Source organism: Ranitomeya imitator, chromosome 2 (genome assembly GCF_032444005.1).
Source record: "Ranitomeya imitator isolate aRanImi1 chromosome 2, aRanImi1.pri, whole genome shotgun sequence".
Lineage (NCBI taxonomy): Eukaryota > Metazoa > Chordata > Amphibia > Anura > Dendrobatidae > Ranitomeya > Ranitomeya imitator.
In genome coordinates, this window is record NC_091283.1 from 384,561,448 (window position 1) to 384,620,726 (window position 59,279).

The 59,279-nt window shown below is 45.5% G+C and overlaps 1 protein-coding gene and 1 pseudogene across 2 annotated transcripts; both read left to right on the top strand.

Annotated features, from left to right (window-relative positions):
- Window positions 1–2,889: 2,889 nt before the first annotated feature.
- Window positions 2,890–44,335, top strand: LOC138664071 (uncharacterized). Of its 2 annotated transcripts, XM_069750495.1 has the most exons (12): window positions 2,890–2,949; window positions 3,174–3,323; window positions 3,453–3,632; window positions 3,715–3,838; window positions 3,922–4,019; window positions 9,802–9,951; window positions 10,078–10,260; window positions 10,343–10,466; window positions 10,550–10,647; window positions 19,106–19,196; window positions 37,773–37,826; window positions 43,149–44,335. In XM_069750495.1, the coding sequence occupies exons 1-12, from the start codon at window positions 2,923–2,925 to the stop codon at window positions 43,673–43,675; spliced, it is 1,806 nt and encodes a 601-aa protein (XP_069606596.1). In that variant the 5' UTR covers window positions 2,890–2,922; the 3' UTR covers window positions 43,676–44,335. The 2 variants fall into 2 exon arrangements, with proteins under 2 accessions (XP_069606596.1, XP_069606597.1); XM_069750496.1 differs by lacking the exons at window positions 19,106–19,196; window positions 37,773–37,826; window positions 43,149–44,335 and adding an exon at window positions 18,482–18,544 and having other exon boundaries at window positions 2,894–2,949.
- An 11,360-nt stretch (window positions 44,336–55,695) lies between these two features.
- LOC138666641 (oocyte zinc finger protein XlCOF6.1-like) lies at window positions 55,696–56,616 on the top strand (annotated as a pseudogene).
- The last annotated feature ends 2,663 nt before the right edge of the window (window positions 56,617–59,279 follow it).

Genomic DNA, 59,279 nt, shown 5'->3' on the forward strand with positions numbered 1-59,279 from the left:
AAAAAAAATGGTTTTGTAAATTTCGTTGTAAAAATGAGAAATCGCTGGTCAAATTTTAACCCTTATAACTTCCTAGCAAAAAAAAATTTTGTTTCCAAAATTGTGCTGATGTAAAGTATACATGTGGGAAATGTTATTTATTAACTATTTTGTGTCACATAACTCTCTGGTTTAACAGAATAAAAATTCAAAATGTGAAAATTGCGAAATTTTCAAAATTTTCGCCAAATTTCCGTTTTTATCACAAATAAACGCAGAATTTATTGACCTAAATTTACCACTAACATGAAGCCCAATATGTCACGAAAAAACAATCTCAGAACCGCTAGGATCCGTTGAAGCGTTCCTGAGTTATTACCTCATAAAGGGACACTGGTCAGAATTGCAAAAAACGGCAAGGTCTTTAAGGTCCAAATAGGCTGGGTCATGAAGGGGTTAAAAAATATTATCTTGGGGCTCACCCAGGTCCCTGAGATGGGGGGAGGGTGAAGAGCTGAGGTGGGTCCTGTCCAGCGTCGACGGTGAAGAGGAGCGGATCCCAGGAATTGGTGAGGAGTCTTCTCTGACGCTGGTACAGGCCGGCCAGCGTCACAGATGGAGGCGCCCTTTACAAATATCTTGACCCCGTGTGATCTCCTGCTTGCCCGCCCTGACACGGGCCGCGCACACGCACAAAGGAGGACCGCTACTGTGCTCGTGCACTGACGACAACTAGATAACGCACGCACACATGACCTAACTCATAAGATTTAAAGGGCCAGCGGCCCACTTTGTGGCGCAGATTAGCAATCCAGGTCTGGTCTGAGGAAAATAGAAAAAGCTTAATTGAACAAAACTGACCTCACTGAGCAGTGGAAACATTGTGCAGTCAGATGACTCCAGATTTCTGTTGCGCTGATTAGTGGGTCAGAATCTCCTACAAGCAGCAGGAATCCATGTCTCCTTCCTGTCAGGGGCAGTAATGGCGGAATGTGTTCTTGGCTCATCCTGGGTCCTTTATTATCTCGGGATAGATGTTTGGACATTACGGCTTACAGAAGCATTTTGGCCAATCAAGATCATCACTTCATGGCAGCTGTTTCCCCTACAGTAAAAGGACAATGCACCTTGTCACAATGTCAACAAAATTTAGTGATGTGTTGTTCCTGAACAATCGAATACAAAGAGTCGGCTCTTCAGTGTGAGTGAGCGGAGTTGTTTTTTTTCTTTTCTTGGCTGGGGCCTGGAGCTTATCAGATTCAGCTTAGTGAAGCCTGACTGTGACTGATCTGGGGGGAGCAGTCAGGAGAGAGGTAGATGTGGACTGTAAAAAAATGCATGTGAGTTACCTTAGTCCCAAATAAAGATATAGTTTACTGGCCTCATCCATGGCATATACATATCTGTATGTATAGGAGGAGCGACTCAGCAGATTGTTTGGTATCATAGTATTAGTCAGGACTGAGGAGGATTCAGGACAGGAACATACAGGGAGGAGGATGGATTAGTTGTTGCTGCTGAGGATAAGCTCTATGGAGCACGGATCCAGGACAACACGGATCCGTGTGCAGGATTCCGTTATCTGGGACTGAGCATGCTCGGAAGCAAAGGATGTGCTGTATGGGAAAGTGATGAAACTGTGTGGGAGCAGTATGCAGACATAATGTAGACTCTGCGTGCTGTTCTGTCATACAGTGAACGGCCGCACTAGACGGGCTTGTGCCCTATGTTATAGTGTGCTAATGTTAATAAAATGTATTGGGAGCATGTATATAACATGGGGCACCTGTTTAGGGGCTGCACGGGTGGGTCTGGTTTCACACTAGCGCTTTGGTGCGTTGTGATGTGTAGGAATCCTGATGCATCCCGATCCAGATGACATCCCTATACTTAACATAGGGACGCATGGACCTGCGTTTGCATCAAGATTTTTCATGTGCTCCCAAAACACAGCTTGTTGCAAATTTTGGTTGTTAAAAAAAATCTGCAAGCATCCTGGTACTTGGCAGCGCGTCAAAACAACATCTGATTGTCAATCTAGACGCCCCGAATCAGGATGCCTGCGTCCAATCTGCATGTGGCTTGGAGCCCCATTTTTTCCCTTTCACTTTCACCAGTCTCTCTCTTCTCTCCTCTTTCCCCTCTGCCCCAAAGGTCAGAATTTCACATTTCCAACCAAATCCTGATCAGGATGCAGTTCCATGCGCTTGCATCCGGTTGCAGAAAAAAATGGATGCAGATAAATGGTGTCCAAGAGGGAATGACTACAGCAATGTACAAAAACCGCCACATATTAGAAAGTAATACATGTTAGGCTACTTTCACACTAGCGTCGGATTCGGCCCGTTGCATTGCGTCGGCCCGAGATTCCGACGCTAGCGTTTGTTGTGCCGCACAACGGAGGCAGTGGATGCATTTCTCCGGCGCATCCGCTGCCCCATCTTAAGGTGCGGGGAGGTGGGGGCGGAGTTTTTTGCTCCTGGCGGTCCGCCACAACACGGCACAACCGTCGCAAGATGGTTGCGACGTGTGTCAATACGTCGCAATGCATCGGTAATGTAACTTTATGGGGCAAAAACGCATCCTGCAAACAACTTTGCAGGATGCGTTTTTTCCCCTAAACGACGCATTGCGACGTATTAAAAAAAACGCCAGTGTGAAAGTAGCCTTAACACTACAACCGAGTAGCAGGGCGCTGTTCACAAGAGCGAACAATCTGAGGAAACAGCAAAAAACACAGTCTGTACTGCTTCACTAGATCCGTATACAGGTGTATAATGAGGCCCTCACTGTACAGTGAAAGACCGGGAACAATGACTGCGGAAAACGGATTTCTATTTACAAAAAGAGCCGTTCTGCGAGCCGGACGGCCCATCATGTGACCCCTGACTCCTCCCCTCCTGTGACCTCATCACAGGTCCTGTGCGCACAGAACAGCCATATATGTGGTGGGCGGCTCTGCAGGTGGAGGTAGGTGCTGGAGATTCCCCATTACTGGGCGCCGGGGACATTAACCCCCTCAGTGCTGAGCCTGTGATAAATCTCTGTATGTGACTATAATGGGACTGTGTGTTATACCAAGGGCAGGATGGGGCCATGACTGGATGTAGTGATCATGTGACGCCGGTAACAGCTCCGGAGATTTCTTACATGGGATCTTTATGATGTTACATCGTCATCTTCTCCCCATTCAGGTCCCTACAATATCGGATCCTCTCAGTGGAGATCTTCTATATAAGAGAATTCTCCTGAGTGACCCTACAAGGATGGATAGAGACAGGGACAAGATGGCGGAGAGGATATTACACCTCACCCTAGACATCCTCTTCCGGCTTACTGGAGAGGTGAGAGATTCTGATGACATCACATTACATCATTCTTATCTATGGGAATAACAGATGGCCAGAACTGGAGAGGTGAGGACTCTGGAAATGTCTGTAGTGAGATTTATTAATGTGTCTCTCCATAACCAGGATTACACAGTAGTGAAGAAGACCTCTAGTGAGCGCTGTCAGGCCCCTGTGTCTGAGGGACGGGGAAGACCCCTGAGCCCAATCACGGGGCCTCTACCTCACCCCCTGATACATGAGGACATCAATGACCAGAAGATCCTAGAACTCACCTACAAGATGATTGAGCTGCTGACTGGAGAGGTGACACTGCTGGGAATGCTGGGACAGTATACAGTAACACTATCGAGGGATCGGGGGGTGACGGTATCATTGTATGTGTCAGGTTCCTATAAGGTGTCAGGATGTCACCGTCTATTTCTCCATGGAGGAGCGGGAGTATTTAGAAGGACACAAAGATCTGTACAAAGATGTCATGATGGAGGTTCCCCAGCCCCTCACATCACCAGGTAATAGACAGGACTAAATACACACGGCCTAAAATTATCTGTATGTAAATAATGAATTCAGTCCCTGTATGTGTTTCCTCCAGTTCTTTCTAGTGAGAGGACAACACCAGAGAGATGTCCCCGTCCTCTTCTTCCACAGGAATGTAAACAAGAAGATCTCGATGTTCCTCAGGATCATCAGGTAGATGGAGAGAAGGTGTCATGAGATCTCCCCTATGATGTGTAGAAAGCTGTGAAGGTCTTGTGATCAGCCTTGTTTTATCCCCCAGTATTATACACTGAACTGCCAATTTATTAGAAACACTGACGCTTTCTTTATTGAACCTTCCCTGTATAAAGAATACTAATAATGATAATAATTTTTATTTATATAGCGCTGACATATTCCGCAGAACTTTACATTATAGAGGGGACTTGTACAGACAATAGAAATTACAGCATAACAATAAACACAGATCAAAACAGATACCAAAAGGAATGAGGGCCCTGCTCGCAGGCTTACAATCTATGGGAAAAGGGGAGACACCAGAGGTGGATGGTAACAGAACATGATGCAAGGAACCGGATTATGGTTTAAGTTTTTTGAATGGGCCACACAGGGATCGTTAGGTTAATGTGTTGAGACGGTAGGCCAGTCTGAACAAATGCGTTTTTAGGACACGCTTAAAACTGTGGGAATTAATCGTACTAATCTGGTTAGTACATTCCAAAGAATTGGCGCAGCATGTGAAAAGTCTAGGAGACGGGAGGTTCTGGTTATTGAGGATGCTAACCTCAGGTCATTAGCAGAAGGAAGAGCACGGGTAGGGTGGTAGGCTGAGACCAGGGAGGAGATGTAGGGTGGTGCTGAACCATGGAACGCTTTGTGGAGAAGGGTAATACATTTGTACTGGATTCTGTAGTGGATGGGTAACTAGTGTAATGACTGGCACAAGGTAGAGGCATCGGTGTAACGGTTGGTGAGGAATATGATCCTGGCAGCAGCATTCAGGACAGATTGGAGAGGGGAGAGTTTGGTAAGAGGGAGGCCGATTAGTAGAGAATTACAATAGTCCAGACGAGAGTGAGTAAGAGAAACCGTAAGAGTTTTTGCAGAATCGAAAGTAAGAAAAGGTCGAATTCTAGAAATATTTTTGAGGTGCTGATAACAAGAGCGAGCCAGTGATTGGATGTGGGCGGGTGAATGAAAGCTCGGAATCAAGTATGACCCCAAGGCTGCGGGCATGTTGCTTGGGAGTATTGGTGGAACAAAACACGGAGATGGCAATGTCAGGCAAAGATAGGTTAGTAGAGGGAGAGAACACAAGTAGTTCAGTTTTTGACAGGTTCAGTTTCAGATACAGGGAGGACATGATGTTAGGAGGAGCTGATAATCCACTGTGTTGAATGCTGCGGAGAGATCCAAGAGAATTAGCATGGAGTAGTGACTAGGGTTGAGCGACCTTGACTTTTTTAGGGTCGAGTCGCGTTTCGCGAAACACGACTATCTCAAAAGTCGAGTCGAGTGAAATCGGCCGACTGTGGCAAAAAGTCGAGGATCGACCGAAACACGATACCCAATGCAAAGTCAATGGGACTTTTTTTTTGTTTGTTTTTTTCTCTCTCTCTCTCTCTCTCTCTCTCTGTCTCTCTCTCTCTCCCGTCCCTTCATACGAAACGCGACTTTGGCGCAAAAGTCGCGTACCGCATGGCCGACCCCACACAGGGATCGGGACACCCGACTTTGCCAAAAGTTGGCGACTTTTGAAAATGAACGATCCGTTTCGCTCAACCCTAGTAGTGACCATTAGATTTAGCTGTTAGTAGGTCATTAGAGACTTTAGTGAGGGCAGTTTCAGTAGAGTGTAAAGAGCAGAAACCAGATTGAAGAGAGTTATCTGGGAGATAGCGGATAAGATGGGAGTGTACCAGGTGTCGAGGAGTTTAGAGATGAAGGGAAGATTAGAGACACGTCTATAGTTAACGGCACTGTTTTGGTCGAGGAGGGAAAGATACCAGAAGACAGAGAGCGAGGTTGAATATTTTTGTTAGGTGAGAGGTGACAGCAGGGGAAAGGGACTGTACGAGAAGTGACGGAATGGGGTCACTGGTGCAAGTGGTCGGGCGAGAAGATGCAATTAGCCTGATTACTTCTTCTATGACTGGTTCAAAGTCAGAGAGTGAGCTAAATGCAATGGGGGAGGGAGGACAGTGCATGGTATGAGGAGATTGGGAGATAATTTCCTGTTGGATAAGGTCAATTTTTTTCTTCGAAGTAATTGGCCAGATCGTCATCGTGGAGATCTGTGGTTGGGGCCTTCACTCTTGGTTTGAGTAGGGAATGAAAAGCGTCAAAGAGATGTTTAGGGTTATTGGACCGTGAGGTGATGAGGGTGTTGAAATAGGTTTGTTTGGAGAGGTGTAGGGCACAGTTGTATGTTTTAAGCAAAAACTTATAATGGATAAAATCTTTGGGTAGATTAGATTTTCTCCACAGGCGTTCGGTGCACCTGGAGCACCACTATAGGAAACGTGTTTTCAGTGTGTGCCACGGTTGTCACCCTCTGTGCCAAGTTGTTCTATGTATAGGAGATGCAATTTCATCCAGGGCACTTTGCAGGGTTTCATTGTAATGCTTCAGTGCAGAATAGGGACATGAGAGGGAGGAGATAGGGGCCAATGAGGACTGCAAGTTCTTCATAAGTTTCTGGGTGTTAATGGCCTGTATGTTTCCAAAAGTGGAAAGTGAGGGTGACCTGAGCGGGATGGCAGTTCTTGATAGAGAATGAAAGAAGGTTGTGGTCAGAGAGCGGGAGAGGGTAGTTTGTGAAATCACCCACTGCACAAAGCCGGGAGAAGACCAAGTCGAGGGAGTTTCCGTCTTCATGAGTTGAAGAGTTAGTATGCTGCGAGAGGCCGAAAGAGGAGGTTAGTGATAAAAGGTGAGAAGCAGATGAGGAGAGGGGAAAAGCAATGGGGATGTTGAAATCACCCATGATGAGGGTGTGGATGTCACAGGAGAGAAAGTGTGGAAGCCAGGTGGCAAAGTGATCCAAGAACTGATGAGAGGGGCCGGGAGGACGATACACCACCGCCACTCGCATGGAGAAGGTGATGTAGAGTCTGATCGCATGGACCTCAAAAGAAGGGAAGACAAGTGAGGGTACTTGGGGGATAACCTGAAAGGTACATTCGGGTGATAGGAGCAGAAGAATGCCTTCACCTGCTCTATTGTCCGATCTTGGGGTATGAGAAAAGTGTAGTCCATCAAATGAAAGAGCAGCAGCAGCAGCAGCGGTGGTGTCTGACTGCTGGATCCAGGTTTCAGTAAGAGCTAGAAGGTTAAGAGAATCAGAAAGGAAGAAGTCATGGATGAAGGGGAGTTTATTACACCCTTAAGGAAAGGACAGAGGGGCCGATATGAATGGAGTGTAAAGAATTAATGCAAGGGTGGTGAATGTGAGTGAATGCAGCAGCCAGGATATAGATTATACAAATGCATATGGTGAATATTTGTTGTGTTCTAAATGTACAGGGAATATATTTATTTAATTATCTTACCTGTCTCCTGCCCTGTCTAATTGCCAGTACTTTGATGAAATGTGCTTCCATTAAATGTGCAGAAATGCCCCCCCCTCCTATGTCTGAATATATAGGAGACTAGTTCTTAGATCTTTTTTTTCTCTCGTTAGCAATCAATCAGACTAAGTTGAGACATCAGGACACAATAAATGTAGTGAACAGATAAACAAATGTCCAGGCCTACATGGATCATAAACCACTTTGAGAAGTTAGTTCACATCATTGCATAAGAGGACAAACAGAGAAAGTTGTAATAACTAAATACCATTATCTATGCAGCTAAGATGAATAACATTTGTGAACTCATGCAGGAATTGTGTGCAGTAGCTGGAATTATATACCATTAGAATATATTGCAGGAGATGAGACAGCAATCAGAGGTGGGAAGTTGCACCATTAGAATCTATTGCAGTGTAATATAATGTGATCATTTTTAGCTGTGATTGCAATGAAAAAATAAAACTGAGTGTTAAGGTACCGTTACACTAAACGATTTACCAATGATCACGACCAGCGATACGACCTGGCCGTGAGCGTTGGTAAGTCGTTGTGTGGTCGCTGGGGAGCTGTCACACAGACAGCTCTCTCCAGCGACCAACGATCCAGGGAACGACTTCGGCATCATTGAAACTGTCTTCAACGATGCCGAAGTCCCCGGGTAACCAGGGTAAACATCGGGTTACTAACTGCAGGGCCGTTCTTAGTAACCTGATATTTACCCTGGTTACCATTGAAAAAGTAAAAAAAAAAAACACTACATACTCACATTCTGATGTCTGTCACTTCCCCCGGCGTCCACAGGGTTAAAACTGCTTTCGGCAAGAGTGCTGCTAATGCACGCGCTGCTGCCGAGAAGCTTCCCTGCACTGTGTCAGCGCCGGCAGTAACAGCGGTGACGTCACCGCTGTGCTCTGCTTTACGGCCGGCACTGACAGTCAGTGCGGGAAGCTCTTGGCAGCAGCGCGTGCATTAGCAGCGCTCCTGCCGAGAGCAGTTTTAACCCTGTGGATGCCAGGGGACGTGACAGACATCGGAATGTGAGTATGTAGCGTTTTTTTTTTTTACTTTTACAATGGTAACCAGGGTAAATATCGGGTTACTAAGCACGGCCCTGCGCTTAGTAACCCGATGTTTACCCTGGTTACAAGTGAACACATCGCTAGATCGGCGTCACACACGCCGATCTAGCGATGACAGCGGGGTGATCAGCGACCAAAAAAAGGTCCTGATCATTCCCCACGACCAACGATCTCCCAGCAGGGGCCTGATCGTTGGTCGCTGTCACACATAACGAGATCGTTAGCGGGATCGTTGCTATGTCACAAAAAGCGTGACGTTGCAACGATATCCTTAACGATATCGTTATGTGTGAAGGTACCTTTAGTCTTGGACAAGCTATTTGTCCAGGGCAGATATGAGAAAACCTGCTGAGCTTTTGTTTTGAAACTGACTACAGGATGGTAGTGTGGCAGTCTGTTTCCTTCTTGGCCTAGTTTTCTATGTGGCCGAAGACTCAAGGTTCTTTGGTTAAAAACCCTGCAGTAAAGGGTTTGGGTTTGTCAGGGTCAGAGTTGTTGTCAGTCAGTGGTGTTTGCTAGAGTGCAGAGCAGTCGGCTCTACAGAGCTCCACCTGTGTGAGGCAACACAGGCAAGTAGAGCCAAACAGCCAGGGGAGCTGAGATGCCTGGCACCCACAGTGTACACAGCAGTACAGTCACCCACGGTAACTGGTCTTGGACTGGCATGTTTAATGGCTGCAAACTGGAGGATATCGTGTTCTGTGTAATGCTGTCCAACTAATGTGTTTGAAATCACTAATTTTTCCTTGGCACAGATGGACTATAATATCAGATGAACAGTTCCTGTGCCACCATCTATCAGGTGTCATCATTAAGACGGGTGGAGATAGACTAATGGCAGGGGATTTTTTCTTGGCTCATCCTGGATCCTTTGTTATCTGTGGATAGATGTTTGGATATTAGGGCTTATTTAAGCATTTTGGCCAATCAAGTTCATCACTTCATGGCAGCTGTTTACCCTACCCTAGAAGAACAATGAACCATGACACAATGGTCCACTAGTCATAGAGGCCCCTGACTCCTCCCCTCCTGTGACCTCATCACAGTTCCCGTGCACACAGAACAGCCATATATGTGGTGTGCTGCTCTGCAGGTGGAGGTAGGTGCTGGAGATTCCCCATTACTGGGCGCAGGGGACATTAACCCCCTCAGTGCTGATCCTGTGATAAATCTCTATATGTGACTATAATGGGACTGTGTGTTATACCGGGGGCAGGACGGGGCCATGACTGGATGTAATGATCATGTGACGCCGGTAACAGCTCTGGAGATTTCTTACATGGCATCTTTATGATGTTACATCGTCATCTTCTCCCCATTCAGGTCCCTACAATATCGGATCCTCTCAGTGGAGATCTTCTATATAAGAGAATTCTCCTGAGTGACCCTACAAGGATGGAGAGGGACAGGGACAAGATGGCGGAGAGGATATTACACCTCACCCTAGAGATCCTCTTCCTGCTTACTGGAGAGGTGAGAGATTCTGATGACGTCATATTACATAATTCTTTTCTATGGGAATAACAGATGGACAGAACTGGAGAGGTGAGGACTCTGGGAATGTCTGTAGTGAGATTTATTAATGTGTCTCTCCATAAGCATGATTACACAGTAGTGAAGAAGACCTCTAGTGAGAGCTGTCAGGCCCCTGTGTCTGAGGGATGGGGAAGACCCCTGAACCCAATCATAGGGCCTCCACCTCACCCCCTGATACATGAGGACATCAATTACCAGAAGATCCTAGAACTCATCTACAAGATGATTGAGCTGCTGACTGGAGAGGTGACACTGCTGGGAATGTCGGGACATTATACAGTAACGGTATGGAGGGATTGGGGGATGATGGTATCATTGTATGTGTCAGGTTCCTATTAGGTGTCAGGATGTCGCTGTCTATTTCTCCATGGAGGAGTGGGAGTATTTAGAAGGACATAAAGATTGGTACAAGGACATCAAGATGGAAGTTCCCCAGCCCCTCACATCACCAGGTAATAGATAGGACTAAATACACACGGCCTATAATTATCTGTATGTAAAGAATGAATTCAGTCCCTGTATGTGTTTCTTCCAGTTCTATCCAGTGAAAGGACAACACCAGAGAGATGTCCCCGTCCTCTTCTCCCACAGGACTGTAAACAAGAAGATCTCGATGTTCCTGAGGATCATCAGGTAGATGGAGAGAAGGTGTCATGAGATCTCCCCTATGATGTGTATAAGGCTATGAAGGTCTTGTGATCAGATTTGTTTTATCCCCCAGTGTTATACTGTACACTGAACTGCCAATTTATTAGAAACACTGACACTTTCTTTATTGAAACTTTCCTGTATAAAGAATACTAATAACTAGTGTAATATAAAATAAAGTGATCATTTTTCAGTCTGAAACCACATTAGAATGGGAATTTTGAGTACTTCACCTAGGCATGGTTGTCAGGGAAAATTGAAAAACTCCTAACCGCTTCAGTTTTTCTTGTCAAAAGTAATAGTACTGAGAATATTGTGATTGAGGGAAAAAATACAATGAAAGGGGATCCATAGGACATACACAATTTGTTGAGGAAGATATTAAAAATATGTGAGGCAGTGACAAGTGTTACATGTGAGGGTCACTGTATGTTCCCTGTTGTGAATTCTGCTTTTGGGCTCCCTCCGGTGGTTGTAGGTGGTAATGCAGTTGTCTCTGGGCTGCAGTCCTGGACAGGTGTATCTTCTGATTGCAGTTCTGACTGGGGTATTTAGGTTTGCAGGACTCATTAGTCCTTTCCAGTTGTCAATGTTTCTTGGGAAGTGTTGGATCTCTGTCTGGCTTCTCCTGCTTAGCTGCCAATTCAAGATGAGTGTCTGTTTCTTTTTCTATGGCACACAAGGTGTGTGCTTGTTTTTTGATTGTATTCCTGCTCTGAGTTTAGTAGTCTCTGGAGTTGCAGATATACGTTCCACGTCTTTAGTTAGATGGAGGAATTTTTTGTATAATCTGCTGTGGATATTTTTGGAAGGGTTTTAATACTGACCGCACAGAACTCTGTCCTATCCTTTCCTATTTTAGCTAGAGTGGCCTCTTGTGCTAAATCCTGTTTTCTGACTGTGTGTGTCTTTCCTCTCCTACTCACAGCCAATATTTGTGGGGGGCTGCCTATCCTTTGGGGTTCTGCTCTGAGGCAATGTAGTATTCCTAATTCCATTTTTAGGGGTATTTAGTCCTTCGGCTGTGACGAGGTGTCTAGGGCTTGTTAGGAACACCCCACGGCTACTTCTAGGAGCGGTGTTAAGATCAGGATTTGCGGGGGCGTGTCCTAGCTGGCCATGTGAGTGGAAGCAGGGAAGAGTGCTCCCGCTGCCAGAAGGACAAAAATCCTGTTTTAACACCGATTTTCGGGTAAACTCACCTAAATCCGGCTGGCTGAAGGTCCGGAGAGTGCAGCGGTGCAGAGCAGCGGGTCCGGAGTCGGCAGCGATGACCAGGAGGCGGCAGAAAGACGCTGGCACCAACGATGCAGGAGCCGGCCAAGATGGCTCCAATGTTAGGGAGGATGCCGAGAAGGAGAACGCCGCATGTCAGCGGCGCATGGAGGTGGCCGCAAAGCTGCAGCAGTATGCCAGAGTGGAGGCTGCTGAGGAGGCAGACCCAGGATCTGGAGCTGGAGCTGACCAGGAGGAGGAAGCAAGCAAGGCTGAGCAGCATGAGGTACAGAGGGGGAAGGAGAGAGGCAGCATGGCTGGGGCTAGTGGGGGACCTGAAGCCATATCACAGGGAGAGGAGCCGACTCTTAGAGATGTTATCACACTGATCTCTTCATGTCAGCAATCCCTGAACTCCTTGGCCCAGCAGATGCAGGAAGTTAAAGGGGACACGGCACAGATTAATGCGGCTCTGCAGAAAATGGACAAACGTATAGGAGTGGTGGAGGAGAGGGTGAGCACGGCAGAAGATCACATAGTTAAGCTACAAAAAACTGAAAAGAAGTTTGCCCAAGCAATAGCCGAGCTCGCTGCCAAAAATGAGGATCTGGAAAATAGATCCAGAAGGAATAACATACGTATAGTGGGGCTGCCTGAAAAGACTGAGGGGAGAAATCCCACTGAGTTTGTGGAGAACTGGCTGCTGGAGAAGATTGGGAACACAGTGTTGACAAAAGTTTTTGCTGTTGAACGTGCTCATAGGGTCCCGCCGCAGCCCCCTGCCCCAGGAGCGAATCCCCGTACCATGCTTGCTAAAATACTGAACTACAGGGACAGAGACATTATCCTTAGAAAGGCTAGAGAGATGGAGGATCTGACGGCTGGAGGTCAGAAAATCGCCATTTATCCGGATTATTCCGCTGCAGTTCAGAAGCAGCGGATGAAGTTTACTGGAGTCAAGCGGCGACTGAGGGAGCTGGGAGTACAGTATTCAGTGATGTTTCCCGCCAAGCTGAGACTGGTGGCTTTTAATAAGACACATTTCTTCCTGACACCGGAGGATGCTGCCCAGTGGCTTGACACCAATGAGAAAAAGTTGAAAGGAGTGGGAGACTGATATGATGGCGAGATTTGGCTGGAAATTGGTTTCTCTGTCGTTGGCGGAGAGTTTTGCGCTGGTTAGCGTCGGTTTTAAAAAAGTTGAGCAACTGCTGAGGGTTCTGCTAGGCCATGTTGAGGACTGGCCGGAGGGGAGAGTACTGTCTACCAAATGTGGGGGAGGAGGGCTATGACGGATATTGTAAATTGGTTTGCTATTTTTCTTATATGTCATAGAAGTGCTATGATAAGTTATAATAAAGTTAAAGTTAGGGGGAAATTATGTTTAGTGTGGCAGCGGGACACGAATGGAGAGGGTTAAGTGAGGGAGAGTGTTCGCAGTGGGCAGTGGAGCCCCACTCTTGCTGAGAGGAAAAAGGCGTTACACTGGGGGGATTAGGGGGGTAAGTTGGGAGGAGGTAGGGGGGCAGGAGGGGGTAGGGGGGATGGGAGGGGTGGGGCAGCTCATACTTGGGAAATTGGATAAAATGAGAAATGATGAGCCACGGGGGGGAGAATGTATTAAAATATTGAGTTGGAATGTGAGAGGTCTGGTGGATAAAACACGGCGAGCGGCAAGTCTGCAGTATGTCCGAGAGCAGAAGGTCTCAATGATATGTCTGCTGGAGACGCATTTAGTGCGGGAGAGGGTGAGTGTACTGAGTAGGCGCTGGATACAGAAAGCGTATCATTCTACTTTCTCAATGTACTCTAGGGGTGTGTCTGTGTTGATTCCTGCTGGGGTGCAATATGAGGAGGTAGTGGTAAAGGAAGATTTGGATGGTCAGTATGTGGTGATGAAGTGTAAAATGAATGGAGTATTGATGTGTATAGTGGCAATGTATATTCCGCCCCCATACTCAAGCAAGAAGATAAGAGAGGTGCTGGAGAGGGTAGAGCGCTGGGGACCGTTACCATTACTAATTATCGGCGACCTTAATAATATATGTGATGACTTTTGGGACAAGAACAAAAACCCCCAGAATAGGACGGCGGGACATACCACTACGTTTGGGACTTATGTCGGGGAAGTGGGCATGATTGATTTATGGAGAGTTAGGCATATCGGGGAAAGGGCGTATTCATGCTACTCGCCAGCTCATGGTACGCTGTCTAGGATTGATCTGGCACTAGGTAACCGATTGTTAGATACGATGGTGGGGGATGTGAGATATTTACCTAGGGCTCTCTCAGACCATAGTCCAGTTGAAGTGGAATTTAGACCAGTGGGGACACGGAACGGGAGCAGAAGGGAGTGGAAAATTCACCCTAATTGGTTACACAGTATAGATTTGGAGAAGATTAAGAAGGAACTAGGGGAATTTTTTGAGATAAATGAGGGAAGTGTAGATGTGCTTACTGTGTGGGAAGCCATGAAAGCGTACTTCAGAGGGCTGTTGTTTAGGGATATTAGCAGGTGTAAGCGGAAATCGAGAGAGGCAGAGAGGTTGGCGATTGATGGGCTGAGGGTGGCTGAGGATGAGATGGTAATAACGGGTACTCTGGAGGCTGGGAGGAGGTTGAAAGCAGCTCAAAACCAGCTAGAGGAGGTCTTGCTGAGTAAGGCTGAAAGGAAGAGGGAATTCATGAATCTGGCCTATTATCAGGAGGGTGAATCAGTGGGTCATTTACTGTCGCTGGTGGCATCTGCCCAGAGAAATACATCCTTTGTTCATTCTCTGGTGACTGGGAGTGGTGTTGCTGTTTCGGAGACTTCAGAGATTTTGGAGACTTTTGCAGATTTTTACGCAGACTTATACTCCTCTCGGGTAGATGGGTCAATGGAGGACACGGTGGCGTTCCTTGAGGAGTTGGAGCTCCCGAGGCTGAGTGACAGGGATAGGGAGGATCTGGAGGCTCCCATTACGGAAGAGGATCTGGGACGGGCATTACAGTCGATGGCTAATGGGAAGGCGCCTGGCGTAGACGGATTTCCTGCTGAAATTTATAAAAACTTGGGGGAAGTGTTGATCCCTAAATTGAAGGTGGTCTTGGAGGAGGCTAGGATTGGCGGAAGGCTGCCGGCATCTATGCGGGAGGCCACAATAGTGGTGATTCCAAAGGAGGGGAAAGACCTGACACAGCCGGATTCATATCGACCAATTTCTTTACTTACTATTGACGTTAAACTCCTGGCTAAGGTGTTGGCGATGAGGTCGACAAGTGTTATTTCTGGCCTAGTACACTAAGATCAATCTGGCTTTATGCCTGATAGGTCAACTGCGATCAACTTGCGAAGATTGTATGTGAACTTGCAACTCAGAGCTGATAACTGGCCAGAGAGTTATTGCATCTTTAGACGCCCACAAGGCGTTCGATAGTGTGGAGTGGGGGTATCTCTGGCAAGTGTTGCAAAGAATGGGGTTTGGACCGCAGTTCATATCCTGGATTCAATTAATGTACTCGATGCCGATGGCCAGGGTTAGGGTAAATGGGGAGTTGTCACGGACCATACAATTGGCTAGAGGGACGAGGCAGGGGTGTCCGCTTTCCTCCCTTTTGTTTGCTCTAGCAGTGGAGCCGCTGGCTGCTAAGCTTCGACGGTCTGATGAGATGACGGGATTTAAATATGGGGTGATTGAAGAAAGGGTGGCGTTGTATGCGGACGACATTTTGTTGTTTCTGGCAGATCCAGTTGCATCCTTGGAAGGAGCCATTGGGATTATTGAACGATTTGGATCAGTGTCGGGGCTTAGGATAAACTGGAGTAAGTCTATCTTGTTTAAGGTGGACGATGTGGATGGGGAGCCATTGGAGAATGGGCGACTGGAGGTGACGAGTAAATTTAAGTACCTGGGAATATGGGTATCTATGCCGGTCACTGACTATATACATGAGAATCTGACTCCAATCTTGGGTGCACTCAAGGCAAAAGCGGATGCATGGCTCAAGCTACATTTGTCTGTGGTAGGTAGGGTGAATCTTATCAAAATGATTCTGATGCCAAAAATACTGTATATTCTTCACAATGCACCGGTCTGGATACCACGTGGGAAATTTAGACAGATCAACTCTCTGTTTAGGAACTTGATTTGGGGGAGGCAACATCCGCGTATTAAACTAGAGACACTTCAGCGACCCAAGGATGATGGGGGTCTGGCATTGCCTAACCCTGAATTGTACTTCCTTGCAGCCCAGAGTCAGCATCTAAGGGGCTGGGCGCATGAAGGGTCATCTGGAGCGGTACAGCGGTTGATGGAAGTGGTGACAAAAAGAAGGCCAGTGGTACAATGTTTGGAGGATGGATCCTTGGAGAATTTGGGGAAGCTATACCCGACTTTGCTGTTGATACGCAAGCTGTGGAGTAGATTGAGGCATGTACGTGGGATCACGGACTTGACTAGATACTCGCCGATATGGCATAATAACAATCTGAAAGAATTTGAGGCATTAGGGCTACTGATAGAGTGGCTGGGCAAAGGGATTCAGTATGTGTATCAAATAATTGAACAAGGTGAACTGAAATCATTCTCCCAATTGCAGGCGGAATTTGGCCTTGGAAATGCAGGGGAGTATCAGTATCTGCGGATGAGGCATGCTTTTGGAGCTCAGAGTAGGAACGGAGGTATTAGGATTCAAAGGGATATAGTACTAGAGTATGTGTGTAATGACGGGACGACTGGAGGAGTCATATCCACTCTGTACAGGGATCTGTTGCACACTTTCCTATTGGGGTTTCCAATAATGGCGAGAGCTAAATGGGAAAGAGATCTGGGCCCAATGGATAATGAGACTTGGGAGTCGGTGTTGGAATGGATCCCCAAACTGTCGATGAGTGAACCGTATAGATTGTCACAGCTTTATGTGGTACACAGAGTTTATAGGTCTCCGATGGTGCTATATAAGGCAGGATTGCGTAATGACTCTGAATGTCCGAGGTGTAGGTCTACGGATGCAGACATTTTCCATATGATGTGGACATGTCCGAGGTTGGTTGCCTTTTGGGTGGTAGTTTTAAGTCGTATGGAAGGTGCGTATGGATGCACGGTGCCAAGGGACCCAGTTGTATGCTTGTTGGGATGCGTGGATGAGATTGGGGTGGATAAACATCTAAAGATAGCTATAGCTAGATTGTTGTACATGGCTAGGAAGGTGATAGCTAGAAACTGGATTAGGGAAGAGCCGCCGTCAAGAGGAGAATTCCTCCAGTACGTAAAACAGGGCCTGACACTAGAAAAAGGGATTTATAAGAAGAAAGGGAAAACTGAAACGTTCAATAAAATGTGGTCTCCATGGATTGCTATGGGATAGTAATGTGAAGTGTGGCTTATACGATTGGTTGAGGGATTAGACACTCAATTGTTTTAATGATGGTAGTAATTAACAAGACGAGCTGCTTTGTGGGGTGGGGGAGGGGGGCTTTGGGATCGAAGGGGGTTGTTTGAAGGGAGAGGGGGGAAAAATACTCTGTATTGAAAATGCAAATGAAACATGTTAATTGTACGGTTATTCTTAATAAAAATGTATTTGAAAAGAAAAAAAAAAGATCAGGATTTGTGGTCAGTATAGTTACCACCTACTCCAGTGAAAGTTTTCATGCTGCTCCAAGGTCACCGGATCATAATAGTTCCCTCCAGGATGCGCATGGAGGCATATTGAAGCCATGGGAGTGCATTGCAGTCACAGGCATAGCTGTGATTGCAATGAAAAATAAAAGTGAGCGTTAGTCTTGGACAAGCTATTTGTCCAGGGCAGATTTGAGAAAACCTGCTTGAGTTTGGTTTCGAAACAGACTACAGGATGGTAGTGTGGCAGTCTGTTTCCTTCCTGACCTGGTTTTCCTTGTGGCCAAAGGCTCCAGGTTCTTTGGTTAAAAGCCCTGCTTTAAAGGGTTTAGGTGTGTCAGGGTCAGAGTTAGACCGGGGTCAGACATGTGCAAAACGCGCACGAGTCTCTCATGTCAATACCCGGCACTGCCGCCAGCACTCAGGACCGGAGCGTGCGGCTGAATAGAAATACATGCAGCCGCACGCTCCTGTCCAAGTGCCGGCGGCAGTTCCTGATATTGACATACGAGACTCGTGCGAGTTTCTCGCATGTCTGACCCCAGCCTTAGTGTCAGTCTGGTGATTGCTGGAGTGCAGTGCAGTCGGCTCTGCAGAGCTCCACCTGTGTGAGGCAACACAGGCAAGCGGAGACAAACAGCCAGGGGAGCTGAGATGTCTGGCACGCACAGCGTACATAGCGGAGCAGTCACCCACGGCAACTGGTCTTGGAGGTGAACTAACGTGTTCATTAGCTGCAAACTGGAGGATATTGTTCTCTGCTGCTATCCGGAGGATATCGTGTACTGTCTAATGCTGTGAGTTGGACATTAATGATGTCAAGTAAACGCATTAAAGAGACTTTTGTTTGGAACTTTGCTGGGCCGCTGCCTCATCACTGCATAGTATGGATACCGCTGCACTACAAATTGTAGGTAGTGCACAGTGTTGTAAATTTTAACTGATTACAGGACTGGTGTCCAACTAATGTGTTTGAAATCACTATTTTTTCCTTGGCACAGATGGGCTATAACATCAGATGAACAGTTCCTGTGCCACCATCTATCAGGTGTCATCATTTCAGGCAGGTGAAGGTAGAGTAATGGCGGGGGATTTTTTTTCTTGGCTCATCCTGGATCCTTTGTTATCTGTGGATGGATGTTTGGACATTAGGGCTTACATAAGCATTTTGGCCAACCAAGATCATCAGTTCATGGCAGCTGTTTCCTTACGGTAGAAGGACAGTACACCATGACACAATGATCCACTAGTCATGGATTGCTTCCAGGAACATTAGAGAGTTTTTGTCGCTTCCCTGGACTTCATAGTCCTCATGTTTTAATCCTGTAGCACAACTTCAAGATGAGAGAAAGAGACTGTTCACAACATATCAGTATCTCCATATTATTTGCGGATGGGCCAATAATCCCACAGAATTACTTCTTCATCTAGTGGAATCTATTACAATCTGAATTGCTGAGGATCTGAATAGAAAACGTGGGTGTCTCTAATAATGTGTCCATTCAGTGTGTGTTTTATACTTGGTGGAGATGACAGGGTAAAGCTGATCATAGACATTAAGCGTTGTCTGGATCTTCCCACAATTTTCTGGTTATGATTTTTTCATCTTTCTCTTTTTGTTTTAGGGTAATTATCTGCCCCATATTAATATTACAGAGAAATATATGAGAGGTGATGAGTGGTGTAAAGAGGAGATTCCTACAGATAACCGCACGGGTGAGTATAACCCAAAAAACAATCAGTACCAGGAGCGCACATCGGGTTGGCTCCATCCCAGAGGGAACACAAATCCATTATGGGTATTTATTTATGCGCCATGATTGTGCTTATAATAATATATGATTATTTTGTGACATGTTCGGACATTTCATCTCTTGCACATATCTGGTCAGTTTACATTATCTATCTTGCAGCACATGATAATTATTATTATATTACATTATATGGTGATCTGCTGCAGACTTCTGCAATTTCTAGTATAACCCTGTATTTTGTAAACCTACTACCATCCACTCTGATCATTACATAGTATATTTTTCCCCTAATTAAACACGCTGATTATGTGTCTGTATTCCTAAATCTTAAACAGATTTTGGTTCCCTTCCTCATTTTTGGACAATCATGTTCTTACATTCTGACATCTTCCCTCTTGCATCCAGTAATTTTTTTTTTTGTTTACATAACACTTGATCCATTTTTTTACTTTATATTTTACATACAGTATGTGATGTATGTGATATATTGATGTTTTTTAATTCACTCTTTTACTTGTAGTAGTGATTTTGTTTTTCAGTTATAGCTCTATACTCATGGCCCTTTTTTGGTGCCATGACATATCATGTACTTAACCTTTTTAGATCCTTTTTGTTTCTGCCACTTTTGATGCAGAAGAGATACTTCTGTATTCACAGTCCTGTTTAATACAGGGCACTCAGTGGATGTCTCTTAACCCCTTAGCGACCGCCGATACGCCTTTTAACGGCGGCCGCTAAGGGTACTTAAACCACAGCTGTGGAAAAAGTGAATAGCGCCCCCCACAGGCCGATTTTCTCCGGGGTCTCGGCTGCCGAGGGTAGCCGAGACCCCAGAGAACATGATTCGGGGGGTTTTAAACCCTCCCCGCATTTGCGATCGCCGGTAATTAACCGTTTACCGGCGATCGCAAAAAAAAAAAAAAAAAAGCGATCTCTTTTTAATTTCTCTGTCCTCCGATGTGATCGCACATCGGAGGACAGAGAAAAGAGGTCCCAGGTGGCCCCCCAATACTCACCTAGCTCCCCCGATGCTCCTCGTGTCTCCCGGTGGGCGCCGCCATCTTCAAAATGGCGGGCGCATGCGCAGTGCGCCCGCCGGCCGGCACCGGGAGAATCTTTGGGGTCTCGGCTGCCTGGGGTAGCCGAGACCCCAAAGAGCATGATCGGGGGTCGGTTTTAGCGACCCCTGTTTTGCGATCGCCGGTAATTAACTGTTTACCGGCGACCGCAAAAAAAAAAAAAAAAAAAAAAAAGTAAAGTGTAATTCTCTGTCCTCTGATGTGATCGCACATCAGAGGACAGAGAAATAGGGGGATTCGGGGACCCTAGCATACTCACCTAGGTCCCTGGATCCTCTTGCTGCTCCTCCTGGCCGCCGGCAGAAGAACATGGCGGACGCATGCCCAGTGCGCCCGCCATCTGTCTCCATCTGCCGGCCGGCAGGAGAACAGCGGTTAGGGCTAAAATTAGGGTTAGGGGTAGGGTTAGGGGTAGGGTTAGGGTTAGGGTTAGGGGTAGGGGTAGGGTAGGGTTAGGGTTAGGGGTAGGGTTAGGGGTAGGGTTAGGGTTAGGGGTAGGGTTAGGGGTAGGGGTAGGGTTAGGGGTAGGGTTAGGGTTAGGGTAGGGGTAGGGTTAGGGCTAGGGTTAGGTTAGGGGTAGGGTTACGGCTAGGGTTAGGTTAGGGGTAGGGTTAGGTTAGGGTTAGGGGTAGGGTTACGGCTAGGGTTAGGTTAGGGGTAGGGTTAGGGGTAGGGTTAGGGGTAGGGTTAGGTTAGGGGTAGGGTTAGGTTAGGGTTAGGGGTAGGGCTAGGGTTAGGGCTAGGGTTAGGGCTAGGGTTGGGGCTAAATTTAGGGTTAGGGTTGGGGCTAAATTTAGGGTTAGGGTTGGGGCTAAATTTAGGGTTAGGCTTCTTTCACACTTACGTCGGTACGGGGCCGTCGCAATGCGTCGGCCCGACATACCGACGCACGTTGTGAAAATTGTGCACAACGTGGGCAGCAGCTGTAGTTTTTCAACGCATCCGCTGCCCAATCTATGTCCTGGGGAGGAGGGGGCGGAGTTACGGCCACGCATGCGCGGTCAGAAATGGCGGATGCGACGTACAAAAAAACGTTTCATTGAACGTTTTTTTGTGCCGACGCTCCGCCAAAACACAACTGATCCAGTGCACGACGGACGCGACGTGTGGCCATCCGTCACGATCCGTCGGCAATACTATGGGCAAAAAACGCATCTTGCGGGCACATTTGCAGGATCCGTTTCTTGTCCAAAACGACGGATTGCGACGGAATGCCAAACAACGCAAGTGTGAAAGTAGCCTTAGGGCTAGGGTTAGGGTTTGGGCTAAAGTTAGGGCTAGGGTTGGGGCTAAAGTTAGGGTTAGAGCTGGGATTAGGTTTAGGGTTTGGATTAGGGTTGGTATTAGGGTTAGGGTTGGCATTAGGGTTACGCTTGGGATTAGGGTTAGGTTTGGGATTAGGGTTAAGGTTAGGGTTGTGATTAGGGGTGTATTGGGATTAGGGTTAGGTTTGAGGTTAGGGTTGAGATTAGGATTAGGGGTGTGTTGGATTTAGGGTTTTGATTAGGGTTATGGTTAGGGTTGACATTAGGGTTGTTTTGGGGTAAGGGTTGTGATTATGGTTAGGGTTAGTGATTAGGATTATGGATCAGGTTGGGATTAGGGTTAGGGGTTGGAGCTAGAATTGGGGGGTTTCCACTGTTTAGGTACATCAGGGGGTCTCCAAACACGACAGCCAATTTTGCGCTCAAAAAGTCAAATGGTGCTCCCTCCCTTCTGAGCTCTGCCGTGCGCCCAAACAGTGGGTTACCCCCACATATGGGGCATCAGCGTACTCGGGATAAATTGGACAACAACTTCTGGGGTCCAATTTCTCTTGTTACCCTTGTGAAAATAAAAACTTGGGGGCTACAAAATCTTTTTTGTGAAAAAAAAAAATATTTTTTATTTTCACGACTCTGCATTCTAAACTTCTGTGAAGCACTTGGGCATTCAAAGTTCTCACCACACATCTAGATAAGTTCCTTGGGGGGTCTAGTTTCCAAAATGGGGTCACTTGTGGGGGGTTACTACAGTTTAGGTATATCAGGGGCTCTGCAATCGCAACATAATGCCCACAGACCATTCTATCAAAGTCTGCATTCCAAAAAGGCGCTCCTTCCCTTCCGAGCTCTGCCGTGCGCCCAAACAGTGGTTTACCCCCACATATGGCACATCAGCGTACTCGGGATAAATTGGACAACAACTATTGCAGTCCAATTTCTCCTGTTACCCTTGTGAAAATAAAAACTTGGGGGCTACAAAATCTTTTTTGTGAAAAAGAAAATATTTTTTATTTTCACGACTCTGCATTCTAAACTTCTGTGAAGCACTTGGGCATTCAAAGTTCTCACCACACATCTAGATAAGTTCCTTGGGGGGTCTAGTTTCCAAAATGGGGTCACTTGTGGAGGGTTTCTACTGGTTAGGTACATCAGGGGCTCTGCAAATGCAACATAATACCCGCAGACCATTCTATCAAAGTCTGCATTCCAAAACGGCGCTCCTTCCTTCCGAGCTCTGCCGTGCGCCCAAACAGTGGTTTACCCCCACATATGGGGTACCAGCATACTCAAGACAAATTGGACAACAACTTTTGGGTTCCAATTTCTCTTGTTACCCTTGTAAAAATAAAAACTTGGGGGCTACAAAATCTTTTTTGTGAAAAAAAAAAATATTTTTTATTTTCACGGCTCTGCATTATAAACTTCTGTGAAGCACTTGGGCATTCAAGGTTCTCACCACACATCTAGATAAGTTCCATGGGGGGTCTAGTTTCCAAAATGGGGTCACTTGTGGGGGATTTCTACTGTTTAGGCACATCAGGGGCTCTCCAAACGCGACATGGCGTCCGATCTCAATTCCAGCCAATTCTACATTGAAAAAGTAAAACGGCACTCCTTCTCTTCCAAGCTCTGCGGTGCGCCCTAACAGTGGTTTACCCCCACATATTGGGTATCAGCGTACTCAGGAGAAATTGCACAACAACGTTTGTGGTCTAATTTCTCCTGTTACCCTTGTGAAAATAAAAATTTGTGGGCAAAAAGATCATTTTTGTAGAAAAAATGCGATTTTTTTTTTTCACGGCTCTACGTTATAAACTTCTGTGAAGCACATGGGGGTTCAAAGTGCTCGCCACACATCTAGATAAGTTCCTTAAGGGGTCTAGTTTCCAAAATGGTGTCACTTGTGGGGGGTTTCCACTGTTTAGGCACATCAGGGGCTCTCCAAACGCGACATGGCGTCCAATCTCAATTCCAGCCAATTCTACATTGAAAAAGTAAAACGGCGCTCCTTCACTTCCAAGCTCTGCGGTGCGCCCAAACAGTGGTTTACCCTCACATATGGGGTATCGACGTATTCAGGAGAAATCGCACAACAACTTTTGTGGTCTAATTTCTCCTGTTACCCTTGTGAAAATAAGAATTTGTGGGCAAAAAGATCATTTTTGTGTAAACAAAAGCGATTTTTTTATTTTCACGGCTCTACGTTATAAACTTCTATGAAGCACTTGGGGGTTCAAAGTGCTCACCACACATCTAGATAAGTTCCTTAAGGGGTCTAGTTTCCAAAATGGTGTCACTTGTGGGGGGTTTCCACTGTTAAGGCACATCAGGGGCTCTCCAAACGCGACATGGCATCCAATCTCAATTCCAGCCAATTCAACATTGAAAAAGTAAAACGGCGCTCCTTCACTTCTAAGTTCTGCGGTGCGCCCTAACAGTGGTTTACCCCCACATATGGGGTATTGGTGTATTCAGGAGAAATTGCATAACAAAATTTATGGTTACATTTCTGTTTTTACACTTGTGAAAATAAAAAAAATGGTTCTGAATTAAGATGTTTGCAAAAAAAAGTTAAATGTTCATTTTTTCCTTCCACATTGTTTCAGTTCCTGTGAAGCACGTAAAGGGTTAATAAACTTCTTGAATGTGGTTTTGAGAACCTTGAGGGGTGTAGTTTTTAGAATGGTGTCACACTTCATTATTTTCTATCATATAGACCCCTCAAAATGACTTCAAATGTGATGTGGTCCCTAATAAAAAATGGTGTTGTAAAAATGAGAAATTGCTGGTCAACTTTTAACCCTTATAACTCCCTAACAAAAAAAAATTTTGTTTCCAAAATTGTGCTGATGTAAAGTAGACATGTGGGAAATGTTATTTATTAACTATTTTTCGTGACATATCTCTCTGATTTAAGGGCATAAAAATACAAAGTTTGAAAATTGCAAAATTTTAAAAATTTTCGCCATATTTCCGTTTTTTTCATAAATAATCGCAAGTAATATCGAAGAAATGTTACCACTAACATGAAGTACAATATGTCACGAAAAAACAATCTCAGAATCAGCGGGATCCGTTGAAGCGTTCCAGAGTTATAACCTCATAAAGTGACAGTGGTCAGAATTGCAAAAATTGGCTCGGTCATTAAGTACCAAATTGGCTCTGTCACTAAGGGGTTAATATACTTTTGAAGTTTATCAGTGCCGGGGATCCGAACTCAAGACCCCTGATATGGAAGGTAGAAACATTACTGTGGAGCCACAGGCTGTACTGTTCTGGAGAATCATGCCAGAACATTATAAGTGCTGAAAATTAATCACCAGAGATTTCTAACTATAGAATCATTTTCAAAAGTCATACAAAATCATCAAAGTAAACATGGACATATGTTGTGTCCCTGTAATTGTAACAACATCTACAATATAGTGATTTATGGTGATCGGTAAATAGTGTGAATAAAAATGACACCTTTGTTTACATTCATATTATATAAATACTAGATGGTGGCCCGATTCTAACGCATCGGGTATTCTAGAATATGCATGTAGTTTATTTATGAAGATTTCAGAATAATGCAGTGAATACACCGGATTCGGCTGGTGCGACCAATCAGCGAAGTGTGGTTCAAATCGCTCGCCAATTCACAGCCGGACTGCGTCTGTCGCTGATTGTTTGTGGCCGGCCGGGTGCGACTAATCAGTGAAGCCAGGGCCAGCACCAGGTTTTTGAGGGCCCCGGGTGAAAGAGTCTCACAGCCCACGTAGCATATAACACAGCCCACACAGCTACGTAGTATATAACACAACTACGTAGTAAATAGCACAACCACGTAGAATATTGCACAGCCACATAGTATATTGCACAGCTACGTAGTACCGTATATACTCGAGTATAAGCCGAGAATTTCAGCCCATTTTTTTAGGCTGAAATTGCTCCTATCGAATTATACTCGAGTCATACCCAGGGGTCGGCAGGGGAGGGGGAGCGACAGCTGTCTAATCATACTCACCTGCTCCTGGCGGGGTCCCTGCACGTCCTTGGTTCCCCGGCGCTGGCAGCTTCTTCCTGTAGTGAGCGGTCACATGGTACCGCTCATTACAGCAATGAATATGGACCCGACTCCACTCCCATAGGGATGGAGCCGCATATTCTTTAGTGTAATGAGCGGTACCATGTGACCGCTCACTACAGGAAGAAGATGCCGGGGAACAGACGTGAAGGGACAGCGTCAGGAGCAGGTGAGATTGCGGGCATTGCGCTATATTCACCTGCTCCCGTTTCCACCGTCGGCGCCGCTGCGTCTGCCCCCTTCCTCTGCAGTGATGCTTAGACAGGGGGCGCGATGACGCGATTAGTGCACACTGAACAGTCAGTGTAGAGGTCGGGGAAGACACAGCAGCTGTCGGCGCCAGAACGGGGAGCAGATGAATATAGCAAGTGCCGGGGGCCTGAGGTGAGTATGTGATTTTTTTTATTTTTTTAATCGAATCGCAACAACAGCATATGGGGCAAATATCTGTATGGAGCATCTTATGGGGCCATGTGCAGCATTATATGGGGCAAATATCTATGGAGCGTCTTATGGGGCCATGTGCAGCATTATATGGGGCAAATATCTGTATGGGGCCATGTGCAGCATTATATGGGGCAAATATCTGTATTGAGCATCTTATGTGGCCATGTGCAGCTTTATATGGGGCAAATATCTGTATGGAGCATCTTATGGGGCCATGTGCAGCTTTATATGGGGCAAATACCGTATATACTCGAGTATAAGCCGAGATTTTCAGCCCAAATTTTTGGGCTGAAAGTGCCCCTCTCGGCTTATACTCGAGTCAAGGTGGGTGGCAGGGTCGTCGGGTGAGGGGGTGAGGGCGCTGAGGCATACTTACCTAGTCCCAGCGATCCTCGCGCTGTCCCTGCCGTCCCACGGGCTTCTGTGCTGCAGTGTCTTCCCCTCTTCAGCGGTCACGTGGGACCGCTCATTAAAAAAATGAATAAGCGGCTCCACCTCCCATAGGGGCGGAGCCGCCTATTCATTCCTCTAATCAGCGGTGCCGGTGACCGCTGATAGAGAAAGAAGCTGCGGCACCGAAGACCAGGCAGAGGGACAGCGCGAGGATCGCCAGGACTAGGTAAGTATAGCATATTCACCTGTCCGCGTTCCAGCCGCCGGGCGTCGCTCCATCTTCCCGGCCGGCGCCTCCATCTTCCTGGCGTCTGCCATCTGACTGTTCAGGCAGAGGGCGCGATGACGCATATAGTGTGCGCGGCGCCCTCTGCCTGATCAGTCAGAGCAGAGACGCCGGGAAGATGGAGGCGCCGGAACGAGACGCCGGGAGCTGCAATCAAGGGAGGTGAGTATGTGTTTGTTTGTTTTTTTATTGCATCATCAGCAGCAGCGGCGGCAGAGATCTATGTGGAGCATCTATGGGGCACAATGAACGGTGCAGAGCACCGTATATGGCACAGCTATGGGGCACAATGAACGGTGCAGAGCACCGTATATGGCACAGTTATGGGGCAATAATGAATGGTGCAGAGTACCGTATATGGCACAGCTATGGGGCACAATGAACGGTGCAGAGCACCGTATATGGCACAGCTATGGGGCATAATGAACGGTGCAGAGCACCGTATATGGCACAGCTATGGGGCACAATGAACGGTGCAGAGCACCGTATATGGCACAGCTATGGGGCACAATGAACGGTGCAGAGCACCGTATATGGCACAGCTATGGGGCACAATGAACGGTGCAGAGCACCGTATATGGCACAGCTATGGGGCACAATGAACGGTGCAGAGCACCGTATATGGGCACAGCTATGGGGCACAATGAACGGTGCAGAGCACTATATGGGGCACAGCTATGGGGAAATATGAACGGTGCAGAGCACTATATGGCACAGCTATGGGGAAATAATGATCTATTTTTATTTTTGAAATTCACCGGTAAATGCTGCATTTCCACCCTAGGCTTATACTCGAGTCAATAAGTTTTCCCAGTTTTTTGTGGCAAAATTAGGGGGGTCGGCTTATACTCGGGTCGGCTTATACTCGAGTATATACGGTATCTGTATGGAGCATCTTATGGGGCCATGTGCAGCCTTATATGGGGCAAATATCTGTATGGAGCATCATATGGGGCCATGTGCAGCATTATATGGGGCAAATATCTGTATGGCGCCATGTGCAGCATTGTATGGGGCAAATATCTGTATGGAGCATCTTATGGGGCCATAATCTGCATTTGTGGAGCATTATACGAGGCAAATGTGTCTATGGAGCATCTTATGGGGCCATAATCAGCATTTGTGCAGCATTGTATGGGGCAAATATCTGTATGGAGCAACTTATGGGGTCATAATCAACATTTGTGCAGCATTATATGGGGCATATTTTAATATGGAGCATCTTATGGAGCCCATGATAAACTGTTTGAAGCATTATATGGGGCGTATTTTGTATGGAGTATCTTATGGGGCCCATCATGAACTGTATGGAGCATTATATGGGCCTCCTGATTCAATATGGATATTCAAAAACACTTAACCTACTGATGTCACAATTAATTTTACTTTTATTGGTATCTATTTTTATTTTTGAAATTTACCAGTAGCTGCTGCATTTTCCACCCTAGGCTTATACTCGAGTCATTAAGTATTCCCAGTTTTTTTTGGCAAAACTAGGGGAGTCAGCTTATACTCGGGTCGGCTTATACTCGAGTATATACGGTATATAGCACAGCCACATACTATATAGCACAGCCCACATAGTATATAACAGTCCACGCAGTATATAGCACAGCCCACGCAGTATATGACACAGCTACGTAGTATATAGCACAGCCATGTAGTATATTGCACAGCCCACGCAGTATATAACACAGCCACGTAGTATAAAGCACAGCCACGTAGTATATAGCACAGGCTACATAGTATATAACACAGCCCACGCAGTATATAACACAGCCCATATAGTATATAACACAGCCCACACAGTATATAACACAGCCCGCGTAGTATATAACACAGCCCACGTAGTATATTGCACAGCCACATAATATATAACACACCCCACGTAGTATATAGCACAGTGACGTATATATAACACAGCCCACCCAGTATATAACACAGCCCATGTAGTATATTGCACAGCCACACAGTATATAACACAGCCCATATAGTATATAGCACAGCGACATAGTATATAATACAGCCCACACAGAATATAACACGGGCCGCGCAGTATATAACACAGCCCACTTTGTATATAACACAGCCCACATAGTATATAGCAATGTGTTCACCATATCCCTGTTAAAAAAGCAATTAAAATAAGAAATAGTTATATACTCACCTTCCAGCGGCCCCCGGATCCATCCCAGGCCAGGAGCGGGAAAGGCTGGCGCGGACGCCAGAAGGTGAGAATATAATGTTTTTAGTTTTTTTTAATTATTTTTAACATTATATGCTTTTACTATTGATGCTGCATAGGCAGCATCAATAGTAAAAAATGAAGCGGTGTTTAAATCCCGCCCCAATATCGCTGATTGGTCGTGGCTCGCCAGGCGCAACCAATCAGCGACCCTGGATTTCCGCGACAGACTGACAGACGGAAGTTACAGACAAACAGACAGAAGTACCCCTTAGACAGTTGTATATATACAGTAGATATATTTTTTAACGGCAAAGAAAGGCTTATCACTCAGAACTTTGATTTCCATTCTAAAAAAGAACACATAATAAAAAATAATAATAATAAAGGAACCCAGACGGACCACAATTAATAGGCCCACTCGGCCTCTCTTTGCTTCAGTTGTGCAACAGATCTATTTTGGACTTACATTCTATTTTCCTGAAAAGAACAATCAAAACCCAGAAACTCAGGTGTGAACACACTCCAAAGCTGTCCGGCAAAAAATGGAAAAATAGATACATGTCTGTGTTTGATCCGCTTGATTGAATTTGCCCATTCAAGGGAATGTGTCTGCATTTCCAGATCGTACTCTCATGTCATCCAGAATATCCTGGTTCATTAACTGAATCAGAATATTGTATGTTGACGTTTTTTCCTCGTGAACCACCAGACGCCAATATTTTTACGGTGGAGAACTTCATAGTGTGAATATGTCCCATGGAGAGGGGAAGAATGACGGAGAAATCATATACCTGCCTGGCAGTGAGTGTGCTTGGTTGTGGTAAACAGCCATAGAAATTGAAGAAGGTGGGGGATAATGTAACTTCAGCTGTGCTAGTTCATGAGAAATCAAAACATATCATGTGAACAAAGCTGGAGAAACATCCCGAGAGACAAAAGTTTGAATGTAGAAGAGGTGAAAAAACAGCTATGAAGGTTTCTGATGAGCAGGATAGCTCCATGCAAAAACAGATATGTGGAACTTTATAACCACAGAGGCTTAGTCACATATGTGGTTACCTATTTGTTGTGCTCAAAGGTGTCCGTAGCCTTTACGATAGGTGATCTTTGAAAGAACCAACAACTGTGAACCATGGATTACATAGGACACTGCTGCAAATTCATTTTCAGATCCCCAATGCTCCCATATTCATGATGGAATCCAATGCTTTCTGTTGACTTCCAATACATATAAAATTGTATAAAAAACTTTTTCTCCTATCTTGTATCTATCGCTTACGGTAGTTTCTTTTTATAAAAAAAAAATAGAAAACCTACACTTGCATAAAAGCCATTGCTTATTTTTACATGACCATACTGCTATGCTCTATGCTAGATGCAAGTATATACCTGTCAGGAAGCATACCTCCCAACTTTCAAAGAAGGGAAAGAGGGACAAAGTCAGCGTAGCGCGCCGTGGCAAATTTTAGGCCACACCTCCGACCACACCTATTTCACAACTAGCCATGCCCCAACCACACCCATTTAGCACTTCTGATCACAATGTTTCGTAAACAATAATTATAAACAAAAAAAATATGGCCACACATGACGCTCCATACTGTATAATGGCCACACATGACGCTCCATACTATACAATGGCCACACACTACGCTCCATACTGTACAATGGCCACACACGACGCTCCATAGTGTATAATGGCCACACATGACGCTCCATACTGTACAATGACCACACACGACGCTCCATAGTGTACAATGGCCACACACGACGCTCCATAGTGTACAATGGCCACACATGACGCTCCATAGTGTACAATGGCCACACACGACGCTCCATAGTGTACAATGGCCACACACGACGCTCCATACTGTATAATGGCCACACATGATGCTCCATACTGTACAATGGCCATTGGCCACATTATGCTCCATACTGTATAATGGCCGCACATGATGCTGCGTACAGTATACTTGCTCCACATGATGGTCCATACAGTATTATGGCACCACATGATGCTTTGTACAGTATAATGGCTCCACAAAATGCTGGGTGCAGTATAATGGCCACACATGGTTACCCCACCCCCATCATTGCCTTCTCCATCACTACACACAGACACCTTTCACCGCGCTCCCTCGCAGCAGCCGGCAGCTTCCACTCCCACGGTGCTGAATGGTGTCATCCAGCTGCGCCGCTGACTGCTCACGTCGCTGCAGCTGTGATACGCCACTGATAAAGACCTCCGTGTCTCCTGTGCCAGTCAGTGTCAGAGCGAGGAGCAATATCTGCTCCGATCCGACACAGCTGGCGTCCGCTCCGTACACCTCATACACATGCGACTCTGCTCCATACACCTCGTACACACGACTCCGCTCCATACACCTTGCACATGCGGCTCCGCTCCATACACACACGGCTCCGCTCCATACACCTCATACACACACGGCTCCTCCCCATACACCTTGTACACACACGGCTCCGCTCCATACACTTCGTACACACGGCTCCGCTCCATACACCTTATACACACACTGCTCCTCTCCATACATCTCGTACACACACGGCTCCACTCCGTACACACATGGCTCCGCTCCATACACCTCGTACACACACGGCTCCGCTCCATACACATTGCACACACAAGGCTCAGCTCCATACACCTTATACACACACGGCTCCGCTCCGTACACCTTGTACACACACGGCTCCACTCCGTACACCTCATACACACACGGCTCCGCTCCATACACATTGCACACACTGCTCCACTCCGTATACCTTGTACACACATGGCTCTGCTCCTCACACCTCATACACACATGGCTCCACTCCATACACCTCGCACACACACGGCTCCTCTCCATACATCTCGTACACACATGGCTCCCCGCTCCATACACCTCATACATGCTGCTCCGCTCCGTACACCTCGTACACACACAGCTCCACTCCGTACACCTCGTACACACATGGCTCCCCGCTCCATACACCTCGTACATGCTGCTCCGCTCCGTACACCTCGTACACACACGGCTCCGCTCCATACACCTCATACACACACGGCTCCGCTCCATACACATTGCACACGCTGCTCCACTCCGTATACCTTGTACACACATGGCTCTGCTTCGCACACCTCGTACGCACGCTGCTCCGCTCCGAATACCTCGTACACACATGGCTCCGCTCCGTACACCTCATACACACACGGCTCCACTCCATACACATTGCACACGCTGCTCTACTCCGTACACCTTGTACACACATGGCTCCGCTTCGCACACCTCGTACACACGGCTCCACTCTGTACACCTCGTACACACATGGCTCCGCTCCGTACACGTCTTACACACACGACTCTGCTCCATACACCTTTCACACGCTACTCCGATCCATACACCTTGTACACACACGGCTCTGCTACATTACAGTGTCAGACTGTCACAGCCCTTTTTATGCGTGGGGAACTAGCAGCCACAATAGCGTTGTGTTGTCACCCTCTCCCAGGGAGCTGCAGCTGCTCCTCAAATGCACTGACTGGAGACAGACATCAATGAGTCATGGATCTGTGACATCGACTACTCACTCACACTGATCTGCAGATAACACAGCAGTGAGCACTGAGCAGCCAAGAAGGCAAACAGAGGGAGGCTGTGAGTGTGTCCGTCCCTCCCTGCTCAGCCCCACTCATTCCAAGCACGATTACACTAGCCAGGCATTATAATTAGCAGCTCCAGTCCACTCACACTGGTCTGCTGCTTACATTGCACCCAGGCTGTGTTCGGCTGTTACGTACCTCAAACTAGAAGTGAGTCCCCTCTCTCTCCCTCTCTGAACAGTGATGCTGGGAGACTCGGGAACATGGGGAAGGGGCGTGGCCTAACAAAAGGGGGTGTGACGGAGTTCTCCTGCTGTCTCCCGGGATGAGAGCGTCCTGAGCTGGACAGCGGGGCAAAGAGTCAAATCCGGGGCAATCCCGCACAATGAGGGATGGCTGGGAGCTATGCAGGGAGTGTATGAGAGATGAACACTATCTATTAGCACTGACTTGCAGTTAAATTTATGAGGGTCCACTGAATATGAAACTGCAAATGATTGGTGAAAGGTAGGATTGAGCGAAACGGATCTGACAAATTAAAAAATCGCCGACTTTCGGCAAAGTTGGAGGTCGCCGATCTGCGCGCAAAAGTCGCATTTCGTATGACGCTTTCAGCGCCATTTTTCATCCAATGAAGGAGGACGCAGAGTGTGGGCAGCGTGATGACATAGGTCTCGGTCCCCACCATCTTAGAGAAGGGCATTGCAGTGATCGGCTTGCTTTCTGCGGCGTCACAGGGGCTATAAAGGGGCGTGCACGCCGACCGCCATCTTACTGCTCCTGATCTTAGCATAGGGAGAGGTTGCTGCAGCTTCATCAGAAGAAGGGATATAGTTAGGGAGGGAAGATTAACCCCCAAACTGCTTGTGCTGTAGCGATTTCCACTGTCCAACACCACCTTTTCTTTGCAGGGACAGTGGAGGCTATAATTTTGTGCATCAGCTCTGTAGCTTATTAGGCTGCCTTATAAGGCTCCCTGATAGCTGCATTGCTGTTTGCACGCTGCTGTGCAAACCAACTGCTTTTTTAAAAGCAAAAATCCTGTTGTTCCTTTCTGCACAGTTATCTTGTTTATTTGTCCATACTTTTGTGTGCAGCAGTCCTTTTTATTGCTGCCATACTTTTCCTGAGATCATTGTAGGGAGATTGAAATTGTACTACAGTCCTTGTATTTTTTCATATATCTTCCAGCCACTTTCTGCCACTTACATTGTGTTGTTTTATACACTAGGCCTGAGTTTTGGTTCAGTCTCCCCCCCCAAAAAGTGAGATTCAAATTCTTACAAAGTGGATATACATCAGTCCTGTTAGTTTGTCGTATGTCAGCCAGCCACTTTCTGCCACTTAGATCGCGTTGTTATATACACTGGCGCAAGCACCCGTGCGAGTGCCGTTTGCCTGGACAGGTGGGTGGGCCCACTCTTGGGCGACGGCACTGGCACAGGGTCCCTCATAGTACAATGAATTGTCTCTGATGGTGGTGGTGCACAACCAACGTCAGACACACCTTCTGTCATGTCGGATGCTGTTCACACTAGGGCGTCCGACAGACAGCAGTAATTCCACATTTGTCCTCTATACACTCAGTGGCGCCGGCTAGATTTTATCCAGGTTATCCAGGGTTAATCTAGCTGGTAATCTGGTTGGAGGCTGGGTCACGCCCGTGGCCTTTAAATAGTCATTCTGGACTTTGGGTGTCGCCGATTATAGCTTGTGTCTTGTGCCTGGTGATCTCGGTCTGGAGTGGTGGTCCAGGAGAAGAAGTATCGTAACTGGTGGTGTATTATCCTTTGTCATATTTCTCCTTCCTATATTTGTGTTTATTTTTGCCCTGTGCACATTATAGTGTTTTCCTGTGTGTCTGCGGCGAGGTGCGTTTTTAGTTTTCCCTGTTTGTACTTTCTGTGTAGGTTGGTGTTTGGTCTTATCACTGGGTGGCGGGTGGAGGTTTCAGCATAGGGCTGAAACAGGAGTCAGGGTCAGGCCTGGCGGCCCAGACAAGCATACCATCAGTGTAAATTCTGGGAGAGGGACAGACAGGGTTTTCCCTAATCTGAGGGATATCGCAGGGGCCCGGGTAATCAGCTTTAGTCTACCCAATACCCCCGTGACCCCTTCGTAATATGAGGGGCCCTGTGCCAGTACCGCCGCCCATGAGAGTGTGTTCCCCCCCAGCTCGAACAGTGCTCTACCACTTGCAATACTTACCTCTCCCTGCTCCACCACTGTGTAGTCTGTGCTGTTAAATCCTTCAATGGCACATCCTTCAAATTTGTTGAAATGATAGTTAAAATATACAGGGGCCCTGGTCTCCATTTAGACCAGTTAATACTTTGCGCCTACTACCACTGTCTGCTACTCAGCAGAGGAGCCCACCCCTGTACCTAGTTATGCCACCTGTTTAGTCCTGTTACCAATTTTGAACTGCATTTAGCCTACTTTATTATTTGGGCCTACTAACTGTGTCTGCCACTCATTACAGTTGTCCTCCACTGAACAAAGCAATGCCGCCTGTTTAGTCCTGTTACCAATTTTGAACTGCATGTAGCCTACTTTATTATTTGGGCCTACTAACTGTGTCTGCCACTCATTACAGCTGTCCTCCACTGAACAAAGCAATGCCGCATGTTTAGTCCTGTTACCAATTTTGAACTGCATTTAGCCTACTTTATTATTTGGGCCTATATCTGTGTTTCCTCCTCATCCTGCCCATTGCCCAGCCAGTGCTAGATGACTCTGCTGGTACATTGACCCAGACCGCTACATTCCCCTTGCACGCTACACAGCCAGAATCTGACCCTGCTGAAAGTCAGGTTCCCCTTCCCGCATACTATACCACCTTACGCTGAAAAAAAAGACTAAATAGCCACAGCCAGCTCACCGATCCACGCAGGTGCACGGAACTTCATCTCGGACCAGGATGAGTGAATAGCAGAAGGAATAGAAGAAAGGCGTTCCAGCTCCTTTAAAAATTTCAAAAACTTTATTTCTCCATTAAAATGCGAAACAGCAATCCTTGCCTTAGTGCGAAAATGTGAGTGCAGAGTACATGCGACGCGTTTCGATCTAAATGATCTTACTCAATGCATTTAATTTATGGAGAAATAAAGTTTTTGAAATTTTTAAAGGAGCTGGAACGCCTTTCTTCTATTCCTTCTGCTATACCACCTTACACGAGGACAAAGAGGAAGGTGCAGATGAAAGTGCAGGTTCCTTCATCAGGTAGGAGGGCATACTCGTTGGCGACGTCACTGGCACAGAGCCCCTCATAGTACGAAAAAGTGTCTCTGGCAGTGGGAGGCGCCACCCGCTGTCAAACGTACTATGAGGGGTCCTGTGCCAGTGCCAACGAGTTGGCCCCCCCTGTTTGCTCAGGATCACAGCACTTGCAAAGTTGAAATACTTACCTCTCCCTGCTCCACTGCCGTGACGTATTCCGCATTTCCTGGGCCCACGAAAATCTTGAGCCAGCCCTACCCCCCCCCCCACATCTTTAACCAAATGACCCCCAGTTTTCAATGCCTAACTATTATTATAAAGTAAATTAAGATTGACAAGCTTAAGTAATAAGAATTGATGTTTTTGGCATTAAAATGGGCACTGTAGGTGTTTTCCTGTCCTCCACTCACTGCCGACTTTGATTCCCCATTGACTTGCATTGGTTTTCGTGTTCCAGTCGGCCCCAGACTTTTCGCAATAATCGGCCGATTTCACCCGACCCGACTTTTAACAAAGTCGGGTTTTGCGAAACCCGACTCGATCCGAAAAAAGTAAAAGTCGCTCAATTCTAGTGACAAGTCAAGTGAAACCAGAACCTACAGAGAATGTGGCTTCAACAGAGATGTGAAAATATTGAAAAAGCACAACCATCATAATATACTAGTCCTTGGGTAGTAGTCTCCTGTCTTAGTCAGTCTATAATTACTATATAATTGTCTAAGGGTCACTCCGTCTTTCTGTCCTTCTGTCTGTCTGTCTTTCTCTCTGTCACCGATATTCATTGGTTGCGGCCTCTGTCTGTCATGGAATCCAAGTCTCTGATTGGTCTCGCTAGCTACCTGTCATGGCTGCCGCAACCAATCAGCGACAGCCACAGTCCAATTAGTCCCTCCCTACTCCCCTGCAGTCAGCGCCCGGTGCCCGCTCCATACTCCCCGCAGTCACCACTCACACAGGGTTAATGCCAGCGGTAACGGACCACGTTATGTCGCGGGTAACTCACTCCGTTACCGCTGCTATTAATCATGTGTGACCAAGTTTTTATTATTGATGCTGCCTATGCAGCGTCAATAGTAAAAACATCTAATGTCAAAAAAAATAAAAAATCATTATATACTCACCTTTCGTGACGCTCCGATGACCGCTCCATGCAAGCGGCAAGTTCCGGTGCCAAGGATGGTATGGGAGAAGAACCTGCCATGACGTCACGGTCATGTGACCGCGACGTCATCACAGGCCCTGCGCGAGAAGGACCTGCCATGACGTCACGGTCATGTGACCGCGACGTCATCACAGGGCCTGCGCGAGAACAACCTGCCGTGACGTCATGGTCATGTGACCGAACTACAAGGTGCCCTCGGAAGGTGAGTATATGTTTTTTTATTTTTTAACCTGTGACATACGTGGCTGGGCAATATACTACGTAGCTGGGCAATATACTACGTGGCTCTGTGCTGTATACTACTTCGCTGTGCAATACACTACGTGGCTCTGTGCTGTATACTACGTCACTGGGCAATATACTACGTAACTGGGCAATATACTACGTGCCTGGGCAATATACTACGTGGCTGGGCAATATACTACGTAACTGGGCAATATACTACGTGCCTGGGCAATATACTACGTGGCTGGGCAATATACTACGTAACTGGGCAATATACTACATGGCTGGGCACTATAGTACGTCACTGGGCAATATACTACGTGGCTGGGCAATATACTACGTCACTGGGCAATATACTACGTGGCTGGGCAATATACTACGTGGCTGGGCAATATACTACGTGGATGAGCAATATACTACGTGACTGGGCAATATACTACATGGCTGGGCAATATACTACGTGGCTGGGCAATATACTACATGGACATGCATATTCTAGAATACCCGATGTGTTAGAATCGGGCCACCATCTAGTAGATAATATAAATATTAACATAATTTCAATGCAGTGTTATTGACAAATTATAAATTTTATTCTTGGCAGATGACGGTACCAGGAGCTCAGAGGGACATCTGATATTTTCAGCAGGGGATCAAGGTATCACATCTGATACATATGAAGAATATGTAATTATCCCAGATATACCTCATGCCCTTCTTAGGAATCTAGCATCTGATCCTTTCTTCTACTTCATTAAAAAAAAAAACCTGAAAAAAAAATACCACAACAATACTGATGAACATGAAGTAGCTCACACAGGGGAGAAACCATTTTCATGTTCCCAATCTGGGAAATGGTACAATATTATATCAAGATTTCTTTCACATGAGAGAATTCACTCAGGGAAGAAGCTATTTTCATGTTTAAAATGTGGGAAATAGTTTAAAAGGAAATCGGATGTTGTTTCACATCAAAAACCTCACACAGGGAAGAAGCCATTTTCATGCTCAGAATGTGTGAAATGTTTTAGTGAGAAAAAAAAATTCTTGTTAAACACCAGAGAACTCACACAAGTGAGAAACCGTTTTTATGTTCAGAATGTGGGGATTGTTTTATAGATAAATCACATCTTGTTACACATCAGAGAACTCACACAAGGCAGAAGTCATTTTCATGTTCAGAATGTCGGAAGTTTTTTAGAGAGAAAAAAAACTTGTAAAACATAAAATAAGGCCGGTTTCTCATGACATTGGCTCCGGTACGTGTGGTGACCGTTTCCTCACGTAGCGGAGACCCTGACACACGTAGATCCATTAAAATGAATGTGTCTCTGCAAATCTCAGTGAGTTTTCACAGACTGTGTGTCCGTGTGCAAAACAAGGAGACATGTCAGTGACCCATTAAAGTCAATGAGTGCATGTAAACACATACCGCACATGGATTACATCCGTTTGCGATTTTTAATTTATAGGGTTAACATTCTAAGCAATTGTATCAATACCAGACAGGTGTCTAGACATTGTTTGGGCCAAAGTATGCCATAAGTCTAGACAGCATTTTAGGCTCTGAGGTGAAGTTGGCAAATTATCAGAGTGCTGGCATCTTTCAACTCTGGTGACTTTCGATAATATTATGGATCCCCGTGTGGACACAGAGCGGCTAATAAGTTTGGTGGAGCAACATCCTGAACTTTGGGACACACGATCCAAAGGATACCATGACAGGCTGGCGATTGAACGTGGTTGGTTTGCTGTAGCTGAGCAGCTCTACCCCAGACCTGGTTGGTCCACATATTCACCAGCAAATATAAACATATTAAACTACTTCATATTGTGCTTTATATATGTCATGGTACATGTCTTACCATTCTAAACATTAGGCTTATGTGTTATTAAACTTTGTATTTACATGGACCATATCATATACACTTTACAATATTCTTAGTAGTTTACAGTATGTTCCCTGTGTTTAATATCAAAAATACTCATGAACCATGCTTGTTAGAAATGCAAAAAAATGCAGTGTGTGTCTATGGCAGCATTTTATTTCCAGTGTGTGTTAGGACTGGCGGAACGCACCAAGTTTAAGATGAAATAGTATTACGTGCGTTCGCAGTCCGAGGTCCACCGTGCAGGTGAAAACCCTGCTGCTAGTAGAGACGGACGATATGGCGGTACAATGTGATTACACACGGGTTAATTTCAACCTGTGTGAAGGAAGCGAACCCTGTTGCGTCACAGGGCCGCGGTACCGCACCAAGAGCGCAAGCAAGGAGTCTCAGAACTCAATCCAAGACTCAGGATTTGAGTTCATAAAGACCTCATGCACTCGACACCGCTACTGGGGTGTCAGAGAGACAGAAATAATAATATTTAAGAAGCACGAGAGTGCGTGCTGTGCCGCACTGGTGGACGCCACTAACCACCCAGGCTTGGGTCAGGAAAGCGCAGAGAAAGCGCACGGTGCCGCACTGGCGGTCATAGCAATTAGACGCTGTAATGTGTTTAACGTGCTGATGGCTTGGACGGGCGCTAGATAGCTTCCATCATTCGCGAACAGTCAACAACACTAGGAATGGGAATGATTTCGACATACATCCATCTACACACAGACATTATCAAGTCAATACTAGCGCATGGCCGTGCGGCCATGCGAGCCTTAAATAGTTGCAGCACGTTTAGGACCTTCAAAGAAGGACCAATGGAGTTGCTGCAGTACCTGAGCTTTGACCCCAGATCTCCACTGAGAGATCTTGCCCTGGGCATGCTCAGAGTGCAAAGCAGGACTTAGTCCTAGCAGCTACAACGACCTTCCAAGAAGGACCAATGACCTAGCTGCAGTATCTGATCATGTGACCCTCGATCTCCACTGAGAGATCTTACTCTGGGCATGCTCAGAACGTGAAAAGCAGGACTTAGTCCCAGAAGCGTCTGCTCGCCACTGCCCAGTACTGACTTCAATGGCAGAAGCAGGAAATGCAGCAGTAACTCTTAGCACAGTCAGACTGAGCAAAACGTCCCCGCTGAGCAGGTTCCACTGCGGCAGGAGGAGAATGGGAGACCGCAGCGGAGATGGCCTGAGATTCCCCCCGTGCAGAGGCAGGAACTCGACCCCTAACAGTGTGTATCTTTATTTCTGAAAAAGAATTATAATTTATTTTGTTTTTTTTGCACACATATTAAAACCTAGGTAACTCAAGGCCTACTTGTCTGGCATGTGCACAAACTGCATTTTTTGCCCAAACTTCCCTGGCGTACCAAAATGTGTTACATCATATTTTACACTGTGAACTGTATTCAAGCATATCTCTATAGATCTCTAACATTAGTTGCTCCTATGCTTAACTATGTTGGATTTTTTTTATATGTCTTAATTGACTGGTGTGATATATGCAAAACGGTATGCACTTAAAGTCTCTCAGGCATTGCTCCAAAGTTTGTGAAGATTACAATGTTAAACATGTAAGGATTAGTGATGAGCAAATATACCGTATATATTCGAGTATAAGCCGAGATTTTCAGCAACAATTTTTGGGGCTGAAAGTTCCCCTCTCGGCTTATACTCAAGTCATGGTCGGCGGCGGGGTCAGCGGGTGAGGGGGAGAGACTACTGTCACATACTCACCTGCTCCTGGCGCTGTCCCTGCACGTCCCATGGTCTCCGGGCGCACGCAGCTCTTCCTCTGTTCAGTGGTTGCGTGGTACCGCTCATTAAAGTAATGAATATGGACTCCACTCCCATGGGGTGGAGCTGCATATTCATTACTGTAATGAGCGGTACCAGTGACCGCTGAACAGAGGAAGAAGCTGCGGGCGCCGGAGTTCAATCTGTCCAGGAGAAGCTGCCAGGGACCGTGCCAGGAGCAGGTGAGTATTTCATATTCACCTGTGCGCGTTCGACCGACGCTCCGTTTTCTCCGTCCTCTTGCTGTGACTGTTCAGGTCAGAGGGCGTGATGATGTATTAGTGTGCACGCCGCCCTCTGCCTGAACAGTCACTGAGGAGCAGCGGGCAGCAAGAAAGGTGAGTATGTCTTTTTTTTTAATTGCAGCAGCATTACATGGGGCATATTTTTATATGGAGCAACTTATGGGGCCATAATGAACTTGTAATGCAGCATTATACGTGACACAGTTTTGTATGGAGCATCTTATGGGGCCATAATGAACTTGAAATGCAGCATTATTTGTGACACAGTTTTATATGGAGCATCTTATGGGGCTATAATGAACTGTATGGAGCATTATATGGGGCTCCTGATTCAATATGGATATTCAAAAACACTTAGCCTACTGATGTCTCAATTAATTTTACTTTTATTGGTATCTTTTTTTATTTTTGAAATGTACCAGTAGCTGCTGCATTTCCCACCCTAGGCTTATACTCGAGTCATTAAGTTTTCCCAGTTTTTTTGTGGCAAAATTAAGGGGTCGGCTTATACTCGAGTATATACAGTACTCGTTACTCGAGATTTCCTGAGCACGCGCGGGGGTCCTCTGAGTATTTTTTTAGTGCTGGGAGTTTGTTTTTCTTGCCGCCGTTGAATGATTTACATCTAATAGCCAGCATGAGTACATGTGGGGATTCCCTAGCAACCAGGCAACCCCCACATATACTTATGCTGGCTATCAGATGTAAATCATTGAGCTGCGGCAAGAAAAACTAAAACTCCGAGCACTAAAAAATACTTGGAGGACCCCCAAGCATGCTCGAGAAATCTCGAGTATATTCGCTCATCACTAGTAAGGATCATCATGTGCTGCCTGCTATTTTTTAATCCAACATACACAAAAATTAAAACATAGTAGCCCCTTGGAGTGTTTTCTTTTAACATTTCTTGCTTCCCACACCACAGTATGTGTGTGACTGTGTTAAAGCCAATGTTTAGACTTAATTTATGCCATCATACACAATTATTCACAAAAGGCAAGCCCTTACATATGGCTAATGCTCATTGGTAATGTTTGTGTTGTTATACCCAGCCAAAGTCCTGCAGGCTATGTTTGTTCAAACAGCTTAGAACAGTGCTCATGGTGGACAATCCTTAATTTTTGTAATTACACCATCGCGCTAAAGGTACCTTCACACATAACGATATTGTTAACGATATCGTTGCTTTTTGTGACGTAGCAACGATATCGTTAATAAAATCGCTATGTGTGACAGCGACCAACGATCAGGCCCCTGCTGGGAGATCGTTGGTCGCTGAACAAAGTCCAGAACTTTATTTCGTCGCTGGATCTCCCGTGGACATCGCTGGATCGGCGTGTGTGACACCGATCCAGCGATGTCTTCACTGGTAACCAGGGTAAACATCGGGTAACTAAGCGCAGGGCCGCGCTTAGTAACCCGATGTTTACCCTGGTTACCATGCTAAAAGTAAAAAAAAACAAACACTAGATACTTACCTACCGCTGTCTGTCCTCCAGCGCTGCGCTCTGCACTCCTCCTGTACTGTCTGTGAGCCGGAAAGCAGAGCGGTGACGTCACCGCTCTGCTTTCCGGCTCCCAGACAGTACAGGAGGAGAGCAGAGAAGCAGAGCACAGCGCTGGAGGACAGACAGCGGTAGGTAAGTATGTAGTGTTTTTTACTTTTAGCATGGTAACCAGGGTAAACATCGGGTTACTAAGCGCGGCCCTGCGCTTAGTTACCCGATGTTTACCCTGGTTACCGGCATCGTTGGTCGCTGGAGAGCGGTCTGTGTGACAGCTCTCCAGCGACCAAACAGCGACGCTGCAGCGATCCGGATCGTTGTCGGTATCGCTGCAGCGTCGCTAAATGTGAAGGGGCCTTTAGTGGTCACACACTTCTTAGTCTCAATGGCAAGAGATAAGCATTTTTTTTTTTTGGGACCAGGCATGATGATCAAAATCATACTACTTTTTAAATCTAACATAGCTGAACACATTGTGTTGTTGTTTAATTAATATTTTGTTATTTGCGGGAATGTGACTTGTTGTTTTTAAACTTTCCCAACAGCAGCCCCAGCACCACAGGCAGCATCAACATCCAATCTACCTCAGTATCTTTCACACACTCTCCGAGATAGGCGAACCAGGCGACATGAACAGCCACGTATGCTGCCCAAGTTCATTGATTCTCCAGTTGTATCCATACTAAATTCCATGACACCTGAAATTTCAGCAGATCGGTTTTGTCGCTCCCTCGCTCCTTGCCTAGCCAAAGTTCCTGATGAATGGCAGGAACGGGTGCGGGCTGCAATCTTGACCCTCATTGCTGCAAGCCAAGGAGATCAGGACACATACGCGGTGCTAGGGCCCATTGAACAATGGCGAGCTGCCCAGCATCAAATACAGATGCCATCTGCTACCAACATACCACATGCACAAAATGTAGGTACACTATCTTCAGGGGCCAACCCTGGGACAGAAACACAACAATCACAGCAAATGCTTGCACCCTTGCCCATGCTTCCACCTCCTGCCTCCACACATCGTTATCCACAAATGTATGCTCCTGTTTGGTTTCCTCCTGCCCATTGCTAAACCCATGATTATGTGCAAATGTCTGATCCAGCCTCAATGCCTCATGCCCGTGCCAGTAGTCAGCAATATGGGCAAATGTCTGATCCAAGCACCACCTACAGCCAACATTCTGAAACAATGTCCTCCAGTCTCTGGGTGACAGTAGTGGTGCTCATTTTGCTATTCCACAGCCCTACAATCTGCCATCAAGGCACCAGACACCTGTGGTGAGCCAATTTGGTCCGCACAACCGTATGCCAAGAGGTAATACTTATAGTAGTTCGCAATCATATCTGAGCCAGATTGTTGACTCACAACCTACCTTACCTCAGCCACAAAGTGTTTCACAAACATTTTTGGATGAGTCTTGCAAAACACAACCTTATCCCCCATCTACATCTGTAACAGCATCAGTTTTGCAAAATCAACCTCCTCAAACAACCACACGCAAAGACCACAATGCCTACAGGACAAATGGCCTCATAGTCCTCCAGCCCCGAACGTGTAAGCGCAGAAAATACCATGGATGAATCTTTCTCCAGTAATGGTGACTTTGTGGATTTATGACTAACCTAAGTAGGTTACCTTCATTATGTTGTTAAAAATTTGGTTTATGTTTGGTACACCCTCGGATGAATACATGTGTTGTAAGAAAAATAAACCACATTGGTAAAGTGTTAATATGTCTTGTTTATTTGTCAGTCTGTGTAATTTTTACAATAATTAATTGATATGATCAAAAGAAAAAAATTAAAAGAAAAAGCAATATACCATACCTGTCCACCGTTATGTCCTACGAAGTCATCCATATCTGGCCCATACACAATTTACAACCAGAATGGTGGTAATATTAATCCGTCACGGATTAAAAATAATGGGAAAGGAGGAGATGGTGGTGGTGTACTCTGCTTCATTGACTAGCAGTAAGGTCACTGAAGCTGCGCCCCCTCACAGCCTCAACTGCGTTGAACTATTGACCGTGATCAAATGGCAGTGAAATTGTGCACTTCAAGTTCAGTATGTTTGAACAACATGATCGCAAGGTGACCCACTCTCCTTCCGGAAACATTCAATGAGTGAGGGTCTTGGGTATTTGGTGTTAGTCTACAATTATCAGAACAAATACATACTTTCTTACATGGCATAGTTATCACACCCAAAGTAAACTTATTATAATGAGGTATTAGTTATTTGTTATGGGTAGCAATGAGGCTTTGAGATGGCCATGTATCAGTTATCCACATCAAATGTAAGATCGCAACCAACGTCAAGGGTCCTCATTGCCTTGCGTGTCCCTAACCAATTTGTTAGAAAAGGGAACAAAAAATGGTATAATAAAATACACTTTTGGACAGAATACATATTTAAGTGTAACATTAGTTGGGCTCCTCCATTTTCCATGGCACACTACCCTCTGGTGTTAAAAAAAAAAATCAGCAAAGATATTCCTGACTATTAGGGCAGAGTGAGCTACTCGGGGAGCATGCGGTCTTTCCTCTGGTAATGCCACATTAACCACTCTCCCAACATCATCCAAGGATGGTTCTTGTTGTCTCCAGAAATTATGTAAAGTAACGGTAGCCTTTATGGCTGCCTGGACATTTTCTGGATGCATTTGGATTTGATTTTCAAAAATACGCCATCTTGAAGTCAAGATTCCAAAAGAACACTCAACCAATCGACGGGCTTTCATCAGTCGAGTGTTAATAATTCTTCTGCGGTTATCCAAACCTCGACGTGGTAATGGTCGAAGAACATGCCTTGAGAGCGCAAAACCTTCATCAGCATCCATGATAAATGGTGCAGGTGGTCCTGACGCACCAAGAAGCACAGATGGTGTGGGGCTGACGCAAAAGGAAGCACACATGGTTGTGGCAGATTTAAATTAGTGTCAGCAAGTCGCCGAGCTAATCTGGAAGCTCTAAAGATGTGAGCATCAGAGGCACTCCCATATGCCCCAATGTAAGCAAGAACAAAACAGTAGTTGCTGTCAGCTACAGCCAATGGAAAAATATTTTTTGTAATTAACCCCTTCATGACCTTGGGATTTTTAGTTTTTCCGTGTTCGTTTTTCACTCCACTCCTTCCCAGAGCCATAACTTTTTTATTTTTCCGTAAATTTGGCCATGTGAGGGCTTATTTTTGCGGGACGAGCTGTACTTTTGAACGACATCATTGGTTTTAGCATGTCGTGTACTAGAAAACGGGAAAAAAATTCCAAGTGTGGTGAAATTGCAAAAAAAGTGCAATCCCACACTTGTTTTTTGTTTGGCTTTTTTGCTAGGTTCACTAAATGCTAAAACTGACCTGACATTATGATTCTCCAGGTCAGTACGAGTTCATAGACACCTAATATGACTAGGTTATTTTTTACCTAAGTGGTGAAAAAAAATTCCAAACTTTGCTAAAAAAAAAAAAAATTGCGCCATTTTCCGATACTCGCAGCGTCTCCATTTTTCATGATTTGGGGTCGGTTGAGGGCTTTTTTTTTGCGTGCCGAGATGACATTTTTAATGATAGCATTTTGGTGCAGATACGTTCTTTTGATCGCCCGTTATTGCATTTTAATGCAATGTCGCGGCGACCAAAAAAACGTAATTCTGGCGTTTCCAATTTTTTTCTCGCTACGCTGTTTAGCGATCAGGTTAATGCTTTTTTTTAATTGATAGATCGGGCGATTCTGAGCGCGGCGATACCAAATATGTGTAGATTTGATTTTTTTTTTATTGATTTATTTTGATTGGGGCGAAAGGGGGGTGATTTAAACTTTTATATTTTTTTTATTTTTTTCACATTTTTTTTAACTTTTTTTTTTACTTTTGCCATGCTTCAATAGCCTCCATGGGAGGCTAGAAGCAGGCACAGCACGATCGCCTCTGCTACATAGCAGCGATCTGCTGTTCGCTGCTATGTAGCAGAATTGCAGGTGTGCTGTGAGCGCCGACCACAGGGTGGTGCTCACAGCTACCGGCGATCAGTAACCATAGAGGTCTCAAGGACCTCTATGGTTACCATTCTGAAGCATCGCCGACCTCCGATCATGTGACAGGGGTCGGCGATGACGTCATTTCCGGCCGCCCGGCCGGATGCGGTAGTTAAATGCCGCTGTCTGCGTTTGACAGCGGCATTTAACTAGTTAATAGGCGTGGGCAGATTCTGCTCGTGCCTATTACGGGCACATGTCAGCTGTTCAAAACAGCTGACATGTCCCGGCTTTGGTGCGGGCTCACTGCCGGAGCCCGCATCAAAGCGGGGCTTCTGACCTCGGACGTACTATCCCATCCGAGGTCAGAAAGGAGTTAAAATAACGAGATCCAGAGTTTGGCGGCTTCTTGACACGAATGTGTTTACCATCCAGGGCACCAATGCAGTTTGGGAACTTGGTGACTTCCATGAAACCCTGGGCAATCCGCAACCAGTCTTGTGTGTTTGGCTGAGGCATGAGGCGGCTCTTTAGCTTGTCCCAAATCAGATCACAGGTTGAGCGCACAATCCCGGATATGGTTGACGTGCCAAGGAGGAACTCAACATGAATTGAAGAATATGAGTGGCCAGTAGCCAGGAATCTGTTAACAACACCATAGTTTGAGTAACGGGGCAGTAATGGGAAAATAGGAGATGAGGTTTCTGGGCCCCTAAACTGTCCCTCAGGCTAGGCGGAGCCCTGTCTTTCCTTAACTTGGGGGTACCCTTGAAGGTAGGGAGGCCCAAGTCACTGAGCTGTCCCTATCTCCTGTTTAAACCCTGAGCTAAACCCCCAACCCCCACCCCAGGAGGTGAACAAAGTAAATAGCACCACAAAGCAAATAAACAGGATGACACAATATGAGAGTGAGGGGAACACAATACCAAAAGGGGAAGGCACAAACAACAAAGGAACAAGTAAAAAAAACTCAGCATTTAACTTGTGCACACAGCTGCTAAACTCCACAACACAGATTGTACAGCAACAGAGCTCCAAACACCAGACTTGGCTAACACCAGGGAGCTGCTCCTGTTGGTTTGATCTCCAGAAAGGACCTGTCTCACCAACAGTCAGCTGATGCACCAGGTGACCTTTTAAAGGATGTGGGCGTGGTCACCAGCAGCACTAGCTGACCCAGAAACACTGCAGTAAGGAAAAAAGCTTTAATGTGTGTGGAACCAGAGCTCTAACCAATCCAAAAATGGATCATGACAGTTTGGATGTGAAACAATCGCCATCAATTGTGGATTATGTTGATAAATCAAACAATTTTTACATAGTGAAGGTAATACAGCACAGATCAACATAAAAAATATGTTTTGTCCAATATAACCCACACCCATTAGTGCACCACACAGGTGTCACTTATAATGTACATTTCATAAAGTGTCCATGTTAAGAGTTTGGTTGTGGGCCCTACTATTTGATTTTTAGTAAGAATACATATCCAAACTGTATGTTTGGCTTTATTTCTATGCCAATGGTTAACAAAATATTTAGAATTGAGAGTCCTCAGTGGTTGATACCTTTTAATGGCTAACTGAAAAGATGGTAACAAATTGCAAGCTTTCGAGACTACAAAGGTCTTCTTCAATGTGCAATAATGGTTAACAAAGACATGTTTGGTAGTTACTAGGGTTTCGCGACCTTGACTTTTTTAGGGTCGAGCCGGGTTTCGCGAAACCCGACTATCTCAAAAGTCGAGTCGAGTGAAATCGGCCGATTATGGCGAAAAGTCGAGGATCGACCGAAACACGAAACCCAATGCAAAGGCAATGGGATTTTTTTTTTTCTCTCTCTCTCTCTCTCTCTCTCCCCCTCTCCCCTCCGTCCGTCCCTGAACTGAAAAGCTGGTGTTACACAGTGCAAATCGCTACAGCGCACAAGCGACAACATGGCGATAGGCGTCCACGCCCCTAAGACCTATGTCATCACTCTGCCCACGCCCCTTCATTGGCTGAAAAAAATGGCGCCAAGCGCGTCATACGAAACGCGACTTTGGCGCGAAAGTCGCGTACCGCATGGCCGACCCCACACAGGGATCGGGTCGGGTTTCATGAAACCCGACTTTGCCAAAAGTCGGCGACTTTTGAAAATGAACGATCCGTTTCGCTCAACCCTAGTAGTTACGATTATGGTCATTGTATAACCTAGTGAACTAGAACATTACTCACTAGAAATTTAAACACTTAACCCACTACGATGGTTTGCACATTATTGGTCACACTATCATGTTTTGCACAAAAATATTACCTCAAGGTTACTAGCAAACGCTCTTTCGGAGAAATGCTGAGTCGCATGCAGGTGTCTTGTTTGAGAAGGTAAGGCCGCAAAACATGAAGTATGTTGTCAAAGCCGGGAATGGAAAGACGACAAAAAGTAACAAACTTCACCGGGTATCTGCGAAGTTCATTATACAATTTTGTAAAATGACCATATGCCCCATGTAGCAAGAGTAGAGGGTGAACCCATAGCCTCTTTTGCAGCTGTGGATCTTCATCAGGCATATGGTGGCAAACCATAAAGCGCCGTGACACAAGCCATATGCCACCCACAACAACGCCTCATTGTCAGTACACACATTTGTGACACCAAATGAGTCCTAAAACACACTCCTAAGATGATATGTCATTGTCCAAAAATTTTTAGGAACTGTTTTAACACATAATCACTAATGGATCACACCTTTGCAAGTTCCAAGCCTTTAGTTAGTGCCTTAACCCCTTATATGCATGTAGAAAAGCCGCGGAGACACCATCACGTGTTTCTCAACGCAAGCAATAAATAGCCAGGTCTTTCACCGGGAAGGAACAACCACGGGAAGGGCAGCATCCAAAAAGGAAAACCACCTATGCCAAAACATGGTATCCATCCACAGACAGCTGTTTCTTTTTTTTTTTTTTTCCCTCAGATGGGAAAATCCACGGTCCAGAAATCCAAGACCAAAGAAAAATCCCAAACAGCTGCGTCAAATCCAAAACACGAAAGCTGTTCCCATCATCGTTGGAAAATTTCAGTTTACTACAACATCAGAAAAACCAAGTCAAGACATATTTACAAGGTATCTCCACTTCTTCACCTTCCAAATCCCTTCGGCATCCACCTCCCCCCTTCTTCTTTTATCCCATAGAAAACACACTTACATCTTCCCCAAAATCACTTTTAGACTATTCTTTACTACAATTTCCTTTCTCTTAAAAACATACACATTCCTCACATCCCATAATACTTCCTTTATACATGCAACTATTAACCACAACACTCTCTCCTTCACTCCATCACACATTTCCAAGCCAAACATGAACAACTCGAATGATAACAAGCTCACACCACACAATTCTTTACACAACGGTCCCATTCTTCCAATCACCTCCCTAGCATAATGACAATTCCAAAACACATGTATTACACTTTCCCTTCCACCACACCCACCTCTCGGGCACATATCACTGCTCCCCAACCCACGATTCTTCTGAAATTCTCTAACTGGTAACACTCCATGCAAAGACTGCCACACAATCTCACTCTGCCTATTCGTCATACCGTCCAACCGCACTTTCTTCCATACTTTTTCTATATCATTCCCTCTATCCATGTTTATTCCACACTCTGTCTCTCTACATTCAATCATCCTATACACAGCCTTCTTATTACCCAACAACCTAACATCCACATCACACAACTCATACTTCACCAAAAATTTATAAACCCACACATACCATCTAGGCACGTCAAAAGCAACCGGATACCTCAGATCCCTCTCTCGCCACCTCAAACGAAATAAATACGCCCCAAACAAAAACCTACACAGACAAGAAAACTTCCCATCCATCCTAATCACCCTCAACACAAAAATCACAATATTTACACCAAAAAACACCTCAAGGTTTGGAAAACCCAACCCACCTTTTTCTAAACGTTTCACCAAAACCTCCCTCCTAGCCCTCTCCATTCTAGAATTCCACAAAAACACAAACAGAATCCTATTTAACCCTCTCATACACATATACCCCGGCGGAAAGACCACTGCAATATATAAGAAAATAGGCAAAATCACACTTTTAATAACTAAGATTTTTCCAAAAAACGAAAGACTTCTCATCTTCCAAAAACATAACTTCCGCTCAACCTTTCCTTTCGCATCATCCCAACTTTCTTTCCCATCCAAACTCTCTGAAAATTTCACACCCAAAACCTTAATAGACCCAGTCACCTCATTCACTCCTACATCCTTGCTTAAAACCCCTCCCCCAAAAACCTTACACTCACTCTTCTCCCAATTCACCTTAAATGCTGACGCACCACAAAAAATAGACGCTAATAACTTCACCCGCCTCACAGAATACTCTGAATCACACAACACACACACGTCATCCATATAAGCACTAACCTTCCATTCCCTCCCTCCACCTCCTGGCACTTGTACACCTCTAATCACTTTATCTTTCCTCAACATACAAAGCAACGGTTCAATCGCACAAATAAAAACCACAGGAGACAAAGGACAACCTTGTCGCACACCTGAAAAAACATTCACTCTTCTACCCACAGAACCATTCATCAAAACACAACTATAAATGTCTTTATATAAGCTCCTGACCCTCCGAACAAAATCAGGCGGAAACCCCATTCTCAATAATACCCGGAACAAAAAACTATGTGCTAACCGATCATACGCCTTTTCAAAGTCCAAACTCAAAACAAATACACTCTTCTTCCGACTCATACAGTCCCACAAACAATCTCTCAACATACACACACACTCATGTATACGTCTCCCAGGCACTGCACAACACTGTTCATCCCCAATCACACTCTCTATCACATCACGCATCTTATTCGCCATTACTTTCGCATAGATCTTATAATCGCAATTCAACAACGTTATCGGTCTCCAATTTTTTAAACTCTTCAAATCTCCTTTTTTAGGTATTAACACAACCATCCCTGCACGCATACTCTCAGCCACCTCCATACTAGACCACATATACTTACACACATCCACAAAATCCTTACCAATCACATGCCACATCACCCTATAAAACTCTATAGGAAGACCATCCTCTCCTGGAGTCTTATTTAACACCATGCTATTCATTACCTTCCATACCTCATCACCTGTCACCTCACCCATCACTCTCTCTCTCTCCATCTCACTCAATTTATTTTCTAATACACTTAGTATATCCTCCTCCAAAGCCTCATCCCTCCACTTCACTGCATACAGCTCCTCATAAAACTTAGCCACATGTTCACACATATCCTCCCCACTTACCTCTCTTCCATCCACTGCATTCAAAACACCCATACTCTGCTTTTTCCCAAAAACCTTTTTAAAGAAAAACCTCGAACACCTTTCATCTTGCTCCATTCTATCAATTTTTGCCCTAAAAATAATACTCTTCCCTTTCTCTTCCAAAAACTCTTTAATTTCTTTTTTAACCTTTTTTATCCCCTCCTCCACCTCCATTCCTCCTTCCCTCAATTTATACAATAAACATAAATGGGCATTCAACTTAAAGGGAACCTGTCACCCCGTTTTTTGAGATTGAGCTATAAATACTGTTAAATAGGGCCTGCGCTGTGTGTTCCTATAGTGTATGTAGTGTACCCCGATTCCCCATGTATGCTGAGAAATAACTTACCAAAGTCGCCGTTTTCGCCTGTCAATCAGGCTGGTCAGGTCGGGAGGGCGTGGTGACATCGGTGGTTCTTCCTCAGCTTTACGTTGGTGGCGTAGTGGCGTAGTGGTGAACAAGCAGCGCGCGATCTGCGCTGTCATCCCTTGCATCGGTGGGGGCGGCCATCTTCCTGGGGCCGCGCGTGCGCAGATCGAGTGCTCTGCTGCACGGGGCTTCAGGAAAATGGCCGCGGGATGCCGCGCGTGCGCATTAGAGATCGCGGCGGCCATTTTCCCAAAGCCGAGATGCAAACTCGGCTTTGGGAAAATGGCCGCCGCGATCTCTAATGCGCACGCGCGGCATCCCGCGGCCATTTTCCTGAAGCCCCGTGCAGCAGAGCACTCGATCTGCGCACGCGCGGCCCCAGGAAGATGGCCGCCCCCACCGACGAAAGGGATGACAGCGCAGATCGCGCGCTGTGTCTTCACCACTACGCCACTACGCCACCAACGTAAAGCTGAGGAAGAACCACCGATGTCACCACGCCCTCCCGACCTGACCAGCCTGATTGACAGGCGAAAACGGCGACTTTGGTAAGTTATTTCTCAGCATACATAGGGAATCGGGGTACACTACATACACTATAGGAACACACAGCGCAGGCCCTATTTAACAGTATTTATAGCTCAATCTCAAAAAACGGGGTGACAGGTTCCCTTTAACAAACTTTCCCCTCTTAATTGCCGCAAATTCATACCCCACACTTTAAAAAAACTTTTTTGTCTGCCTCTTAACCCAATCCCACCACTCACAATCATTCCCAAAATTTTCCTTACTCTTACACCACTGTTCATACTTTCTCACATACTCCTTCCTCACAGCTTCATTTTCCAACAATTTCACATTTAATTTCCACAAACCCTTTCCAAACACACCACTAACATTAATATCTAACTCGCACAACACACAAACATGGTCCGAAAAAACTACCCTATCCTGCTTATATCCAACAGGAATAATATTTTTAGAAATAAAACAATAATCCAACCTGGACTGTGCTATTCCACTATCAGAAAAAAAGGTATCTAACAAAGGGTTAACCTTACACACACGCTGCATATCACTCAAATCAAAGTCAGTAACTAACTCCAGCAAAACTTTTCCAGACACATCCACATTCACTCCCCCCACATCACAATTTATATCACCCACAATCACCACAGGCACTCTTCCTGGAACAAAAAGCTTCACTTTTTCAAATAATAACTTACGCTCATTTTTTTCTACTGGCGCATAAATATTGATAACACAAAACTTAGCATTTTTATATTCAAAATTTGCTAAGATACACCTCTCCACCTCCACCACCAAATAATTATTCAAAACCACCTCCTGCCCCTTAACTAAAATACCCACACCATCATTTCTATTATTTGCACTACCAGACCATACAGACGCACCATAAGACCACTCATCCCCTTTCACACCATCCACAATCCCACATTCTTGCAAACAAAAAATAGATGTACTCTGCATAGCTAAAAAAATCCAAAATTGCTGCTCTCCTCCTCGCTTTCTTAAAAACTCTCACATTTTGAGAAACTATAGAAAAATCCATACTGCAAAAACAAAAAACACAATGCAAAAATTACCACAAAATTACACACATTACACAAAAAGCCCTTGACAAAGGTCAAGACTCACAGAAAGGAGAGAAAAAAAAACAACACTGAGCTTTCATTTTACCCAGTATCACCATTGTCCTCCTCTGCCATTCGGACTGAACAGCAAGTCTCTGAATCACTAACCCCTTCGTGCTCACTCCATTTTTTTTTAGCTGGCCCAATTTTCCTGTTAGGCATACTACTGCATGCCTCATCACTTTCCCCATCCTCCTCCCTCTGACACTTATTCCCACCACTGTCCTCATCTGAAGAAAGCCCTCCAATATTCTGAGGATCTGAGGGGTGCACAGGGCTCTCAGCTTCAGAAATGCGCACGTTTTCCTCCGTTGCATCCATTGCTTCCTCAAGAGAAAACATTTCAGGCACAGTAGAGTCATCATCTTCTTCCTCATCTTCTTCCTGATCTTCTTCCTTATTAAACCCCTTCTCTACTTTTTTTGCCTCTAACCAAAACTCCTTATCTTCCTTCTGTGCATCACTCATAGCACCACGGGGTGCTAGCACAATGTCATCTGGAGTCACAGAGCGTCTTTCCCTCTCCCTCTCCCTCCTTTCCTCTCTCTCCATTCTTTCAGATTCCTTTCTGATAATCGCCAACCTCCTCCTTCTCTCCTCCTCTCTCCATTCACTCTCTGAGCGTCTAGGCGCCCTCCGCGGACAATCCTTATACATGTGGTCACTACTACCACACACGTCACAGGTCTTAGCCATCGGGCAATCACCAGCCATATGCCCCTCCTTCTTGCAGTTTCGGCAACACTGCCCCTTCTGGCAGTCTGCCTGGACATGTCCAAAAGAGAAACATCTCCTGCAAAACAGAGGCTGCCCAGGGTACGTGAGGAAACCCCTATGCCCTGCCACAGAGAAGTTCGCCGGAGGGTGTCTGAACCCACCCACACTGCCAGGATCTCTTCTGAACCTTACACGATACTTGTATCGACAATTGAAGATTCCTAAGCAGTTCACTTGCTTCTCTCCGTTTGAAACAAAGTCACAGTACTGTGAGAGAAAGCTCTCCAACAATGCAGGTTCAGTAAAGGGGTTATAGACAGTGATAGTCACCTGCCTTTCCTGAAGACCAAACAGTGGTTCACATTTGACTCCCTTCAAACAGGGATCTCCGGCATGATTCCGAAACCACTCATAGACATTCAGGCAATCATGCTCCGACATAAAAGTAACATCGTAGTTACCTTGATTAGGGAACTCATTGATACTATAGATGTTCTCCCGTTTTCCTCCAGCCTTTTCCTCAATAAGGTCACGAACGATAAAGACCACGCTGTTCCTTGCCCGGATAGATGGCTCCAACGTCACTCGGATGGTGTTCTTCACATAACTCATCTTCAAAGCTGTCGGTATAAACTACCACAGAAAAAAAACAGAATTCTCTGCAAAAGAGTCTGGATTCCTCCAGAAAACCTCACTCCTGACAGCTGTTTCGGGGTTTTTGCCCCTCATCAGTGTGGAGTAGGAAACTTGCTATTAGGAGCAGTGCCCAGTGAAAGGACTATAAACATAAGGATGAATGACCTCGGGGAGATCAAAACATCCAACACCGCGGAGACACCATCACGTGTTTCTCAACGCAGTGATCCAGAACACTGCCCCCATCCCTTATGGGAAATATGCAAATGCATGTAGAAAAGCCGCGGAGACACCATCACGTGTTTCTCAACGCAAGCAATAACTAGCCAGGTCTTTCACCGGAAGGAACAACCACGGGAAGGGCAGCATACAAAAAGGAAAACCACCTTTTTAACCCCTTATATGGACCTCAAAACCTTTTTGTGTGATACGTATTCACACAGACAGCACAAGCACACACGGACGATAAACACGGACACACAGACAGCACACAGATCACACACGGATGACCTACGTGCACACACGGACACGGATAGCTCCGGGACCGTTTATTCACGTACCGGAAAAATCTGGACATGTGAGACTGACCTAAGTCACACAGGGGAGAAACCGTTTTTATGTTCCGAATGTGGGGGTTGTTTAAATCAGAGATCAAATCTTGTTAGACATCAGAGAACTCACATGGCTAAAAGCCATTTTCATGTGCAGAATGTGGGAAATATTTTATAGATAAATCACATCTTGTTAGACATCAGAGAACTCACACTGGGCAAAAGCCATTTTCATCTTCAGAATGTGGGAAATGTTTTATAGATAAATCACATCTTGATAAGCATCAAAGAGCTCACACTGGGCAAAATACATTTTAATGTTCAGAATGTAAAAGCCATTTTCATCTTCAGAATGTGGGAAATGTTTTATAGATAAATCACATCTTGTTAAGCATCAAAGAGCTCACACTGGGCAAAAGACATTTTAATGTTCAGAATGTGGGAAATGTTTTATAGATAAATCAAATCTTGTTAAACATCAGAGAACTCACACAGGGAAAAGCCACTTTCATGTTCAGAATGTGGGAAATGTTTTACAGATAAATCACATCTTGTTAAACATCAGAGAACTCACATATTGGACATGCCATTTTTATGTTTAAAATGTGAGAAATATTTTAAAAGGAAATCAAATCTTGTTTTGCATCAAAAAAACTCACAAAGTTCAGGTAGATGCTATTTGATTAACCCCTTAAGTCCCAAGGGCAGTTTGCATGTTAATGACCGGGCCAATTTTTACAATTCTGACCACTGTCCCTTTATGAGGTTATAATTCTGGAACACTTCAATGGAACCTGATGATTCTGACACTGTTTTCTCGTGACATATTGTACTTCGTGATAGTGGTTAAATTTCTTCAATAAGACTTGCATTTATTTGTGAAAAAAACTTTAGCGAAAATTTCGCAATTTTCCAAATTTCAATTTTTATGCCCTTAAATCACAGAGATATGTCACACAAAATACTTAGTACGTACCATTTCCCACATGTCTACTTTACATCAGCACAATTTTGGAACCAAAATTTTTTTTTGTTAGGGAGTTATAAGGGTTAAAAGTTGACCAGCAATTTCTCATTTTTACAACACAGGGACCACATCTCATTTGAAGTCATTTTGAGGGGTCTATATGATAGAAAATAACTAAGTGTGACACCATTCTAAACACTGCACCCCTCAAGGTGCTCAAAATCACACTCAAGAAGTTTATTAACCCTTCAGGTGTTTCACAGGAATTTTTGGAATGTTTAAATAAAAATGAACATTTAAATTTTTTTCACACAAAAATTACTTCAGCTCCAATTTGTTTTATTTTACCAAGGGTAACAGGAGAAAATGAACACCAAAAGTTGTTGTACAATTTGTCCTGAGTACGCCGATACCTCATATGTGGGGGTAAACCACTGTTTGGGCGCATGGCAGAGCTCAGAAGGGAAGGATCGCTATATGACTTTTCAATGCAAAATTGACTGGAATTGAGATGGGACGCCATGTTGCGTTGGAGAGCCCCTGATGTGCCTAAACATTGAAACCCCCCACAAGTGACACCATTTTGGAAAGTAGACCCCATAAGGAACTTATCTAGGTGTGTGGTGAGTACTTTCTCCCACCAAGTGTTTCACAGAAGTTTATAATGCAGAGCCGTAAAAATAAAAAATCATATTTTTTCACAAAAATGATCTTTTCGCCCCCAATTTTTTATTTTCCCAAGGGTAGGAGGAAAAATTGGACCCCAAAAGTTGTTGTGCAATTTGTCCTGAGTACGCTGATACCCCATATGTGGGAGTAAACTACTGTTTGGGCGCATGGCAGAGCTCGAAAGGGAAGGAGCGTTGTTTGACTTTTCAATGCAAAATTGACTGGAATTGAGATGGGATGCCATGTTGCGTTTGGAGAGCCACTGATGTGCCTAAACATTGAAACCCCCCAAAAGTGACACAATATTGGAAAGTAGACCCCCTAAGGAACTTATCTAGATGTGATGTGAGAGCTTTGAATCTCCAAGTGTTTCACTACAGTTTATAACGCAGAGCCGTGAAAAAAAAAATATTTTTTTCCCACAAAAATTATATTTAAGCCCCCAGTTTTGTATTTTCCCAAGGGTAACAGGAGAAATTGGACCCCAAAAGTTGTTGTCCAATTTCTCCTGAGTACGCTGATACCCCATATAACACAGCCCACGTAGTATATAGAACAGCCATGTAGTATATAGCACAACCCACGTAACATATAACATCCCATATAGTATATAGCACAGCCACATATCATATAACACAGCCCACGTAGTATATAACAGCCCATATAGTATATAGCACAGCCCATGTAGTATATAACACAGCCATGTAGTATATGGCACAGACATGTAGTATGCAGCACAGCCACCTCCCCTAAGAATGGCCCCATAGTCCAGTACTCACTGTTATAGTTATAAAAAAAAACACTCCTCACCTTTCAATGAGCCCGCGCTGCTCCCTGCATCGGTCTCGGCGGCTGCCGCTGCACTGTCTGAAACCAGCGAGTGCATGATGATGTCATCGCGCACCCGCAGCGGAAATATCAGAGGCAGAGTGGGGAATGATGGGAGAAGGAGCATCAGGTGACACTCTCTCCTCAATCATTTGCTTTGAACTTTACCGGCAGACGCCAGTATAGTTCAATGCAGCGGCAGGGGAGTTGGCGCTGGCGACAGGCGAGCCCACCTGCCTCACAGAGGCCCCATAGCGGCTGATGATGTGCCGCTAGCTGAGGGCCCCTGGGGGAGCGGGGGCTCTAAGCAGCTGCCTGCCCTTAACGCTGGCCCTGAATGGGCCCCCCTGTCTCGCGAGGGCCCCGACACTTGCCCGGGTATGCCGGGTGCTGACGCCGGCCCTGCCTGAAAGTGCTCAAAACCAGATGCAAGAAGAATTTTAACTCTTCAAGATGCATGACAGGAATGAAAATAATGTGGAAGAAAAAAATGAAAATGTTACTTTTTCCCGCAAAAATATTGCTTCAAGTTTTTCATTTCCACAAGAGTTACAGGAGAAAATGGAACCTACAATTTGTTGTGCAATTTCTCCCGAGTACGATACCCCAGATGTGATGTAAACCTACTGTTTGGGCACACGGCAGGGCTCCGAAGGGAAGGAGATGCTAAACACTTATAAACTGGTAACAATCACTTCATCCAACTATAATTTCCAGTGTTTTTTAGTCTTAGACCAAATCAGGTTATCTACAATAGGTAACAGATTTGAATATAGCACACAGTAGCCAACCATGCCCAGGAACCAGCCACCAGCATGGAGATGTGTCTTTATTTAATTGGTGGATATCTAATTGTGAGTATTTAGAGTCCTCTATCAGTTAATTGAAGCTTTGCTGTACACAGATTAGACCTGTAACCTCGGAGAGTAATATAACAGTAAGTGATCATTTTTCAGTGTGAAATCACATTA

What these genes read in the sequence shown, in the direction of transcription:
- LOC138664071 (XM_069750495.1), top strand. Translation starts at nt 2,923, where the DNA reads ATGTGGTGGGCGGCTCTGCAGGTGGAG. An exon ending in GGGCGGCTCTGCAGGTGGAG is followed by an intron (nt 2,950 to 3,173) that starts GTAGGTGCTGGA and finishes CTCCCCATTCAG; the next exon opens with GTCCCTACAATATCGGATCC. An exon ending in TCCTACAGATAACCGCACGG is followed by an intron (nt 19,197 to 37,772) that starts GTGAGTATAACC and finishes TATTCTTGGCAG; the next exon opens with ATGACGGTACCAGGAGCTCA.